Source organism: Psammomys obesus, unplaced genomic scaffold (genome assembly GCF_907164565.1).
Source record: "Psammomys obesus unplaced genomic scaffold, mPsaObe1.curated_primary_1811, whole genome shotgun sequence".
Classification (NCBI taxonomy): Eukaryota; Metazoa; Chordata; class Mammalia; order Rodentia; family Muridae; genus Psammomys; species Psammomys obesus.
The window spans coordinates 27,645,727-27,717,815 of NW_026596079.1; positions in this window are offsets into that span (position 1 = coordinate 27,645,727).

The following is a 72,089-nucleotide window of genomic DNA, read 5'->3' on the forward strand; positions in this document are numbered from 1 at the left end:
AGCTGTTTATGGTCATCTTTAACCTCTCAAATTAAATTTTATGTTTTTTTGGGTTATCAAATTTATTTTTTCAATAGTCATTATTCTATTCAGTGTCATCAATGTTTATTTAACATTCAAATACTTCTGTAATATTTTAAAGATTTAATGTAGTTTTATTTTATGAGTATATGTGAGTGCCTGTCTGTGTGTATGTGCACCACTTGTGGGCAGAGGCTAAGAGGCCAGCAGTAGCTGTCTGAAAATCTGTATAGGTGGACATTTAATAATGGATGTGCCTGCTGAAGACATTTTATCTGCAAGAGCCACAGTACATTATAACTGCTGAAACATCTTCAACTCTCATCAATGTGTTTATAATAATGTTATCTTCATTTGAAAACAAATTCATGGGGCTGGAGGAATGGCTCAGTAATTATGAGCACTGGCTGCTCTTCCAGATGTCCTGAGTTCAATTCCCAGCAACCACTTGGCTCATTACTATCTATAATGAGATCTGGTTTCCTCTTCTGGTGTACAGGTGTTAATGGGATCTGATGCTCTCTTCTGTCATGAAGCCATACAAATAGAGTGCTCATATGTATAAATAAATAAATCTTTTAAAAAAGGAAAACAAATTCATAACAATTTATTTTTAAACTTAGTATTATATATATAGTTATGTATATATATATATATATATATGAGTTGTTACAAACTATTACTGTAGTGTACATGTACCTAAAACTGAAGGAGATATTGATGGGTTTCAGATTTTTCTTTCTTCTTTTAAGTTGTATTATATTTTTGCCATCAAGTATTCAAAAGAACAAAATTATTTTGTTTGCTCTAAGCAAAATTTTCTTTACTTTTTAAAGTTTATTTATATTTATTTATGACAATTTACTCACTTTGTATGCCACTGTAGGACCTTCCCTCTGTCCCATGGTCTTCTCCAAGTCTCACTTACCCTCCCTCTTCTATCCCTATGACCCTTGGCCAGTTCACTGATAAGAGAGGACCTCCTCCACTTCTATCTGACCCTAGCCTATCAGGTCTCATCAGGACCAGCTGCATCATCTTCTTCTGTGGCCTGGCAAGGCTGCAGCCCCCAGGGAGAGGTGATCAAGAGTTCGTCACTGAGTTCTTCTCAGAGACAAACTCTGCTCCACTTACTAGGGTACCCATTTGGAAACTGAGCAACCTATGGGCTTCATTTGAACAAGGGGTCTAGGTCCTCTTCATTCATCATCTTTGGTTGGAGTATCAGTCTTTGCAGGTCTCCATGGCCCAGGTTATTTGGCTGTTAGTCTCCTTCTGGAGCTTCTGTTCCCTCTAGGTCTTTCTAACACCCTTTTTTTGAATAAAGTTCCCTTAGTTTGACCAAAGTTTGGCTATGAGTCTCAGCATCTTCTTCGATACACTGATATGTAGTTTTTCAGAGGTTGCTGGTAGAAGGCTCCTGTCCTGTTCCCTGTCTGCTCCTGCTTCTGATGTCTATCCTGTTTGCCCTTCTGAATGAGGGTTAAGCCTCTTCTCTATGGTCCTCCTTGTTGTGTAGCTTCTTTAGGACTATAGATTTTAGTATGTTTATCCTATATTATATGGTTAATATCCACTTATAAATTAATATATACCATATGTATCCTTCTGCTTCTAAGTTACCTCATTCAGGATGATATTTTCTAGCTCCACCATTTGCCTGCAAATTTCATGTTTTCCTTGTTTTTAATTGCTGAGTAGTATTCCATTGTGTAAATGTCTGTATCCATTCCTTAGTTGAGGGACATGTAGGTTGTTTCCAGATTCTGGCTATTATAAACAATGGTTCTATGAACATAATTGAGAAAATGCCCTTGCTTTATGGTTGAACATCTTTAGGGTATATGCTCAGAAGTGATATAGCTGCATTGCGAGGAAGCACTATTTCTAATTTTCTGAGAAAATGCCAGATTGATTTACAAAACCTTTTTAAGAGGTTACATTCCCACCAGCAATGGAGTTCATACACAAAGTATACACATTTTGAGAGAAATCTGGAAATACGATAGCAAATGCATGGAAAAGTAAAAATTTAGAGTAATAATAGTATAAGGAACAAGCTAGGGCATTATCAATTGAGCATATTAATAGATGTATTATGTTGGACATTTTCAGTCTGTGATACATAAATATTCATTTATTACATAAAATGTAATATAATGGTTATTTATGTATCTCAGTTGGTAGAGTATTGCCAAGCAGGTATAACGTTCCAATGGCAATCAATTCTGAATAACAATTACATTAAAACATTCTTGCCAAAAAGTCAGGAAATAGAGGAAAGAATAAAGGAAGGTCAAGGTCGTCTTCAAGTAATAGGAAGTTTGAGTGAATCTGAATTACATGAAATCCCATCTGAAGAAACAAAACAACAGTAAACCACAACACAGCAAAAAAACAAAGCAAATTGTGCATGAAAAATGAGGTTATTATTCATAAAGATGGTATTTTAATTAAACCAATTCTGTGCACCTGAAGTCTTCAAAAGTATCGTGCAAGTTTTGTAAATTAAACTGTTAGTGATTTCCTTGTAGCAAATCATATTTTAACAATATAACTTGATTGTAAAATATACTGATGGATACCTTTGATAAAAAGTAGGGAGGGAGGAAAGCCTGCCTGATTACTTCATTTAAAATGTTCTCTTTAAAATTAGAAATGAGAACCTAATTCTGTTTGAAGCCATCTGCAGCTAGAGTGCCCTAGAGATGAAATATACACTGAAACTTTCTTTAAACAGTAAAATGAAGAAATGGCTTCAAAATCTTAATTGCCCTTATTAAGCTTCAGTCCTAAAACCTGAGGTTATATTTAGAGCACTATTGGACCAAGTGAAAATACATAATGTAAGACAGGTTAACAAACCAGCATTGCAGGTGGGTGTTTACTAAACCTTGATTCATTTGCATAAATATCTACCTAGTACTCTTGGCTATTTATTTATTTATTTATTTATTTATTTATTTATTTATTATGTGTACAGTACTCTGCCTACATGTAAGCCTGCACATCATAAAAGAGTACCATATCTCATTATAGATGGTTGTGAGCCACCATGTGGTTGTTGGGAATTGAACTCAGAACCTCTGGAAAAGCAGCTGGTGCTCTTTACCTCTGAGCCATCTCTCTAGTCCTTGGCTCAGCTTTTTAAACAAACTGCTCTGCAGTATGTCTATTGCTCTGATGGGAGGTATTTATCTAACATTCACCACATTCCTCCTTGTATATTTTCCATCTAGTGAGTTTAGAAAACATCCCTTGGGCAGTGAGGCATGCAAAAAGGGATACCACAAAGATCAGATCATGTCCCTTTTCATTTTACAGCTGAGTCAGGTTACATCAGTGTAAATTATTCTGGTTGTAAAGTTTGGCTTAGTCATGGTTTTGTTGTTGTTGTTGTTTGTTTTGGTTTTTGGGTTTTTTGGTTGTTTGTTTTAGTTTAAAGATAGTATTATATAAATGTCCCAATAGATCACAGTTCTTAATATTCTAAGGTATCATGGACCTTGATTAAAATGAAGAATTCTCTCTGTTGGCAGTTTGACTTTGGGGGTCCTATTTCATCATTTTATTCTCCCTTTGTAAAACTGCTAATGGCATTGTAATCATGATTGAAAATCAATGCAAGTGCAATGAAGAACTTAATACATAACAGAAAACAGTTACTACATGCCAATAATTTTTAACTTTATCAAATCAGTAGTGTATAGCTCTCATCATGATAGTTATGAGGATGAATGATTATAGCAAGAGACCAACGGAGCCAAAAATCTGGTCCTGGGGGTGGGGGTGGGGTTGAAGAGACTGATGAATCAACCAAGGACCATGCAAGGAAAGGACCTTGACCACCTGCTTAGATGTAGCACATGGACAGCTCAGTCTCCATGTGGGTTTCCTAGTAAGGGGAGCAGGGAGAGTCACTGACATGAACTGTGTTGTCTGGTTTTTGATCACCTCCCTTAACAAGCTGTCCTTACTAGACCAGAAAAGAGGATGCAGCCAGTCCTGATGAGACCTGATAGGCTATGGTCAGATAGATGGGGAGGAAAACCTCCTCATCAGTAGATTAGGAGAAAGATATGGGGGTTGGGAGGAATATGAGGAAGGGATGGTGAAACCAGGAATAGATGAGGGAAGAGGCTAGAGCTGGCATACAAAGTGAATAAATCACAACTACTACTACTACTACTACTACTAATAATAATAATAATGAAAAAATATCTTCAAAAGAACAAAAACAGTGGCCTGCTCTCTGATAACCTCCCCTTGAAGGCTGGTATAGCCTTGCCAGGCCACAGAGGAAGACAATGCAGCCACTGCTGTTGAGACCTGATAGACTAGGACCAGATGGAAGGGGAGGAGGAGGACCTCCCTTATCAGTGGACTAGGAGAGGGACATGGGTGGAGATTTGGAGGGGACAAGGGAGGAGGCTACAGTTGGGCTACAAAGTGAATCAACTGTTATAAATAAATAAATACTAAATTAAAAAAAACAAGTAAAAGAAAGAAAGAAAAAAGAACAAAGAGAGACATTTCTGCCATAAGAGGATAATCATACCCTAATAAATTTTAGTCTGTAAAAAAATTTTATAGGATTTTGGCACCTGCTTTTTTAATTTTTTATGTTCATTACAATTTATTTACTCAATTTATATCTCAGCTATAGCCGCCTCCCTCATTCCCTCCTAATCCCACCCTCCCTCCCTCATCTCCTCCCTGCACCTCTCTAAGTCCACTCATAGGGGAGGTCCTCCTCCCCTTCCATCTGACCCTAGGCTATCAGGTCTCATCAGGACTTGCTACAGTGTCCTCCTCTGTGGCCTAGCAAGGCTGCTGCTCTCTGGGGGCGGGGGGGAGGTAGGAGGTCAAAGAGCCAGCCACTGAGTTCATGTCAGAGACAGTCCCTGTTCTCCTTTACTAGGGTAACCCACTTGGATGTTAAGCTGCCATGGGCTAAGTCTGAGCAGGGGTTAAAAGTTATATCCATTCATGGTCCTTGGTTGAAGAATCAGTCTCAGAAAAGTCCCCTGTGCCCAGATATATTTGCTCCTGTCCTCTCTACATCTTACTAACACCCTCTTCTTTCATGATTCCCTGCACTCTTCCCAAGGTTTGGTTATGAGTCTCAACATCGGCTTTCATAAACTGTTAGGTAGAGTCTTTCAGAGTTCCTCTATCGTAGGCTTTTGTCCTGTTTCTTGTTTTCTCCTACTTCCGATGTCCATCCCATTTGTCTTTTTAAGTTAGGGTAGATCATCTTACTCTGGGACCTCCTTCTTGTTTGGATTCTTTAGGTATACAGATTTTAGTATGTTTATCCTTTCTTAAGGTCTATTATCCACTTATAAGTATTTACCGTGTATGTCTTTCTGCTTCTGGGATACCTCACTCAGGATGATCTTTCTAGATCCCACATTAGCCTGCAAAATTCATGATTTTCTTGTTTTTAAATGCTGAGTTGTATTCCATTGTGTAAATTTACCACAATTTCTGTATTCATTCCTCTGTTGAGGCTCATCTGGGTTGTTACCAGGTTCTGGCTATTATTAATAAAGCTGCTACGAACATTTTTTAAAATTAATTAGTTTTACATTTCTATTGGAACTTCCGGTCCTGGTAGGAAGTTTCCCTCCTTCCTCTTCTCCCAGTCATACCTCTCACCTCCCCTCCTCTCCTCCCAGTCCTTCTCTCTCCCCTTTCCTTCCCTTGTACCTCCTTGCTTTTCAGAGAAGTGGATACTTTCCATTGATATTACTTTAGTACACCAAGTATGACTAGATGCATATTCTTTGAATGACGTCAGACAAGACTTTTGAGTAGGGGAAAGAGATACAAAGGCAGGTTGCAGAGTCAGAGGCAGCCCCTGATTCTGCTTGTAGAAGTCCCACTGGAGGACCAAATTGGGCCAGTCATTGGTTAGCTGCGTCAAAGGTCTTACATGTGAGTTAGTGTCTTCCTCCCTCCACTGGAAGTCTCACAGGAGATGTCCACTTCAGGCTCCATATCCCACTCTGCTAGGTGTCTCAGTTAGGATCACTACTATAGACTCCAGGAGCTTTCTTACCTCCCGGGGATACCCATCCAAGCTATTTCCATTCTCTCTTCCAGCTCTATCCCCTTTCTCCCCACGTGATCTCCACTGCAGTTTTCTGACCTGCAGCCTCCTCCACTCTGTTCCTTCCTTCCATTTACTTCAGATGTCTATTTCCCCTTTTGAGTCAGATTTGTGTCCTCCTTGTTACTTAGCTTCTTTGGGTCTCTTTTGGATTGCAGCATGGCTATATAATACATTATGGCTAATATCCACTTATAAGTGAGCACATACCATGTGTGTTTTTCTGGGCCTGTGCTACCTCATCTTAGGATGTTTTTTTTTTTTTTTTTTTTTTTTGTTTTTTGTTCCATCTGCTTGTCTGAAAATTTCATGTTTTCCTCATGTTTAATAGCCGAGTGGTATTCTATTGTGTAAATATACCACATTTTCTTTAGTCATTTTTTCATTGGGACATCAAGGTTGTTTCCATTTTCTGGCTATTACAAATAAAACTGCTAGAAACACAGTTGAGCAAGGATCCCTGTGATATATGCATCTTTTGGTATATGCCTAGGTGTGGTATTACTGGGCTGTGAAATTTTTTTTCAGAAAAATTTTCTCAGAAAATTTTTATGCACCCATTTCTACTGAATTTTAGTCTGTAAATTTTAATAGTAATTTTGCTATTTCTAAGGAGTCTGAATTATAGCATTGATCTCAATATGCTATTTCTAATCTGCCAACATCACCTCATCAAAAAAAAAAAAGTCAGAATGTTTTCAAAATAAGTTATCCTTCCTTACTTTATAGTATTAAATAAAATGAGAATAATTTTAAAATCAGTTGTACACTTCCTGGATCAACTAAAAGGAAAGCTTTGATAACTATCTGCTGCTTAGACCGTGGTGTTGCTGTTGTATCTCAGAAGGAGATAACTGACAAGTGAACAAGATTGGCTCAGGAACTTGCATTTGTTTAGCACCTTTTAGTTATAAAATGCCACTGCAAATGTAATCTACATTTAAGAACAACACACAGAATTTACTACATTTAATTGTCTGTTTTATTATTACACTGTATATTATCATTGCTGATTAGTTCAATTGTATTCATTTCACCACACTTTTTCCTAATTTTAACAAACAGTGTGATGTGATTCCTACATTATATTTTGTTTACATTATAGTGGAAACTCATGTTTAAGCTCATTGCAGATTCACAACCACCTTTCACTTTTTATCCTCATAGTCAAACTGTAGCAATATTACTTTTACCATATTGGCAACACAGTAATATTTCTTATGCACAAGCAATCCATTTTAGAGCTTAACCCTACTTTGAAACAACTTTTAGAATATGGCATGACCACATAATAAAGATGCATGCACATTGTTTGAATTATATTAATACATTCTTCACTACATAAATTATCTCATTGTTCAAAATGTTTGAAATCATGTTTAGTGATATTTTTATTTATTGATGTATCTCTTTAATAAATAATGGAAGGTAAGAACAAAAGCAGCATTGCCTATCAGAGCTGAGAATCTCTTTACTCCACTATTGCTTCTGAAAACTTAGAAAAATTGAGCATAGGTTTTTATTCTATTAACTTAAGTGAATAAAGTACCATTCAAGTATAAATTTTGTTGTGTAGATACAGATAGATGGACAGACAGGAAGATGATAGATAGATAAAAAATAGATGATAGGTTGATAGAAGATGAGACAAGTACATAGATAAAGAGAGAGAGAGATAGATTATATATGTTAAGATAGATGTTAGAAATGAGCTGTGTTTTAAAATATTTATGTCTTGGTGAAGTACACAGATAATTGAGAAGACAGTGTACAATAAAGTGCAATTTGACTATTATTTGTGAACAATCCTTCATTGGCTCATATTTTAATTCAAACATGAGAAAACCTAAGACATCAAATGTAGTTTCTCAGACTAAGTTCCCTCAGTCATCTTGTCTTTTTTGATTTGATCTCTCAGTCTGGAATTTGTTAATCCTTTTCTGCTTCAAGAACTTCTCTACATACATGTTGTGGGTGACCTTGGGCAATGACTTAAGTATTCTGGTCTTCTGTCACTTTTCTGGGTATGAAGTAAATAACAGGAACATTACTAGTATTGTAATATTTATAATATATTTGCTAAGATGGTGTCTATATTTAAAGAATTGTTTCACTTGTAAGGTTAATTAAAAGTGTATTGTATCAACTGTGCATGGAAAATTTCAAGATTCATTTTGATTTTGGAGGTATATAGTGAAAACTAATCTACCTGAAAGTAAGTATGCTAAAGAACAATAATACATAACAAAGCCTACAATTTGAGGGTAATTTCTCCCAAAATTGTGACAACTTTCAACATTTTGGGTACATCAGTATTATCAAACTACCATTTGTACTTTTATAGCAAAAGATGTACATTTTATTAAGAGTTTTTTATCTTAATTTTTTAATTTTTTTTCACAATTTATTCATTATATATCCAGATTGAAGCTTCCTCTCTCAAATTCCCCACTCTCACACCCTCTTCCTTTTCCCACCCCTATCTGCTTCTCCTAGTCCACTGAAAGGGTCAGTTTTCCACTATTGCCATCTGCCCATAGCTTGTTAAATCTCATCAGGACTGCCTGGATCCTCTTCGTCCATGGCCTGGCATGGTTGCATAGTCAGGGGCAAGTGATCAAAGAAGAGTCAACTGAGTTCACGATAGAGGCAGCCCTTGATCTCCTCACTCAGAAATCCATATGGAAATTGAGCTGCCAATCAGCCATGGAGTCTAGGTACTCTCCATGCATAGTTCTTGGTTGGTGCATCAGTCTCTGCAGGACCCTCTGGGCTAAGATATTTTAATTTGTTGGTCTCCTTGTGGGGTTCCTGTCCCCTCTATGTTACTCTATTCCTACCCCTCTCTTCTTCCATAAGACTCCCTGTATTCTGACCAAAGCTTGGTCCTTTTAGAGGACCCTCTCTAGCAGGCTCCCATCACATTTCCTCTCTTCCACTACTTCTGGTGTCTATCCTCTTTAACATTCTGAATGAGATTTAAGCATTCTTCCTAGGGTCCTCCTTAGTGTTTAGCTTCTTTAGGTCTGTAAGCACAAATATACTCTTATAAATGAGTGTATATCATGCCTGTCTTTCTGTTTCTAGGTTACCTCACTCAAAATGATCTCTTCTACTTCCATCTAATTATCTGCAAATTTCATGATTTCCTTATTTTTATTCCACATTTTTCCCATTTATTTATTTTTTAAACTTTTATTAATTACACTTTATTCATTATGTATCCCCCCACAAACCCCTCCCTCCTTCCCTCCTAATACCACCTCCTTCCCCCTTCTTCACGCATGCCCCTCCCCAAGTCCACTGATAGGAGAGGTCCCCCTCTCCTTCCTTCTGATCTTAGTCTATCAGATCTCATCAGGAGTGGCTGAATTGTCATCTTCTGTGGCCTGGTAAATCTACCCCCCCCCATCAGGGGGATGTGATCAAAGAGCAGGCCAATCATTTTCTGTCAGAGGCAGCCCCTCTTCCCATAACTATGGAACCCACTTGGACACTGAACTGCTGTGGGCTACATCTGTGCACAGGTTCTAGGTTATCTCCATGCATGGTACTTGTTTGAAATATGAGTCTCTGGAAAGACCCCATGTTCAAATTTTCTGATTCTGTTGCTCTCCTTGTGGGGTTCCTGTCCTCTCCAGATTTTACTGTTTCCCACTTCTTTCACAAGATTCCATGCATTCTGCCCTACAGTTGGCCATAAGTCTCAGCATCTGCTTTGATAATCTGCAGGGCAGAGCCTTTCAGAGGCCCTCTGTGACAGGTTCTTTACTTGTTTCCTGTTGTCTTCTTCTTCTGATGTCCCTCCTCTTTGCCTTTTGGGATGGGGATTGAGCATTTTAGTCAGAGTCCTCCCTCTTGATTAGTTTCTTTAGGTGTACAGATTTTAGTAGATTTATCCTATATTACATGTCTACATGAGTGAGTATAGACTGTGTATGTCTTTCTGTTTCTGGGACAGCTCACTCAAGATGATCCTTTCCAGGTCCCTCCATTTACCTGCAAATTTCATAATTTCCTTATTTTTCATTGCTGAGTAATATTCCATTGTGTAGATTACCACAATTTCTGCATCCATTCTTCAGTTGAGGGGCATCTGGGTTGTTTCCAGCTTCTGGTTATTACAAATAAAGCTGCTACATGGTTGAGCAAATGTCCTTATTCTGTACTTGAGCTTCTTTTGGATTTGTTTTTAATAGCTGAGTAGTATTCCATTGTGAAGCTGTACCACAATTTCTGTATCCATTTCTCAGGTGAGGGACAGCTAGATTTTTTTCCAGATTCTGTTTATTACAAATAAAGCTGCTATGAACATATTTAAGCAAATGTCCTTATTGAACGGTGGGGTATCTTTTGGTTATATGCCCAGGATTGGTATAGCTAGATCTTGAGGAGGTGCTATTCCTAAATTTCTGAGAAAGCACCAGATTGATTTCCAAAGTGGTTGTAGAAGTTTGCATTCCCACTAGCAATGGAGGAGGGTTCCCCTTTCTCCATATCCTCCCCAACACATGTTGTCACAAAAATTTTTAAATCCAAATTTTTTAAAAATATCTTTTTATTCTTTTTATGTTATAGGAAAGAATATTCACAGGAAAAATCAATTTCTTTCTTATCTGTTTGACCTTCTGAATGAGTATTAAGCATCTTGCCTAGGGTCTTCCTTGCTGTTTAGCTTCTTTAGGACTATAGAGTATAGTATATTTATCCTATGGTACCTGGCTAATATCCACTTATAAATGAGTATATGCCATATGTGTTGTTTTGTTTCTGGGTTACCTCACTCAGGATGATCTTTTCTAGTTTCTACCATTTGCCTTCAAATTTTATGATTTCCTTGTTTTTAATTTCTGAGTAGTATTCCATTGTGTAAATCCATTCCTCTATTAAAGGACATCTAGTTTGTTTCCAGATTCTGACTATTGTGAATAACACTACTATGAACATAGTTGAGCAAATATCATTGTCGTATGTTTGAGTGTCTTTAGGATACATGCCCCGGAGTGGTATAGCTGGATGTGAGGCCCAGCAGGGTATCTAGGCAGATCCTGAGACACATAGCCAAACTTTGGTCAGAGGGCAGAGAATCTTACAGAAGAAGAGGGAGATAGAAAGACTTGGAGGGGAGGGAAAGGAGTGCCACAAGGACACTGACAGAGCCAAGAAATCTGGGACCAGTGGGGTTTTTTTTCTGAAACTGATACACCAGCCAAGGATCATTCCTGGAGATAATCTAGAACCCCTGCACAGATGTAGCCCATGTCATCTCAGTGTTCAAGTGGGTTTCCTAGTAAGAGAAACAGGGACTAATTTCTGACATGAACTCAGTGGCTGGCTCTTTAATCACCTCCCCCTGAGGAGGGAGGGGCATCCTTACCAGGCTACAGAGGAAGACAATCCAGTCAGTCCTGATGTGACCTTATAAGTAGCATCAGACAAAAGGGAAGAAGGACCTCCCCTGTCAGTGGACTGGGAGAGTGGTAGGGTAGGAGATGGGGGGGGGCAGGATTGGGAGGGGTATGGGAGGGGTCTACAGCTGTGATACAAAGTGAATAAATTGTAATAAATAAAAAAATTAATGCTGGAAAAAATAAAATTTAAAAAGTAAAATAAAATTAAAAAGTTTTTAAAAGGCATTCTTGAAATTTTACAGAGTATGCTTGTCCCCCAAACTGCCTATAATTTCTTCTGTCTAAGATTCCTGTGCCTTCTACATAATCAGTCCCAAACAGGGTACTTGTGCTAGCTGCATACCACTATAAATTGCATGTATGTCCACCTAATACAGATTTTCACGTTTTAATTTCTCTTTCTACTTCCACATTTTTTTGGTCATTTGTCTAGGCTTCATACCATAAGCAGACAAGGCTTGACTGCTGGGTTTACCATTGGGTATACCATGTTGGACAACAGAGAGGAAAGTCATCAAGTGACTGTTGAAGGGATTTAAATGTCTACCCAAACACCTGTTTGTGGGAGGTTGAGATAATAGGTTCGGGGTTCTTTGGTTTCTGATGTTTTCAGCTAATACATGTGTACACCAGGGGAACCAGAGACTAGGGAATAAAACAAGGACCATGCATGGAGAGGACCTAGACCCCCTGCTCAGATATAGCACATGGCAGCTGTCTCCATGGAAGTTCTCTAGTAAGAGGAGTAGGGGCAGTCACTGATATGTACTCTATTGGCTGCTTTTGATCACCTCCCCCTGATGAGGTGGCCTTATAGACGACATCGAAAGAGGACCCAGACAGTCCTGATTTGATCTGATATGCTAGGGTCAGATAGAATGGGACGATGACCTCCACTAGCAGTGGACTAGGGAGGGACATACAGGGAATGAGGGAGGAATGGTGGAACCAGGAGGAGACCAGGGATGGGGCTACAGCCAGGATACAAAGTGAATAAATAATAAATAATAATAAAAGCAGTACAAGTTTACATTCCCACCAGCAATGGAGGAGGGTTCCCCTTTCTCCACAACCTCTCCAGCATGTGTTATCACTTGAGTTTTTTATCTTAACCATTCTGATGGGTGTAAGGTGAAATCTCAGGGTCATTTTGATTTGCATCTCTCTGATGGCTAAGGACATTGAGCATTTCTTTAAGTGTTTCTCTGCCATTCTATATTCCTCTATTGAGAATTCTCTGTTTAGCTCTGTACCCTGTTTTTTAATTGGATTGCTTGATTTGTTGCTCTTTAACTTCTTCAGTTCTTTATATATTCTGGATATCAGCCCTCTTTCAGATATAGGGTTGGAATTTGGTGCTTTCTCAATCAGGATACTGCTTCCTCAAGATCCAGCTATACCACTTCTAGGCATATATCCAAAAGATGCTCAAGTACACAACAAGGACATTTGGTTAACCATGTTTGTAGTAGCTTTATTCGTAATAGCCAGAACCTAGAAACAACCCAAATGTTACTCAACTGAGGAATGAATATAGAAATTGTGATACATTTACACAAAAGAATACTACTCAGCAATTAAAAAAAAAAAAAAGAAAATCGTGAAATTTGCAGGCAAATGGTGGGATCTAGAGAAGATCATTCTGAGTGAGGTATCCTAGGAGCAGAAAGACATACACTTATAAGTATATACTCACTTATAAGTAGGTATTGGACCTATAAGATAGGATAAACATACTAAATCTGTACACCTAAAGAAGATAAACAAGAAAGCAGACCAGGGGTATGATGATCAGTCCTCTCCGAGAAAGACAAAGGGAATTAACATTGGAAGTAGGAGAAAACAAGTAACAGGAAAGAAACCTACCATAGAGGGCCTCTGAAAGACTCTACCTAGCAGTGTATTAAAGCAGATGCTGAGGCTCATAACCAAACCTTAGGAAGAGTGCAGGGAATCATATGAAAGAAGAGGGATTTAGTATGACCTAGAGGGGACAGGAGTTCCACAAGGACCAAATATATCAGGGCACAGGGGTCTTCTATGAGACTCTTTCTCCAACAAAGGAACATGCATGGATATAACCTAAAACCCCTGCTCAGATGTAGCCCATGGTAGCTCAGTATCTAAGTGGGTTCCCTAGTAAGGAGGACAAGGATTATTTCTGACATGAACTCAATGACTGGTTCATTGATCTCCCTGTCCCCGCCACAAGAGAGGAGCAGTCTTGGTAGGCCACAGATAAGAACATTGCAGCCAGTCTTGAAGACACCTGATAGGCTAGGGTCAAATGGAAGGGGAGGAGGACCTCCCCTATCAATGGACTTGGAATTGGGCAGGAAGGAAATGAGGGAGGGAGGTGGAATTGGGAGGGAAAGAGGAAGAGGGCTATGTATGACTCCGATACAAGTGAATGACCTGTGATTAAAATAAAAAATAAAAATAAATGTTTGAGTAAAAAAAGTTAATAAAAGCAGTAACAATAACAATAATAATAATAAAGAAAAAAAGGGAAAACAATTTAAAAGTCTCTTTCAAGAATATTTGAAGTAGCCTCTTACTTCTCCCTGTCAAAGAACTTTCCTGTCACTTGGCACTTCTGCAAAGTACAATTAATTCTTTTCATGAATAATGACATACAAGAGTTCCATTTTAGATAACATTGGTGTTTCTCACACAGGTATCTGCATACTGTTTTAACAAAGAATCATGTTAACATGCAAGACATTAATACGAGAGCATCTCCTAGCTCTTTTGTCACAATAAGCCAAGTGATTATGTAATTCTATATAACATAAATGGATGCTTTACAGTAAGTTTTCCATGGAACTTATGGCACAAATTTGATGGGAAGTATTTATTTCCTTTTAGTTTAGTTACCCTCATTCTTCATGAAGTAATTTGGGTCTGGGTTTATTCTTTCCATTCTTAGTCGAATAAAATAAACAGATTGTCACTCTTATTGCCTCAATTTTAATTAAATTAACAGCTAAAAAGTGAAAACTCAGTAAAATGAGTATGAATGGCCTTGTGATGCCTAATTGCCAGTTTTCCTTTTATTTCACTACTTAAATAAACAAAAGCATGTGACTATTTTAGATAACAATGGTGCTTCTCACACAGGTGTAGCACTGTGAGTATATATCGAGTGAGAGTATAAAATACCTATGTAAATTGTAAAAATAAGATGCTGAGACATCATTAAAGCATGGTGAAAGGCTTTAATTGTCAAAAAAGAATAAATAAAATTGTGTTTCACATTTCTGAATCGTCTCTATGTAGGGTTTTTAAATAAAAACTTTTTATTTGTAAGTATATTTATCTATGAAACAATGTTATTGAATATCATGAGATGATATAATGAGTTTTTAAAATAAGTTTATGAATGAAAATATGTCTCATGAAAACATAGTCTCACAATGTTTACTGTTAAAAGAGTAATAGTAAAATAAGAAACAGTCATGGTATTATGTGTTAAGCATGTGAAATTTGTTAAGGAATTTATTCTTTTTCAATTAAATTTTTATTTTTTATATTAAGTACAGTTTATTTATTTTGTGTCCCAGCTATAGCCCCCTCCCTCATTCCCTTCCAATCGCATCCTTCCTCCCTCATCTATTCCCTGCCCCTCTCTAAGTCCACCGATAGGGGAGATCTTCTTATCCTTCCATCTGACCCTTGCTTATCAGGTCTCATCAGGACTGGCTGCATTGTCCTCCTCTGAGGCCTAGAAAGACTGCTACTTCTTCAGGAGGGAGGCGGAAGAGGTTAAAGAGCCTGCCACTGAATTCATGTCAGTGCGAGTGGCAGTCCCTGTTCCCCTTACTAGAGAACCCACTTGGATACTGAGCTGCCAGGGGCTACGTCTGAGAAGGGGTTCTAGGTTATAACTGTACATGGTCCTTGGTTGGAGAATCAGTCTCAGAAAAGACTCCTATGCCCAGATATATTTGGCCTTTGTGGAGCTTCTGTCCTCTCCAGGTCTGACTAACTCCCCCTTCTTTCATATGATTCCCTGCACTTTGCCCATGGTTTGGTTATGAGTCTCAACATCTGCTTTGAAGGGATTTATTCTTTATAAATTCTTCCATGGTTGATAATATTATGAAGATTATTGCACAGATTTCCAGATACAAAAAGAAAAAATAAATAAAGCTTTAAACAAATATGACAAATGTAAACAATAAAAGTCTGAATATGTCACTTAGATTGTGTTGAGAACCCTAACAGATGGTTTAATCCACTGAAATTTTGTTTTCTTCATTGATTGTTGGAATATGGCATGGATAAATGAAGAAATTGGCAACCCAGACTGTGAAAAAATGCCAGAAACTGAAACCTGAGGCAAGAAAGATTTTCATATAAATAAGGAAGTAAAAGCAGCCTCATCTGACTGCACTTGGAGAGAACAGTGAGAATGATGTAAAATGTAAATTAGGAGTTCCTGTCCTCTCCAAGATAGCACCAGAACCAAAATATCTGGGCACAGGGCTCTTTTCTGAGAACTCCAACCAAGGACCATTCATGGATATAACCTAGAACCCCTGGCCAAATATAACCCATGGCAGCTCAGTATCCAAGTGGGTTATCTAGTAAGGGGAACAGGGACTGTCTCAATGGCTAGCTCTTTGACAGCCTCCCCTGGATAGGGGAACAGCCTTGCCAGGCCACAGAGGAGGACAATGTAGCCAGTTCAGATGAGACTGGTTAAGTTAGGGTGATATTGAAAGGGGGGAGCATCTCCTCTATCCATGGACCTGGAGAGGGGAATAGGAGGAGATGAGGGAGAGAGGATGAGAATGGGAGGGGAGGAGGGAGGGGGCTATAGCTGAGATACAAAGTAAATAAACTGTAATTAATAAAAAAATAAAGAAAATTTAAAAAATGTAAAATCGGTATTGCATAGTAGTGTGATAATTGGTCTAGATAGTCAAATTGATGAGTTTGAAAATACTCTGGAAAGAGATAGTCTGTGCATCTCATTTTTAGTCTTGGTAAAGCAATACTAAAAAGCAGTCCTCACAGTTTTTTTGTTTGTCCTCCTGAAAGATTTTGAAGATTTCCAAACATATTTTTTTTTGTCTGTTGGAACAGCTATCAAAGTGTATTTAAGAAAAATATAAATAATCAAACATTTCAACTTAAAAAATTAGCTTTTCATAGTAAATAATGAACAGAAATATTTAACACATTTGCCAATTTTTGACAGTTAACAAAACAGTCTTTCTCACTGTTTTGGATGAATTTAATAAGTAAAATTGTGGTTGTTTTTGAATGTATCAAGATAAAATGACATTTTGCATTGGGTATATTTTAGTATATTTTAAGATAATAACCAAGAGTGTTTTCTATGCTACATAAGAGTTAAAAAATATCTGTGCAGGGGTTCTATGTTATCTCCATGCATAGTACTTTCTTAGAGTATCAGTCTCAGGAAAGACCCCTGGGCTCAGATTTTTTTTTTTGGTTCTGTTACTCTCCTTGTGGAGCCCCTGTCCTCCACAGATCTTACTATTTCCCACTTCTTTCATAAGATTCTATGCATTCTGCCCAACAGTTGGCCATAAAGTCTAAGCAACTGCTTTGATAGTCTGCAGGGCAGAGTCTTTCAGAGGCCCTCCGTGGCAGGCTCCTAAATTGTTCCCTGTTTTTTCCCTTCTTCTGATGTCCATCCTCTTTGCCTTTCCGGATCAGGACTGAGCATTTTACCCAGAGTCCTCCCTTTTAATTAGTTTCTTTAGGTGTACATATTTTAGTAGGTTTATCCGATATTATATGTCTATATGAGTGAGTATATACTGCCATTGAGTTCCTGTTACAAATAGTCCTTGGATAGGAGCTCCACAAGGACCAAATATATCTGGGCAAAGGGTCTTTTCAGAGACTGACATTCAACCAAGGACCATGTATGGATATAACCTAGAACCTCTGCTCAGATGTAGCCTGTGGTAGCTCAGTAACCAATTGGTTTTCCATAGTGAGGGAAACAAGGACTATTTCTAACAGGAACTCAATGGCTGGCTCTTTGACCTCCCCACCCCCCAAGGGAGGAGCAGTCCTGTTAGGCCACAGAGGAGGGCTTTGCAGCCAGTCCTGAAGATACTTGATAAAACAGAATTGAATGAATGGGGAGGAGGTCCCCCGCCATCAGAGGACTTGGAAAGAGGCATGGTGGAGATGAGGGAGGGAGGGTGGGATTGGGAGGGAATGAGGGAGCAGGACACGGCTGGGATACAGCGTTAATAAAATGTAACTGATAAGAAAAAATAAAATAAAATAAAATAAAAAGAAATAGTCGTTGTTCCCCTCACTATGGGAAACCAATTGGTTACTGAGCTACTACTGGCTTCATCTGAGAAGAGGTTCTAGGTTATATCCATACATGGTCCTTGGTTAGAGAAACAGTTTCAGAAAAACCTCTGTGCCCAGATATATTTGGTCCTTGTGGGGCTCCTATCCATTCCCTGTCATACTAACAACCCTGCCAAAGGTTTGGTTATGAGTCTTAGTATCTGTTTTGAAACACTGCTTGTTAGAGTCTTTCAGATGCCTTCTGCAGTAGACTCCTTTCATATGTCCAACGCACATCTCATTTGTCTTTCTAAGTGAGGATTGATGATCTTACCTTGTGTCTGCTTTCTTGTTTATATTCTTTAGGTATATAGACTTCATTATGCTTATCATATCTTGAAGGTCTATATAAGCAAGTTTATACCATGTTTTTCTTTCTCCTTCCGGGATATTTTAATCAGAATGATCTTTTCTAGATCCCACCATTTGCCTGCAAATTTCATGATTTCCTCCTTTTTGATTGCTGAGTAGTATTCCATTGTGTAAAAATACCACAGTTTCTGTGCTCATTCCTCCGTTGATGGACATCTGGGTTGTTTCCAGGTTCTGGCTATTACAAATAAAGCTACTACAAACATGGTTGAGCAAAGGTCCTTGTTGTGTGCTTGAGCAAATTTTGGGTATATACCTAGCAGTGGTATAGCTGGGTCTTGAGGAAGCACTATTCCTAATTGTCTGAGTAAGCGCCAGATTGACTTCCAAAGTGGTTGTACCAGTTTACATACCCAACAGCAATGGAGAAGAGTTCCCTTTCTCCACAATCTCTCCAACATGTGTTGTCACTTGAGTTTTTCATCTTGTCCATTATGATGGGTGTAACGTGAAATCTCAGGGTCATTTTGATTTGCATTTCACTGATGGCTAATGAGGTTGAGCATTTCTTTAAGTGTTTCTCTGCCATTTGATATTCGTCTATCAAGAATTCTCTGTTAAGCTCTGTTTCCCATTTTTTAATTGGATTACTTGGTTTGTTGCTTTTCAGCTTCTTTAGTTCTTTGTGTATACTGGATATTAACCTTCTGTCAGATAAAGGGTTAGTGAAGATTCTTTCCCAGTCTGTAGGCTGTCGTTTTATTTTGATGATGGTGTCCTTTGCTTTACAGAAGCTTTTCTGTTTCATGAGGTCCCATTTATTGATTGTTTCTCTTAGAGCCTGTGCTGTTGGTGTTCTGTTCAGGAAGTTGTCTCCTGTGCCAATGAGTTCTAGGCTGTTTCCCATTTTTTCTTCTAGCAAATTTAGAGTATCTGGTTTTATGTTGAGGTTTTTGATCCACTTGGACTTTAGTTTTGTGCAGGGTGATAAAATATATATCTATTTTCATTTTTCTGCATGTAGACATCCAATTGGACCAACACCATTTGTTGAAGATGCTGTCTTTTTTTCCATTGAATGGATTTGGCTGATTTGTAAAAAATCTAGTATTCATAGGTGTCTGGGTTTATTTCTGAGTCTTTTATTCAGTTCCATTGATCCTCCTTTCTGTTTCTAAGCCAAAACCATGTAGTTTTTATTACTATTGCTCTGTAGTGCACCTTGAAATCCGGGATGGAGATACCTCCAGATGATCTGTTGTTGTACAGGATTGTTTTGGATATTCTGGGTTTTTGTTTCTCCATATGAAGCTGAGAATCTTTTTTTCAAGGTCTGTAAAGAATTGAGTTGGTATTTTGATGGGAATTGCATTGAATCAGTAGATTGCTTTTGGCAGGATGGCCATTTTCACAATGTTAATCCTACCAATCCATGAGCACAGGAGATCTTTCCATCTTCTGATATCTTCTTCAATTTCTTTATTCAGAGACTTAAAGTTTTTCTCAAACAGGTCTTTCACTTGCTTGGTTAGAGTCACACCAAGGTACTTTATGTGGTTAGTGGCTATTGTGAAGGGTGTTGTTTCCCTTATTTCTTTCTCGGCCATTTTGTCTTTGGTATACAGGAGGGCTTCTGTTTTTTTGAGTTGATTTTGTATCCTGCCACTTTGCTAAAGGTGTTTATCAGTTGGAGGCATTCTCTGGTTGAATTTTTGGGGTTGCTCATGTATACTATCATATCATCTGTGTATAGTGACACTTTGACCTTTTCCTTTCCGATTTGTATCCCCTTGATCTCCTTTAGTTGGCTTATTGCTCTGGCTAGGACTTCAAGTACTATGTTGAAGAGGTACGGAGAGAGTGGGCAGCCTTGTCTTGTCTCTGATTTCAGTTGGATTGATTTAAGTTTCTCTCCATTGAATTTGAATATTTGAATATTTTTATTAGATATGTGGCTTGTATCCCTGATCTCTCCAAGACTTTAAACATGAATGGATGTTGGACTTTGTTAAATGCTTTTTCAGCATCTAAGGAGATCGTCATGTGGTTTTTCTCCTTCAGTTTGTTTATGTGGTGGATTACATTGATGGATTTCTGTATGTTGAACCACCCTTGCATGCCTGGAATGAAGCCTACTTTGATGTGTTCTTGGATTCAGTTTGCAAGGATTTTATTGAGTATTTTTGCATCAGTGTTCATTAGAGAGATAGGTCTGAAGTTCTCTTTTTTTTTGTTGGGTCTTTTTGTGGTTTAGGTATCAAGGTGACTGTGTCTTTATAGAATGAATTTGGTAATGTTCCTTCTGTTTCTATTTTGTGGAATAGTTTGGAAAGAACTTGAGTTAGCACTTCTTTGAAGGACTGGTAGAATTCTTCATTGAATCCATCTGGCCCAGGACTTTTTTTGGAAGGGAGACGTTTGATTACTGCTTCTTATTTCTTTGGGGAAAATACGACTATTCAATCTTTCTACCTGATCTTCACTTAATTTTGGTAAATAGAATCTATCAAGAAAATTGTCCATATCTTTTAGATTTTCAATTTTGTGGCATATAGGCTTTTGTAGTACGACCTAATGATTGTTTGGATTTCCTCAGTGTCTGTAGTTATGTCCCCCTTTTCATTTCTGATTTTGCTGATTTGGATAGTTTCTTTCTGCCTTTTATTTAGTTTGGCTAAAGGTTTGTCTATCTTGTTGATTTTCTCAAAGAACCAGCTCTTGATTTCATTGATTCTTAGAATATTTTTATTTGTTCCTAGTTGATTGATTTCTGCCCTGAGTTTGATTATTTCCAGCTGTCTGTTCCTCTTGGGTGCATTTGCTTCTTTTTTCTCTAGCGCTTTCAGTTGGGCCATTAAGTTGCTTGTATGAGATGTCACAAATTTTTTTTGAATGCATTTAGTGCTATGAATTTTCCTCTGAGTACTGCTTTCATTGTGTCCCAAAACTTACAGTATGTTGTACCTTCATTTTCATTGAATTCTAGAAACTCTTTAATTTCTTTATTTCTTCCTTAACCCAGCTATTATTGAGCAGCAAGTTGTTCAGTTTCCATTTGCTTTTAGGCTTTTTTCTAATTCTATTGCTGTTGATGTCCAGTTTTATTCCATGATGGTCAGATAGTATACAAGAGATTATTTCAATCCTTTTGTATCTGTTGAGGCTTGCTTTGTGATCAAATATATGGTCTATTGAGGTCTATGAGGTACTGAAAAGAAGGTATACTCTTTTGCGTTTGGGTGGAAAGTTCTGTAGACATCTATTAGGTCCATTTGATTTAGGACCTATGTAAGTGCCTTTATTTCCTCATTAGGTTTCTCCCTAGATGATCTGTCCCTTGGTGAAAGTGGGGTGTTGAATTCTCCAAGTATCAAGGTGTTGGGATCGATGTGTGATTTAAGTTTTAATATTTTTTTTTTTTTATGAATGTGAGCGCTCTTGTATTTGGGGCATAGATGTTCAGAATTCTGATGTCCTATTGATGGATTTTTCCTTTGATGAGAATGTAGTGTCCCTCCTCATCTTTTTTATTAAATTTGGTTGAAAGTCTATTTTATTATGTTAGGATAACTGCCCCAGGTTGTTTTTTGGGTACATTTGCTTGAAAAACATTTTTCTAGTCATTTACTCTGAGGTAGTGTTTATCTTTGTTGCAGAGGTGTGTTTCTTGGATGCAGCAGAATGTTGGATTCTGTTTTCACACCCATTCTGTTAGTCTGTGCCTTCTTATTGGTGAGTTAAGTCTATTGATGTTCATAGATAATAGTGACCAATAAATGTTAGTTTCTTTTGTATTGGAGTCGGTGGTCTTACTCTTTCATTGCTTATTTTCTTTTCATTTTTGTTGGGATATTATCTTTGTGCTACGTTTCCTTGGGTGAAGTTGTTTTCGTTGGATTGGAGTTTTCCTTCTAGTATCTTCTGTAGGGCTGGTTTGCTGTTCAAATGTTGCTTAAATTTAGTTTTGTCATGGAATATTTTGTTTTCTCCATCTATGTTGATTGAAAGCTCTGCAGGGTATAGTAGTCTTGGTTGTCATTTGTGATCTCTTAGAGTCTCCATGACACTTGCCCAGGCCCTTCTGGCTTTCATAGTTTCTGATGAGAAGTATGGTGTGATTCTGATAGGTCTACCTTTATGTATTACTTGGCCTTTTTCCCTTGCTGCTTTTAATATCTTTTTTTGTTCTATAGATTTAGTGTTTTGACTATGATGTGACATGATGTGTTTCTTTTCTGGTCTAGTCTATTTGGTGTTCTGTAGGCCTCTTGTATATTTATGGACATCTCTTTCTTTAAGTTGGGAAAATTTTCTTCTGTGATTTGCTTGAAAATATTTTCTGGACCTTGGAGACTGGAGTCTTCTTTTTCATCAATTCCTATTATTCTTGGATTTTGTCTTTTCATGGCGTCCTTGTTTTCTTAGATATTTTGTGTTTGGGACTCTTCTGATTTTACTTTTTCTTTGAGAGAAGTATCAATTTCTACAAGTGTATCTTCAGCTCCAGAGATTCTCTCTTCCATGTCTTGTATTCTGTTGGTGATGCCTACTTTTGTAGTTCCTGATCTTTTCTCCAAGTTCTCCAGCTCCAGGGTTTTCTCAGTTGTGTTTTCTTTATTGAATCTAATTCTGTTTTCATGCCTTGCACCATTTCCTTCATCTGTTTGAATGTGGATTCCTGTCTCTCTATGATGGTCTCTATTTTTTTTGTTCATTTCATTTCTATCTACCACTAATTTTATCTCTACTTGTTCCTCTATTTGTTTGGCTATGTTTGCCTGTGTTTCTTTAAGAATTTTGTCTATTTCTTCTTTCTTTACCTCCAATTGTCTGGCCAAGTCTTTGAAAGATTTGTTCATTTCCTCTTTAACTGACTGAATTGCATGGTTATTGTTCTGAGAGAGTTGTTTGTTTCCTCTTTATGAGCCTCAAATTGCTGGGTAAGCATAGCTTTCAAGTCATTTTCCTGTGCTTCTGATGATTTGGAGTATCCGTCAATTTTGGGGGTTGCTGGTGAAGTCATGATTTTCTGATTTATGTTGGAATTGTTCTTTTGCCTACCCCTGGCCATTGGCTTATCTGAAACCTTCCCTGTTTTGGGGTTCTGCAGTCCAGACTGGTACTGTCTCTCTTTTGCTTCTGGACAGTTCTTCAGGAAGCTGAGAGAGGTCCTGTGTCCTCAGCATGTACTGAGGACTAGCTGTACCTATGGGAGAAAAGTAAGCAGGTGCAAATGGGGTAAATGCAGGCGTGTATGTGTGTGTGTATGTTTGTGTGTGCGTGGAAGTGTGTCTCGGGAGACAGAGTGATAGATAATGTTGAACCCCTGAGTGTGTGGGAGGGGTCTGCACTGAATATGTAACAGGCGCTAGTGATGGTCGCAGCGCAATTTCTGGCATTAACTGCCTTAACTGCTCAATTGGACCCACAGAGCAGGGGCTTCAATGTCCCAAGTGCCCCTCTGTTTCCCAAAGTGAGTATGTGGGTGGGAGGGGTTTGATGCCTGGCTTCTGTTTTAGAAGAACCCTGGATCTGGGGCTCTGCAGGTTCTCAAGGTTGCACTCACTCTCAGGCAGGTCACTTGGAAGGGATCAGGGTATCTGGGCCTCTGCTCTCTGGTTTGGCCCTGCTTGTTTGATATGCTCCACCAGCTCAGTGCTGCTGCCACTGCCAGGTTAGGAGGTTCTGCTGCAGCTGGAGACTAGGTTGCCAGTCCAGATGCTTTCTTGGAAGTCCTGGGGGCTCTCCACTGTGCTCTCCAAGCTTGGGAGGCCCAGCGCCTGGTGTGCCTAGCTTGTATGGCGTTTCTGCCCGGTTTTGGTGAGTATATAGCGTATTCTCTGTCAATGTGGGATTGGGCAGGCTGTACCATCAGTGATGGCGATCCTGAGGAGCCAGTATGGCGTCTAGCAGACTTGGGCCCTGGGAGGATGGTGCAGCCGCCGCATGGATCTGGGACTCCGAGACCAGTAATGCTGGCAGTTGCTGCTTAATGGCTAGGAGCTTTGCCTCAGCCGCTGCAGACCCCAGGCAGTTAGGTCTGTGCTGAGAATCCAGTTGACTCCGCTGTGCTGAGGAGGAGGGAGGTGGTTGTTTCCTGGGTTCAGAGGTCCTTCCACTCACCAACTCAGACGTTCAGCTCTTCTCCACCAAAAGCTTTTATATTAATCCTAATATTAACACAATTACCCGGATAAAAAAAACAATGTATTATTTTTATAAATTCATCAATAAATTCTAGTAACCTTGACTACATTTCCAGAATTGCCACCTATGGTTATAGTAGATTCAAGAATCTATGGATATTCCATATGGAAGATGAAAGAGATAAAAAGACCTAAAGGGGATAGGAACTCCACAAGGAAACCAACAAAGCCAAAATACCCCGGGCGATGAGGGCCTGCTGAGACTGACACTCCAACCAACAGACATGAATGGAGAGGACCTAGATCCCCTGCTTAGATGAAGTCCATAGACTGCTCAGTTTCCAAGTGGGTTCCTTAGTAAGAGAAGGCACTGTCTATGACATAAACTCAGTGGCTAGATCCATGATCACTTCTCCCTGGGGGGTGCAGCCTTGCCAGGCCATAGAGGAAGACAATGCAGCCAGTCCTGATGAGACCTGCTAGGGCAGGGTCAAATAGAAAGGGAGGAAAACCTCCCCTATGAGTGGACTGGACAAAGAGAATAGGGGGAGAAGATGGAGGGTGGGTGGGACAGGATGAGTGGGGGTGGGCTAAGGCTGGGATACAAAGTGAATAAATTTTAATAAATAATAAATAAATAGGAAAAACAATTTATGGATATTAAAGGATCTTAATTTCAACAGTGACAGTAATGATCAAGTGTTACGTTTTTGTGACATAGGGCAATGTTTAAGATATTAGAGGAAGATAATGAAGCCAGCCTTGATGAGACCCGATAAGCTAGAACCAGATAGAAGGGTCCACCCCTATCAGGGGACTAAGGAAAGGGGATAGGGGAAGAAGAGGGAGGATGCATGGGACTGGGATGAGATAAGGGAGGGGGCTGCAGTGGGGATACGAAGTGAATAAATTGTAATAAATAAATAAAATTAAATTTAAATGTATTAAAAAAGATATTTAATAAAGACCTCAGGGATATGAATTCCTTACAATTATTTCTTGCATCTAGAAAACCCATAATAGAATCTGGAGACCACATCAAGCCTATTTGTAACCAGGACTTAGTTAGAAAATGGAAATCTCAGTTTTATTAATTTCACTAGTGCTTAATTAGGCTCTTTGGTAAACTAGTGGGAACCCACCAATATTTCCATCAAGCTTCTTCTTCATTAAATATTGTGCACCCGATTTGAGATAATTGTTTCAACTCATGTCCTGACAGCAAACATAGAAAATCCTAAAAGAAGCTGGGCAGTGGTGGTACACATCATTATCACAGCACTAGGGAGGCAGATATAGGCAGATCCCTGAGTTTCAGGACATACTAGTCTACAGAGCAAATTCTAGGACATCTAGGACTACACAGAGAAACCCTGTCTTAAAAAACAAAACAAACAAACAAAAGTACTAAGAGGGTTTTCATGCATTAAAAAAAAAAATCTTTTAAATCCTGGAAGCAAAGGGAGATGTGGTGGCTGGTGTTAAGCTTGCCTACAAATTTGCCTTAGGCTGACTCTGTTCATCTTTAATTCTAAAGTCTGCCAAATATAGTTGAATGCATATTTTGTTTATTTTATGCATGTTTAACTTAGTGGAAACATTGACACTCAGCAAAAGATAAAACTATCTAAAATAAGCAAGGTTCTTCTTTCTGTAAATCAAAAATGAGCAATTTGAAAGTTTTCCCTTTTTAGTACATAACAATTAAGGATTATTACAGAGGAAAATAAGGATGATATCACTAACACCCTTGAACACAGAATCAGAAAAACATAACTGTAGGAAAAAGTTCTCAAATATTTTGTACAGACAACTAATTGTCAAAGGTCAGAAATTAGGTTGATGGTTCTTTCCATCATGAGCCAAATAGTCTTAACAGTATCAAATTCTTGGTCCAAAATATCCATCCATTCTAGTGTCATAATGAAAAATGTCCTTCATGGCACTATTGCGGATCCATTATAATTCATACCTACTTAAATTAGAGAACTTCCTGGAGAAGAAATTATTACTGTGCTTTGTGTTAAGATTTAAGAATAGGTTATTATGAGATGTGTAAAGTAAAATAAAAAAAATGTTATTTAGTATCGTTAACATTTATTTTATTATTGTGTTTATGATTTCTGAAGAATTTTTTTTTTTACTATATTTGTTAATTTCCTCAGGTTTTCTTTTTTTCTGACTTTCATGTCCATTAGTTGTTTTTCTATAAAATTACCCATTTATGCCTATTAAAAATAAATGTGGGAGTCCTATCATATCTGAGGGGCATATTATCCTAAACTCTGAAATTGGTAAGTGGAGGGGCAGATGAAGTCAAAGCATCAACTTCGAGGCTTCCTGGGAAAGAGGGGACAATCTGTGAGCTGGGACAGTTTGGATCCAGGTCCTGTGGACATCTCCAGGGACTGAGATTAGCAAATTTAACCACCCTGCACTTCCCCTTGCCCCAGGCACTGGCCTCCCTGCTCAGCAGATGAAGCAGTGGTTACCTTATTAGGAGCTTGGTGACTGAGATGGCAGCTGCCCCAAGCAGGGGCCTTCTTGCTTGGTGATTCAGAAGACCAAGGCAGTGGCTGTATTGGCCTCCTAGTACTTTGGCTGCAGCAGCTGCCAAAGTATGTGTCTCCCTGCCCTGCGGCCAAACAGTGGGCACCACTGAGCTGAGGGATCTCGTACACTCTCATTTGCCCCAGCCAGTCCATACCTGAGACTAGAGAAGGGGAAACCCTGTGCTTTCCAATTAGGCCAGCAAGCTAGTGAGTGTGCCATCAAGTCTGTGCGTGCAAAGCCCCTGATCCAGGATCCCTCTTTGCTGGCAGCCAGACATCAGATCCCAAACACCCACACCACAACTGTGGAAAACAAAGGGATCCTTGGGACAGTGAACTCAACCCTGAAGCCCCTGTTATGTGGAGTCCAGGCAAACAATTCCTGGAGCCCACACAGATTGGAATAACAGGCCTGTAGGCCACTGAAGTATTCAGGGCACCTGCACATGCAGATTGTGCCCATGAACAGCACCCCCCACGCACACTTATGCTCCACCCTTCCAGGCATCTGCACACTCTAGCACCCTGTCGATCAAGGCACACTTCCACGAACATTCCTGTACTTGAACACATGTGCCTGTGACCTTCCTCCCTTAGCTACAGCCGAAACACTAACATCCTCTTTCAAAGCAGTGGACCTCTCTCATCTTCCAGACACTATTTCTGAAGACCATGCACCCTTCAGTTACAGGAGTCAGATGAGTCAAGCTAGATCTGTTATGAATGCTGCCTTCCTCTGTTCTAGCTTCCGTGGTACCAAAAATACTATGCAAGTTGCTAAAAGAGGGAAACCATCCTTTGATAAGATAGGCCTACCTATTTGCAACAATTATAAACCACAGTAATGAGCATCATGGCATGATATTCTTAAAAATTCGGCATGTAGCACTCACATGTTGTTGGTAACCAACAGCTATCTAATTGTACTTATGTATCATTCAACATAAATAAAATTATGTTTTCTTCTAGAAACACTGACAACTTCCCAGAGACAGTGAAATCACTTGAGCATGGATATTAGAAAAGAGCCTATATCTGCCGCTTTTCTAGACCTGTACAATACATTAGTACTCTTCATTCTAAATCATTTCCTTTCACGTATGGATAAGTTTATTTACCACCCCTTATCAAAGAGACATCTCTTTTGAAAATGAAGACCATCATATGAAACCACAACTGAATGCAGTTTAGAGATCATGGGATTGTGGGGGTGCAGCCCAACAGACAACGAACTTCACAACATCTACATCTACAGCTCAGGGAACATCATAAAGAGGAAAAAAGGATGACTGTAAAACCTAGGATAGTAGGAAATAATCTCTCATAAAAACTGATGCCTAAACAATAACAACATCTATAATTGCTTGCTGTTGAAAAAAAATAGAAAAATTGCAATAGCATTCTTGTCCTAGAATATATATAGTCAATAAATGACTGCTTGAAAAGGGAGAATTAAGGATGAGCTCCACTATTTGTTTCCCAGTACAAAATCGTCAGCACTGAAACTAGACACCCAAACAGACACAGACACAAACTTACTCAGAAGATTGTATTCATATGTTCATGCATACATATGTAAATGCATATGTGCATACAAAAATGACAGTGAAATGAAAATTGTTTATCAAGTAGAGACTGGGAGAAATGGGAAGGGGCAGATTGTAGGAACATGGTAAAGGCTTGTGGAAGAAAGAGGAAGGAGTAAATGATGTAATTCTACCTCAATTAAAAAGTATAAATAAATGGCAGAGAAACACTTAAAGAAATGTTCAACGTCCTTAGTCATAAGGGGAATGCAAATCAAAACGACCCTAAGATTTCACCTTACACCTGTCAGAATGGTTAAGATCAAAAACTCAAGAGACAGATGTTAGTAGGTTTATCCTACATTATATGTCTATACGAATAAATATATACAGTGTACATCTTCCTGCTTCTGGGATAGCCCATTCAGGATGATCTTTTCCAGATCCCACCATTTACCTGCAAATTTCATGATTTCCTTGTTTTTTATTGCTGAGCAATATTCCATTGTGTAGATATACCACAATTTGTGCATCCATTCCTCCACTGAGGGGCATCTGGGCTGTTTCCAACTTCTGGCTATTACAAATAAGGCTGCTATAAACATGGTTGAGCAAACGTCCTTATTGTGTACTTGAGCAAATTTTGGGCATATGCCTAGGAGTGGTATAACTGAATCTTGAGGAAGCACTATTCCTAGTTGTATGAGAAAGCACCAGATTGCTTTCCAGAGTGGTTGAACAAGTTTACATTCCCACCAGCAGTGGAAGAGGATTCCCCTTTCTCCACAACCTCTCCAGCATGTGTTGTCTCTTGAGTTTTTGATCTTGGCCATTCTGATGGGTGTAAGGTGAAATCTTAGAGTCGTTTTGATTTGCATTTCCCTGATGGCTAATGAGGTTTCAATTCCTATCCAGAAAGGCAAAGAGGATGGACATCAGAAGAAGGAGAAAAGAGGAAACAAGTCAGGAGCCTGAAATAGAGGACCTCTGAAAGGCTCTCTCTGCCCTGCAGATTATCAAAGCAGATGTTGAGACTTATGGGCAACCTTTGGGAAGAGTGCAAGTAATCTTAGGAAAGAAGTGGGAAAGAGTAAGATCTGGGGAGGACAAGAACTCCACAAGGAGAGCAACAAAAACAAAAAATCTGAGCACAGGGGTCTTTCCTGAGACTGATATGCCAACCAAGGACTATGCATGAAGATAACCTAGGACCCCTACACAGTTGTAGCCCATGGCAGTTCAATATCCAAGTGGGTTCCATTGTAATAAGAACAGGGACTGTCTTTGACATGAACTGATTGGCCTGCTCTTTAATTACTTTCCTCCTCCCCCCTCCGAGGGGGAAGCAACATTACCAGGCCACAGAAGAAGACAATGCAGCCACTCTTGATGAGACCTAATTAACTAGGATCAGAAGGAAGGAAAAGAAGATCTCCCCTATCAGTGGACTTGGGGAGGGTCATGCATGCAGAGGGTGGAGGAAGGAAGACATTGGGAGGGGAGGAAGAAGGGAACCACAGGAGGAATACAAAGTGAATAAAGTGTAATTAATAAAGAATTAAAAAAAATAAACTCTCATAAAATAATTCAAATCTTATGCTATTTTGCATAAAAGTATAAATAATAAATAAAAAATTTCAAAGAGAAAAAAGACATAATAACGATATTATTTTACTGAAATATTTTACAGAAAGCAAAATATTTCATTTCTTGGATATTTATGTAAAACTCTCATGAGTTAGTTTTGTTCACTGATTAACTTCCAACAGTGAGTGAAAAATCCCTGATAACATTTCCAGTTATGCTCTAAGAAAATGTAGCTTTTACTTATCCAGTTTTAGAGAATGATGAGGGTTAGCTCAATTCACACAAGCAGAGTAACTGTGAATTTTTACTTGAAAAGGGAAAATAGGAATTTTTTCTTACACAAAGAATGAAATGATTTTTAAGAGAAAAAAATGAATGTAATATACATCTCAGTAAGTGACTCTTTGCTTACTTTGTTTATTAAGATACAGTATATTTTTCAATCCTAAAACCTCATTTTAGCCGACTACCAGTAAAATTAATTTAACTTTTTGTGCTTATATTACATGTAGTATAATTTTCCAAAGAAGGATCAAAGTTTTTCATTATTGAACACACAACTCACCTACTCAATTCTATCTACAATCAAAATTTTATAGCAATATTGACCTGACATGAATAATACATAAATTATGAAGCCCCTGTTACAGGGAGGTATATCATGATATCCAAATATTAGTAATATTTGGCATGAAATATTGGAAGCCTGTCTGACTATTATACTTGTGGAGAACAGTTTGTAAATTCTTAGTCCTTCCAATTCATAAAATCTCAATATAAACTCATGGATATCTGTACAATTCATCTTATAAATACATACCAGATGGTGGTTGATGGTAGAATGATTTAATTCACTATGAACTATTCGAAGATACTACACATCAAATTTAATGTCATGATCCATCTTTTTTTTAATTTTATTTTTTTCTTATCAGTTACATTTTATTAACTCTGTATCCCAGCTGTATTCCCCTCCCTCATTCCCTCCCAATCTCACCCTCCATACCTCATTTCCACCATGTCCCTTTCCAAGCCCACTAATAGGAGGGGGACCTCCTCCCCATTCATCCAATCCTGTTTTATCAGGTATCTTCAGGACTGGCTGCAAAGCCCTCCTCTGTGGCCTAACAGGACTGCTCCTCCCTTGGGGAGTGGGGAGGTCAAAGAGCCAGTCATTGAGTTCCTGTTAGAAATAGTCTTTGTTCCCCTCACTATGGGAAACCAATTGGTTACTGAGATACCACAGGCTACATCCGAGCAGAGGTTCTAGGTTATATCCATACATGGTCCTTGGTTGAATGTCAGTCTCAGAAAAGACCCTGTCCCCAGATATATTAGGTCCTTGTGGAGCTCCTATCCTTTCCCCATCATACTAACTCCCCTTCTTTCATATGATTCCCTGTACTCTGCCGAAGGTTTGGTCATGAGTCTTTGTATCTGCTTTGAAAACACTGCTAGTTAGAGTCTTTCAGATGCCCTCAGTAGACTCCTGTCATACGTTCAATGCACATCCCATCTGTCTTTCTAAACGAGGATTGATCATCTTATCCCATGTCTGCTCTCTTGATTATCTTTTATAGGTGTATATATTTCATTATGTTTATCATATCTTATAGGTCTATATAAGTGAGTATATACCGTGTTTGTCTTTCTCCTTCTGGGATATTTCACTCAGAATGATCTCTTCTAGATCCCACCATTTGCCTGCAAATTTCATGATTTCCTCCTTTTTGATTGCTGAGTAGTATTCCATTGTGTAAAAATACCACAGTTTCTGTATCCATTTCTCCGTTGATGGACATCTGGGTTGTTTCCAGGTTCTGGCTATTACAAATAAAGCTGCTCTAAACATGGTTGAGCAAGTATCCTTTTTGTATACTTGAGCAAATTTTGGGTATATACCTAGCAGTTTATAGCTGAGTCTTGAGGCAGCACTATTCCTAATTGTCTGAGAAAGCACCAGATTGACTTCCAAAGTGGTTGTACCAGTTTACATTCCCACCAGCAGTGGAGGAGGGTTCCCCTTTCTCCACAACCTCTCCAGCACGTGTTTTCACTTGAGTTTTTCATCTTGGCCATTATGATTGGTGTGGATCCATCATTTTTTAAATTTCTGTATTTAAAGCTAAGTTTTTCTCTCATTCCATACTTAGTGGGAAACTCATTGGCACAGGGGACAACTTCCTGAACAGAACAACAACAGCACAGGCTCTAAGAGCAACAATCAATAAATGGGACCTCATGAAACTGAAAAGCTTCTGTAAAGCAAAGGACACTGTCATAAAAACAAAACGACTGCCCAACAGATTGGGAAAGAATCTTCACTAACCCTTTATCTGACAGAGGGCTAATATCCAGCAAATATAAAGAACTAAAGAAGCTGAAGAGCAGCAAACCAAGTAATCCAATTAAAAAGTGGGGAACAGAACTAAACAGAGAATTCTCTGTAGAGGAATATCAAATGGCAGAGAAACACTTAAAGAAATGCTCAACCTCATTAGCCATCAGGGAAATGCAAATCAAAATGACCCTGAGATTTCACCTTACACCCATTAGAATGGCCAAGATGAAAAACTCAAGGAACACATGCTGGAGAGGTTGTGGAAAAAGGGGAACCCTCCTCCACTGCTGGTGGGAATGTAAACTTGTACAACCATTCTGGAAATCAGTTTGGTGCTTTCTCAGACAAATAGGAATAGTGCTTCCTCAAGACCCAGCCATACCACTCCTAGGCATATACCCAAAATTTGCTCAAGTACACAATAAGGACATTTGCTCAACCATGTTTGTAGCAGCTTTATTTGTAATAGCCAGAAGATGGAAACAGCCCAGATGCCCCTCAACTGAAGAATGGATGCAGAAACTGTGGTACATCTACACAATGGAGTATTACTCTGCAATGAAAAATAAGGAAATCATGAAATTTGCAGGTAAATGGAGGGACCTGGAAAGGATCATCCTGAGTGAGCTGTCCCAGAAGAAGAAAGACACACATGGTAAATATTCACTCATATAGACTTATAGGAAAAACCTACTAAAATCTGTACATCTAAACAAACCAATCAAGAGAGAGGACCCTGACTAAAACACTCAATCCCCATCCCAAAAGGCAAAGAGGATGGACATCAGAAGAAGGAGAAAGCAGGAAACAACCTAGGAAACTGCCGCAGAGGGCCTCTGAAAGAATCTGCCCTGCAGACTATCAAAGCAGATGCTGAGACTTTAAGGCCAACTGTTGGGCAGAGTGCATGGAATCTTATGTAAGAAGTGGGAAAGAGTAGGTTATGGAGAGGACAGGAACCCCACAAGGAGAGCAACCGAACCAGAAAATTTGAACACAGGGGTCTTCTCAGAGACCCATACTCCAACCAAGTACCAGGGATGGAGATAACCTAGAACCCCTGCACAGATGTAATCATGGCAGTTTAGTATCCAAGTGGGTTACATAGTACTCTGAAGGCTGAGTTGTGAGATCTAGACCATCAGTAATATGTTAAGTGTGTCCATTATTTATATCCATTTATAACACATGATAAATACTCTCATTTCATTGAAGAAAGAATGTGATACTGGCTTTAAAGTCTCTCTTCTATTGAATTGCATCTACATTTTATCTTAGAAAATTTTTTACTGTCTTTGGAATTTAAACAGTGACATTTTGTATCTCAATTTCATTACTGATATTAACTATTCCTTATTTGATAGATCTTGGTGAGTTTTATTTTTAAAATGCAACAAAAAGTTATGCTCACATATGAATAGCCAACACTTTAATTTACAATTTACAATCTACTTGAGATTTAAGTATCCTCTCTAGGGTCCTTCTTCGTGCTTAACTTCTTCAGGTCTGTAAATGGCTGTCCTAGATTATACAGCTAATATCCACTCATTAGTGAGTGTATACCACACCTGATGCAGCTTGCCAGGCGGCAAGGAAGAGGATCCAAACAGTCCTGATGAGACTTAACAAGCTTTGGGCAAATGGCAATAATGGAGAATTCGCCCTTTCAGTGGACTAGGGGGAAAAGGTGAGGGGGAAAAGGGAGGGAGGGTAGGTAGGACCACAGAAGTTGAGGGAGACGGCTTCCATGGAGATAAATAATGAATAAATTGTGAAGAAAAAAATTTAAAATCTACTTAAATGTATATATACTCTTTTAGTTTCAGACAAAGGTATGCCAAGGTTGTGAAAGTAAACAGAGAGGGATTTTGTGCTAATACATATTCTGTTTTATTCTCCAGTATGGTCTGCTAAATGAAAATAATTAAAATTGTAAAGGAAGATTCTAGAAGTATTTGATGATACTCATGTCTCCATAGCCGGGTGCATTGAAATTATTGAAAGATGGCATACATTTCCCTCCATTTTGTTATTTACTAGTCACAGATGAATGATCTTTACATATTTCAGTTTTATTTTATTATTTTTCATTTTCTAAAGAAAATGGCTAGATATCTGCCTTTGTTACCCAACACCTCACCCATATCCATCCAAACTACCCTGAAGATTATTTTTAAGGAAATCATCCTCTTTCTTCCTGAACTAGAGCTAAGAGATATACATGAGTAACACAACATGCAATTCATGTCTTTCAACATAGCATGTCCAAGACATAGGATAAGTTCAATAGGAATAAGTTTATTTTGATATGAAACCAAAAGTTATAACACAAAAGAGCAAAGGAGGGTTTGTCATTAAAATTTCTCCAAATTTTAGACTCTACCCACCAGTGTGTCGAAGGATATACTGAGACTCATAGCCAGACTTTGGGCAGAGTGCCAGAGTTCTTAAGAAAGAAGAGGGAGATAGAAAGACCTGGAGGGGACAGGAACTCCACAAGGAGAACAACAGAGCCAAAGTACCTGGAGCTATGCATGGAGAGGACCTAAACCCCCTGTTCAAAGGAAGCCCATAGGATGCTCAGTTTCCAAGTGGGTTTCCTAGTGAGCAGTCCAGGGGCTGTCTCTGACATAAACTCAGTGGCTGGTCTTTGATCACTTTTCCCTGAGGGTGGGGGTTACAGCCTTGCCAGGTCCCAGAGTAAGATAATGAAACCAGTCTTGATGAGACCTGGTGAGCGAGGGTCAAATAGAAGGGGAGGTGATTCTCCCCAATCAGGGGACTGGGGAAAGGGCATACAGGGAGAAGAAGGAGGATGGATGGTACTGGGAGGAGATGAGGGATAGGGCCACAGCAAAAGTGAATAAATTGTAATAAATAAATATATAAATAAAATTAAATTTTAACAAAGTAGAGACAACTTACAAATAGAAGAGAAGCAAATTCTGTTAACAGAATTTGTCACAGTTCCAACATAGAATCCTAATTTGTGTCTTCATACTTCTAGAAACACAAAAATATTTTAAAAACATACTCTGCATGGATCATATTCAAAATTTAGTCACCAACCCTTAAAATCTATTATAGTTCTATTGTTTTCAATGCAATTTGCAGTTACTGCCTGCTATCCTCAATCACTCTACTTTAGAGATTACCATTCTATTTACATTAGTTTTCTGATACTGACAATGTAGAAAATAGCTGAGGTCTGTGCTGTTTGGACTCATTCCACAATTCTAAAGCAATGGTGGAAAGGTGAGTAGAATGTAGACTTTTGCTCATTGATAAACTGCATTATCCTGAGAAAGTTAAGAAGTGATCTTAGCAGTAATGACATTTGTCTTATTTATGATATGTAAAAGTTATTTGTAAAGGGGCACAGGATATCTAGCCCTAGTATATAGAATCTACACCACAACTGCTAAGTATTATTACTATAATAATTCTAAAACTCATTTTAGGAATTAGGTTAGAATGTCTTACCTTGTGGGATGAAAAAAGTTTTCTAATAACTACTTAGGCAGGTGTTGGGGTCATTAACTCTCTGGCACACCTTCTGGGAAGCAGGCAACATGCCAGATTCCTCAGCAGTGCTTACAAGACTCAGGAATATGGAAATGCAAAGGACAGTTTTTCAAAAAATATCTAACAAATTTGAAACAGTCCTCCCAAATTAGAAGTATCATGTCTGACATGGTGGGTCTTATTAGGACTTGAGGAAAGATGCTTTCTGACAGACAGTGCTGTAAGATTGCCAAAGGCTGAACTATCTGCGTGTTGCTGACTTCTTACACAGTTCTACCCTAGCTCAGGAACTAGTCCCTTAGGTTTTGCTTGCATACAATTATAACCATACCGTGCCACTACCCAATATGAGAGTGAACTCCATTAATTTCCTTCATTCATAATCTCTCATTATTTTAACTTTAGTTAGGCTTTGCATGGCATTTAATGAGATTTAAGAATTCCTACCAGCAATGTAGGAGGGTTTCCCTTTCTCTACAACCTCTCAAATATGTGTTGTCATTTGAGTTTGTGATTTTAGCCATTTTTGATGGGTGTAAGGTGAAATCTCAGGGTCATTTTGATTTGTATCTCCCTGATGTCTAAGGATGTTGAGAATCTCTTTAAGTGTTTCTCCGCCATTCTATATTCCTCTACAGAGAATTCTCAGTTTAGCTCTGTACCCCATTTTTTAATTGGATTACTTGATTTATTGCTTTTTAACTTCTTTAGTTCTTTATATATTCTGGATATCAACGATTTGTCAGATATAGAGTTGGTGAAGATCCTTTTCCAGTATGTAGGCTGTCGTTTAGTTCTGATAACAGTGTCCTTTGCTTTACAGAAGCTTTTCAGTTTCATGAGGTCCCATTTATTGATTGTTGCTCTTAGAGCCTGTTTGTTGATGCTCTGGTTCAGGTGCTTTCTCAGACAATTGGGGTAGTGTTTCCTCAAGACCCAGCTATACCACTCCTAGGTATATATCCAAAATTTGCTCAAGTACACAACAAGAACATTTTCTCAACCATGTTTGTACCAGCTTTATTTGTCATAGCCAGAACCTGGAAACAACCCAGATGTCCATCAATGGAGGAATGGATACAGAAATTGTGGTATTTTTACACAATGGAATACTACTACTCAGCAATCAAAAACAAGGAAATCATGAAATTTGCAGGCAAATGGTGGGATCTAGAAAAGATCATTCTGAGTGAGGTATCCCAGAAGGAGAAAGACACACATGGTATATTCTCACTTATATAGATATGATAAACATAATAAAATCTATTCTCACTTATAGAGTACGATAAACATAATGAAATCTATACACTTAAAGAAGATAAACAAGAAAGAGGACCCGGGGTAAGATGATCAATCCTCACTTAGAAAGACAAATGGGATGGGCAGTGGACATAGGAGAAAACAAGTAACAGGACAGGAATCTACCACAGAAGGCCTCTGAAAGACTCTACCTAACAATGTATCAAAGCAGATACTAAGATTCATAACCAAACCTTCGGCAGAGTGCAGACAATCATATGAAAGAAGGGGGAGTTAGTATGATGTGGAAAGAACAAGAGCTCCACAAGGACCAAATATACCTGAGCACAGGGATCTTTTCTGAGACTGATACTCTACCAAGGACCATGTATGGATATAACCGAGAACCTCTGCTCAGATGTAGCCCGTGGTAACTCAGTAACCAATTGGTTTCCCATAATAAGGGGAACAGGGACGATTTCTGACATGAACTCAATGGCAGGCTCTTTGACACCTCCCCCCCAAGGGAGGAACAGTCCTTCTAGGCCACAGAGGAAGACTTTGCAGCCAGTCCTGAAGATGCCTGATAAAACAGGGTCAGATGAAAGGGGAGGAGGTCCTCCCCTATCAGTGGACTTGGAAAAGGGCAAGGAGGGGATGAGGGATGGAGAGTAGGATTGGGAGGGAATGAGGGAGTGGGATACAGCTGAGATACAGAGTTAATAAAATGTAACTAATAATAAAATTTAAAATTAAATTAAATTAAAAAGATCAGACAATAAACTACACTATATGTAAAAAAAATTAAAATTTAAATTTAAAACGCATGGCAAATAAAAGAATTCCTAATGTGCATTTAGGATCATTAGCCATTGCCAAATAATTACTGATTAAATTCAAATACTTAAGAAAATTATATTATTACCACATTTTTGTTCATCACCAATTAATCCAATGTATAACATGTTTCCTATCATATTCCAATAAGTACCATCTCCAACATTTATTACTAATTTTGATTTAATTTGCCAAAATTACAATGTTATAAGGACCATTTCATTTTTAAAAAGGCAACATCAAGCAGGATATATATGAAGTAGAATATTGAGTTAGAAAACTAATACACTATTTGTGAGAAATGCTCCACCCATGGTTGTTTAATTCCAACAGATAAATTTTTGAATGCTCTTCTAAACTGGAATATAATTATTCTACATTGAAAATACTAGAACTTAATACCTAAAGTAATAGAACTTTGCTTTCAAAGAGGGAGGATTTGGAAGGAATAAAAGGAAAGAAGTATAATTATAATATATTTTTAAATAAAAAATTACTATGTTTAACTTTATGTATTCTGGTTATTAGCCCTTTGTCAGAAGTAGAGTTGGTGAAGATCTTTTCCCAGTCTGTGGGCTGTCATTTAGGTCTGCTAACAGTGTTCTTCATTTTAGAGAAGTTTTTCTGTTTCAGGAGGTCCTATTAATTGATTATTGAACACAGAGCCTGTGCTGTTAGTGTTCTGTTCAGGAAGTTTTCTCCTGTGCCAATGAGGTCAAGGATCTTCCCCAATATTTCTTCTTCCAGGTTTTATGTTGAGGTATTTGATGCATTTGGAATATAGTTTTGTGCAGGGTGATAAATATGGATCTATTTGCATTTTTCTATATGTAGACATCCAGTTAGACCAGCACCATTTGTTGAAGATGCTATCTTTTTCCCATTGTATGGCTTTTGTTTCTTTGTCAAAAACCAAGAATCCATAGTTGTGTAGGTTTATATCTGGATCTTCAGTTCTATTACATTGATTCACCAGTTTGTTTCTCTGCCAGAACTATGCCGTTTTTACTGTTACTCTGTCATATAGCTTGAGACCAAGGATGGAGATACCTCCAGAAGATCTTTTATTGTAAAGGATTGGCTTAGCTTTTCTGGGTTTTTGTTTGTTTGTTTGTTTGTTTTTTCCATATGAAATTGAGATTGTTCTTTCCAGGTCAGTAAAAAATTGTGTTGCTATTTTGATGGGAATTGTACTGAATCTGTAGATTGTTTTTGGCAGGGTGGTCATATTCACTATGTTATTTCTACGCATCCATGAGCATGGGAGAGCTTTCCATCTGATTTCTTCTTCAATTTCATTCTTCAGAAACTTGAAGTTTTGTTTTGTTTTTTTTTTCCATACAGGTTTTTCACTTGCTTGGTTAGAATCACGCCAAGGGACTTTATGTTATTTGTGGATATTGTGAAGGGTGTTGTTTCACTAAATTCTTTCTCAGCCCATTGTCCTTTGTGTACAAGAGGACACAATTTTTTTAGTTAATTTAGTATTCAGCCACTTTGCTGAAAGTGTTTATCAGCTGAAGGATTTCTCTGGTAGAATTTTGGAGTCACTTGTATATAATATATCATCTGTGAATAATGCTAATTTGACTTTGTTCTTTCTAATTTGTATCTCCTTGATCTCATTTAGTTGTCTTATTGCTCTAGCTAGGTCCTCAAGTACAATGTTGAATTGAAAGGGAGAGGGTAGTCAGCCTTGCCTTGTCCTGATTTCAGAGAGATTGATTTAAGTTTCTCTCCATTTAGTTTGATATTGGCTATAGGCTTTCTGTATATTGCCTTTACAATGTTTAGGAATGTGCCTGTATCCCTGATCTTTCCAAACCTCTAAACATGAGTAGGTGTTGGATTTTGTCAAAATCTTTTTCTGCATATAAGAAAATGTTTATGTGTTTTTTTCTATTTCAACTTATATGGTGGATTACATTGATTGGTCTTCATATATTAAACCACAAATGTATGCCAGAAATGAAGAAATCATGGTGGATGATATATTTGATGTGATTTTGGATTCAATTTGGGAGTGTTTCATTGAGTATTAGAGCTTTATTCATAATAGACAGAATCTCTGGAAACAACCTCAACTGAAAAATGAATAAATAAGAATTTGTGGTACATTTACACAGTGGATCACTATCCAGAAATTAAAAACAAGGAAATCAAGAAATTCACAGGGAAATGGATGGAAATAGGAAAAATCATCCCGACTGAGGTAACCCAGAAGCAGAAAGACACACATAATATATACTCACTTATAAGTGGATATCAGCCATAAAATACAGGATAAGCATACTAAAATCTGTAGTCCTTAAGAAGATAAACAACTCCTGTTCTTCCTTAGGGAAGAGATTTAATCCTCATTCAGAAGGGCAACCATGATAAACATGGGATGCAGAATACAGGAAACAGGACAGGAGCTTTCCACAGATGGCCTCTGAAAGACTCTACCCATCAGGGTATCAAAGCAGATGTTGATATTCTAGCCAAACTTTGGACAGAATGTAGGGAATCTTATGGAAGGAGAAGGTAGAAAGACCCGGGAGGGGGGGGGCATTAGCTCCACAGATCCAAAATATCTGGGCCTTCAGAGACTGATGAATCAACCAAGGACCATGCATTGAGAAGACCAAGACCCCATTCTCAGATATAGCCCATGGGCAGCTCAGTCTCTATGTGGGTTCCCTAGTAAGGAGAGCAGGGGCAGTCACTGGCATGAACTTGGTTGCCTGCTTTTTTATCACCTCCCCCTGGAGTGGTGGCCTCAATAGACCACAGAGAAAGAGGATCCAGATAGTTCTGATGAGACTTGATAGGCTAGGGTCATATAGTAGGGGAGGAGAACCTCTCTTATCAGTGGATTAGAGAGGTAGACATAGTGAAGAAAAAGGGAGGGAGGGTGGGACCACGAGATGAGGGAGGGCTCTACAGCCAGAATACAAAATAAACAAATAATAAAAAAATAATACTTAATGAAAAAATATCTTAACCTGACATTGCATATGTTATAGAAAGAAATTAGAGGTCAGTAGAGCCAGATAACATGTATCTGAGACATGGAATAAGGAATTGAATAAGAGAGTAATAGAATGGTCTAAGGAGTCATCTAATGGGAAAGTATTTGATTTCATAAATTTAGCAAGATATGTGAAATTTGCTAATAATGACAGCAATTGGTACACTCAGCTAGGAAGACTGCCAAAATGTCAGTATCAGTGTGGTCTGCATAGTATCTGACCAGAGTGTTACACTGAGAAAACCTATAAACCAATGAACAAAGATAGATGGTGAGAGTCTATGTGGGGAACAGGAAATACTTTCTCTGTGGCTCTAGTGCATTTTTTTTATTATGCACTGTCTCAGGCATAGGACATTTGTACATTTTCTTTTCATTCAATTATCACCTGAAATAGCAAACGTATTAAATATTACACCAGGACCTTGCATTCCAGTTCTCACTGACATTCCTGGCAACCATCTTTTTCATAGCCCTTAGGTGCTGGAGAAACAGCCATGAATCACTACACCAGGCTTAGGTTTCTTTGGAAAATAATGTTCTCAAATGCAAGTACAAATACATTAGCTCATAAACTAATTACTTTTCAAAGCAGTGCTAAGATTGGTCAAACTTTACGGATAGTTCTACTTTGTTCAACCTCCCCAGGCCCCATGAAATACGATTGAAAAATGGTATCACAGCTTTTGAATCAGGATTCTCATAACACCTCAGCAAACACCTACTCCACAATTAAAGATGGTTTTTGAAGCTTTGCTTAAAATATATGCTGTAAACAGAAATATTCTAATCATTTATGGGTCCTAACTGATATCATATTCTCAGTTAACATCTTTATTCTTTTTTTCAAAGTATTTTAAAATATTTTTCCTTGTATGAGAACAGAATTTGCAAAAAGTTCAATATTATGTTTCCAGTCTTGTGAGCATTTTGTTAAACCTTGTCAAAGACATTTTCACATCTCTATGATCTTAGTTCATGTAAAAAAAACACAGTACAGAATGCTTTATCAGCTAATCCTCACATTTTATGTTCAGACCGATGGGAAAAGTCTCATTTTAGCTGACAGCTGTAAGTTTTTATTCTCACCAAATGATATCTAGTGCTTGCAGTTTGCACTCCAATTTTTCATCTGTATTGATATTTGATAGTCAGCCTATACAAAAAAGGAATTTTCTGGGAAAGTAGTGGTGTTTTTTTTCCTCATGTTGACATGGAACAACACTCTAGTAGGACACTAATAGTCTGCAGAGCAAGCAGACAGAGGACTGTCAAAAATAGTTGTATTGCAATCAATTACATGTGTCAATATCAACATTAGTCTACAGTCCAGGCATGGTAAACAATATCCATGATTTTCATGGAAAGGTTGTTTTAAACTGTTTCTGCAAGAAACAATTCCTCACAAACATTACTTTCTTAGTTATAAATGTCAAACCTGCTTTTCTCCTTGCCTTTCATGATAATGAGCCATCTGTAACACTGAAGAAAAAAAAGCAATTCCCGTTGGTCAGGTTTCTGGTTTCTCCTGGTAGGCATTCTTTCTCACTCTTTATGTATAGACGGACTTAGTACAGATCAGGAAGGAAGAATACATATAAAAATAATTCTATCTTACCAAAAGCAATCTACAGATTCAATGAAATTCCCATCAAATTACCAACACAATTCTTTACAGACCTGGAAAGAAAAATTCTCAATTTCATGTGGAATAACAAGAAACCCAGAATTGCTAAAACAATCCTCTACTATAAAATATCTTCTGGAGGTATCTCTATCCCTGATCTTAAACAGTACTATAGAGCAACAGTAATAAAAACTGCATGGTACTGGCATAGAAACAGAATGGTGGATCAAAGGAATCTAATAGAAGATGCAGAAATAACCCACAAACTTATGGACACCTGATCTTTGACAAAGATGCCAAAACCATAAAATGGAAAAAAGATAGCATCTTCAACAAATGGTGTTGATCAAACTGGATGTCTACATGTAGAAAAATGCAAATAGATCCATAATTATCACCCTCTACAAAACTAAAGTCCAAGTGGATCAAAGACCTCAACATAAAACCAGACATATTAAATCGGTTAGAAGAAAAAGTGGGAAGAGCCTGGAACTCATTGGCACAGGAGACAACTTCCTGAACAGAACACCAACAGCACAGGCTCTAAGAGCAACAATCAATAAATGGGACCTCATGAAACTGGGAAACTTCTCTAAAGCATAGGACAACGTCATCAAAACAAAACGACTGCCTACAGATTGGGAAAGAATCTTCACCAACCCTTTTTCTGACAGAAGGTTAATATCCAGTCTATATATAAAAAATAAAGAAGCTAAAAAGCAGCAAACCAAGTAATCCAATTAAAAAATGGGGAACAGAGCTAAACAGAGAACTCTCTGTAGAGGAATATCAAATGGCAGAGAAACACTTAAAGAAATGCTCAACCTGATTAGCCATCAGGGAAATGCAAATCAAAATGACCCTGAGATTTCACCTTACACCCATCAGAATGGCCAAGATGAAAAACTCCAGTGACAACACATGCTGGAGAGGCTTTGGAGAAAGGGGAACCCTCCTTCACTGATGGTGGAAATGTAAACTTGTACAACCATTCTGGAAATCAATCTGGTATTTTCTCAGACAACCAGGAATAGTACTTCCTCAAGATCCATCCATACCACTCCTAGGCATATAGCCAAAAGAGGCTCAAGTATATAATAAGGACATTTGCTCAAACATGTTTATAGCAGCTTTATTTGTAATAGCCAGAAGATGGAAACAGCCCAGATGTCCCTCAACTAAAGAATGTATGCAGAAATTGTGATACAACTGCACAATGGAGTATTACTCTGAAATGAAAAATAAGGAAATCATGATATTTGCAGGTAAATGGTGGGATCTGGAAAGTATCTTCCTGAGTGAGCTGTCCCAGAAACAGAAAGAAGCACACGGTATATACTCACTCATATAATATATATGTGAGGGTGAGACATATAATATAGGATAAACCTACTAAAATCTGAACATTTAAAGAAACTAATCAAGAGAGAGGACCCTGACTAAAATGCTTAATCCCCAACCTGAAAGGCAAAGAGGAAGGGCATCAGAAGAAGAAAACAGGAAACCAGCTAAAAACCCGCCACAGAGGGCCTCTGGCCTCTGAAAGGCTCTGCCCTGCAGACTATTAAAGCAGATGCTGAGACTTATGGCCAACTGCTGGTCAGAGTGCATGGAACCTTACAAATGAAGTGGGAAATAGTAAGATCTGGAGAGGACAGGAACTCCACAAGGAGAGCAACAGAACCAGAAATTTGAACACAGGGGTCTTCCCAGAGACTCATACTCCAACCAAGTACCATTGCTGAAGATAACCTAGAACCCCTGCACAGATGTAGCTCATGGCAGTTTAGTGTCCAAAGTGGGTTCCATAGTAATGGCAAGAGTGGATGCCTCTGACAGTAACTGATTGGCCTGCTCTTTGATCACCTTCACCTGAGGGGGGAACAGCCATACCAGGCCACAGAAGATGACAATGCAGCCACTCCTGATGAAATCTGATAGACTAAGTTCAGAAGGAAGGAGAGGAGGACCTCCCCTATCAGTGGACTTGGGGAGGGGCATGTGTGAAGAAGGGGGTGGGATTGGGAGGAGAGGAGGGAAGGGCTTATGGGGGGATACATAGTGAATAAAGTGTAATTAATAAAAATAAAAAAATAAAAAAACTTAAAAAATAATAGTTTCATTAAAATAGTAGAATAATTGATTAATGTTTTAGGGTCCTTTTTCATTTATTTATCTACCTAATACTGTTTTTTGTAGGCACTAGAAAAGATCATTCTGAGTAAGGTAACCCAGTTCCAGAAAGACACACATGGTATATACTCATTTATCAGTGGATTTTAGCCATATAGTACAGGATAAAAATACTACAATGCACAATCTCAAAGGAGATATGCAATGAGGATGATTCAAGTGAGGATGTATAAATCTCACTCAGAAGGGGAAATAGAATAGACAGAAGTAATGGTTGAAGAGGGGAAACAGGTAGGAGAGTGGGAGCACAGAGATACGAGTGTGGAGATCAGATGTGGGGAGACTGAGGGTGAGAAGACAGAGGACTGTAGAGAAAAGAGAAATTGTGGGCAGGGGTATCTCTGTAACAAGCTGGAGAACTAAGTCAGGGTAGGCTCCTGGGCAAATATGAGGGGGATTCAAGCAAAGACTCCTAGTAGAAGAAGGCCTAGAGACAGAAAAGCACACTCTTTAACTAGACAAGTCTTTTAGTATAGGGAGGGGAATACAAACCACCCACAAAAAACTTCAACCCAAAATTTACCCTGCGTACATGATGTTCAGGGATAAAGAGAGAGCAGATAAAACAGAGATTGTGTTGAGGGGCATATGGACTGTTTCCAGCTTCTGTCTATTACAAATAAAGCTGCTACAAACATGGTTGAGCAAATGTTCTTATTGTGTACTTGAGCCTCTTTTGGATATATGCCTAGGAGTGGTATGGCTGGATCTTGAGGAGACTCATACTCCAATCAGGTACCACACATGGAGATAACCTAGAACCCCTGCACAGATGTAGCCCATGGCAGTTGAGTGTCCAATTGGGTTCCATAGTAATGGGAAGAGGGACTGCCTCTGACATAAACTGATTGGCCTGCTCTTTGATCACCTTCCCCTGAGGGGGGAGCAGCCTTACCAGGACACAGAAGATGACAATGTAACCACTCCTGATGAGATCTGATAAATTAAGATCAGAAGTAAGAAGAGGGGACCCTCTACTATCAGTGGACTTGGGGAGGGGCATGTGTAAAGAAGGGGGAGGGAAGGTGAGATTAGGAGGGGAGGAGGGAGGGATTTATGGGGGGATATATAGTGAATAAAGTGTAATTGATAAAAGTTAAAAAAAAAAAAACAAAGATTGAGGAAATGTCCAGCCAATGCAGGGGCCAAGCAAAGACCCACCTTATGAGAGAAAAACAACCTGTGACACAATTAATGTTACTCTGCTAAGCTTGCAGACAGAAGCATATCAGAGTTGTCTTCTGAGAGGCACTACCAAGCAATGCCTCAACACAAATGTTGAGACTCATAAGAAAACATTACGAAGTCTTGTGAAAAAGTAGGAGAAAAGAGTAAAGGACCTGTAGGTGACAGGAACTCCACAAGAATATCAACTAACTAGGACCCAGAGGGGCTTGCTGAGACTGAAGCATCAACCAAGTAATACATGGACTGGATCTAGGGCCCCTGCAAATATGTAGCCAGTGGGCAGCTCAGACTTCATATGGGTCCTCTAGTAAGGGAAGCAGGACCTGCATCGGACAAGGACTCACTTGCCAGCTTTTTGATCACTTTTCCCTGGCAGGAGTGCCTTTCCAGTGCACACGGGAAGAGGAATTGCTTGGTCCTGATGCAAATTTATGGGCTGCAGTGGCTTTATGAAAGGGGACTCCCTTTTTCTGAAGAATAGTGCAGGGAATAAGGGAAGAGGGAGGGAGGGTAGAACTGAAAGGAAAGGAGGGATGGGTTACAACCAGGATGTAAAGTGAATAAAAAAGAAATAAATAAAAAGAAAAATATATATAACATTTTATAATTTTCAATAGTTATATTTTCTTGATTTGTTTACATGAAATATGATTTCTAGAATCATATTTTAAATGCTTTTGTTTTTCCAAGATTCTGAAGATTGTCTGTTTTCAAATTTTATTCAAAAGGTTATGTAATTTTAAAATTAATTTAATTACATGGTTAATGTTTCAGTTAATTTTTGAATATATGAGCTTTCTGTCAAGAATTTTTATTTTTCTTTAAGTTATACATATCTGATTGACTCAGGAGAATTTGTTGACAAGTGTCTTATTTAAATAATGTTTACACATTTGATAGTGAGACATAGAGCATAAAAGGATGACTGATTGTATTCTTTCTTCTACCCTTTTTTTCTCTGTTCTTATTATTCTAAAACTTTCAGACTCTGTAATCAATAGTAGTAAAATTTTTGAAGAACTTTTTAAAGACGTTAATAATCCAGGAAAAACTGAAAAAATCAATAATATATTTACCCAAAATGATAAAACTGGAAAGTCCATGAGAAAGATATTCCAAAACAATAATCAGTACATAAAAACTAAATAAAACTAAAATTTAATGTAAGTTATCAAAATGCAATATAAAAATATAGAGAATTCTGATGATGATAAGGATATGGAAAACATAACTTCTTATGTATCAGGAATCTGAATATCTAGCAGAACTGTCATTATTGAAAAAAGCCAGAAAGTTTCCTAAAGATTAGATTTAGATGATAATGATGATGATGATGATGATGATGATGATGATGATAGTAAGTAGTTTTCCTGGGTCTGTGGGTAATATGCTTGCTGATGTGCTGTCAAGTTTTATTTGAAACTGAAACAAGATAGAGTCATTTTTAAAGAGGAAACTTCATTTGAGGAAATGTCCTCACAGATTGGGCCATGAAGGCCTGTGGTGCATTTGTTTGTATGATGACTAATTTGGGAAGGCCTAGTTCACTGTGAGTAGTACCTCCCTTGGCTGGTGGTCATGGATGCTATCAGAAATCAAGTTGAGCATGATATGAAGAACATGCCAGTTGTCTCTTCATAAATTTCAGCTTACAGGTTCCTGGATTGAGTTTCTGCTCTGACATTCCTGGATGGAGGACTATAAGATGTAAGATAAAATAAATCCTCTACTCCCATAGTTTATTGTGGTCACAGTGTTTTATCATATCAATAGACACCCTAAGACATTGCTCCTGCAATGGAACTTGATTTCAGTATGCCCATGTAGAAAGCCAGGAAGGGTTATGTGTAGGGTTGGTAGGGTTATGGACACATAATAGATAATAGTAGACAAGAGTAACACCCAGTGAAGCTCAGTATCAGCTTCGATATCAGTAACAGACCTTGCCTGAATGAAATAAGATGGAGAAGCAATTGTGGAAGACAGCTCCAAATCAAGCTCCAGCCTCAATATGAGAGCACATGCTGAAACTGTAAACATACATATGTTATATGTACACAGAGACACAGAGAGAGAGAGAGAGAGAGAGAGAAAGAGAGAAAAGCAAGAAAATGAAGAAATGAGATGAAACAAAAAATTAAGTTATTGCAAATTACTTTATAATATCATCTAAGAGTTGAAATCATGGATATTAATACTACTCCAAATGATAATCTATGCTCACATTGGTAACCATACACAGATACTTATTTTTCAATGAATAATCAGTGTAATCAGTGTAATACTTCTTATTACATAATGAGATACAAAATAAAATTATGTGTTATATAGCATTTTGATGCACAGCAAAGAAATATTTTGCCTTTAAAGTCAACTTCAAAATGTACGCACAATATAATTTTACATATCCTTGAGTTATCAAATTACAGGAATGATACTTTTTAAAGGAATGATTGCTTTTCAAAGCATAGGGTTTGAGAATTTATAGATATGAAGATAAAGCACAGCTACTCCTGTGCTCTAAATTCTTATCACATTGCAGTCTCCTCAATAGTTAGCATTTGATAGATACTTGTGGAATAAATTAATTCCATGGAGAATTAGTCCTCAATATTATACCGTACACTGAATAATGAGGAATTATTCATTTCTTAATTAATGGAAAATGCAGTGTCAATATGTCAGAACATCTGGGTGCCACAAAGGGTTTGTTGAACTGCTCCTCAAAGTCATTATGACTCAGACCTGTAGAGCTCTGGGAATCCCATGCACTCTCTAAATATTCCTCAAATTGTATTTGCAGCAATATTGAAACCACAATGTGAAATTCCTTTGAAGTTATAATGAGTATATCAAATACTCTATTTTATACAAGAGAATAAAATGTTAGAATACTAGTTTTTGGTTATAAAAACATTTCATAACTTTCTAGTTTCTTATTAACTACAACATGTACCTAATATATGTGGGCACTGATCGAAAATGGGTTTTATTTAAATAAAATACTGGGACCTGGGTGTTTTAAAGACTTCTTTTAATGTAGTTTAATAGTTTAGCTCCTGAGTGATAATCAGAAAGTATCTCAGTTTTTCCTTAATCTAATAAAGACTCAATTATCATTGTTTGTTCTTTATCTAATACAGAGGATTAGGTGAATATGTGAATGTTGACCAATATCTTTATAAACATAGAACATTTCTTCCTGTCATTTCCTTTGTGGTATTGCAAATGTCTCAATCATTTAGTACATGAAGTCTTCATTGTTAAGAAATCTTGTCTCTCGTCCTTTTTACCCACTCCCTGGGGAAAAAAAAAATCATATAAGTCATATCTTAGAAAAAGCAAAAGAAAGACAAAACTATTCATTCCAACTAATTATTCATTTTATGTGTTGTTTGTTTTATTTAAAAAAAATCAAAGAATGTTTTTCTCTTGCGTGTAATGCCTTCTGGAATTGGCAGCATACATTTCTACTGATGCAGCTGCCACAGCATTCTATTCCGGCTTCCCCCTAACCCTGCTTCTTCCTCTTGCCCCTAGTCTTTCTTTTCCTCCTCTTCCTAATCTTCCTTCTTTTTTATTCCTTCTTTCTCCATTCCTTCCTACCTCCAATCACTCCCTATTGTTTCTACTCCCTGTCTACACCATCACTTTCTGCTTCTTTTCTTCAAATGTGCTTCTCATGTGTTACTAGGGAACTACCCCAACTAGAGCTTAGTGAGTTTCTGCAAATTGACTGGTTGATCTCATGACCCTTCAAGAAACACAGGTTTTATGATTGCTTGTCTCACTGTATATAAATTGATACTTGCAGTATTGCGGTTTTGCATAGGTATTACTTCACATGCAAAATAAGTTTTTATTGTGTGCTTAAGAGAAGCTCAATTCCTAGATTCCCTTTCATAATCAGCTTCCTGCCAGAGGCACGCTTAGGAAACACTTCTGCTCTTATCACTTTCTGCCATGTATAACTATGGCTACAAGACATGGTTACTTTTGAGAGACTCAAATCATTTCAAAATATCAAAGATCATGCAGGGTCATTGCCTTGCTTGAAGGACAACTCTGTATTCTCTATCACTTCAAATAAAAAAAAATGCCAACTTCTCCTTTCATTCATCTACTTAAAAGTTAAAAAAATTGGGAAGAATTTCTCAAACTGAGTAAACCCTTGTATTATCAAATAAAAACTGGATGTAAAAATATATTTTACAAGGTTTCCCTGAGAATTAAACCTCCTGATCATAGACCTGATGTCTGAAATTATTCAGAAAATTAAAAAAAAAATATATATATATACTTCTTTATGACAGAAGTTTACCGCAAAAGGCATCTGAAAGATTCTAACTAGCAGTGTTTCAAAGCAGACACTAAGACTCATAACCAAACCCTCGGCACAGTGCAGGGAATCATGAAAGAAGGGGAGTTAGTATGATATGGAAAGGATAGGAGCTCTGCAAGGACCAAATATATCCAGGCACAGGGTCTTTTCTGAGACTGACACTCAACTAAGGACCATCTATGGATATAACCTAGAACTTCTGCTCGGATGTGGCCCATGGTAGCTCAGTAACCAAGTAGTTTTCCAAAGTAAGGGGAACAAGGACTATTTCTAACAGGATCTCAAGGGCAGGCTCTTTGACCTCCCCACCCCCCCAGGGGAGGAGCAGTCCTGTTAGGCCACAGAGGACTACTTTGCAGCCAGCCCTGAAGATACCTGATAAAACAGGGTCAAATGAAAGGGGAGGAGGTCCTCCCCTATCAGTGGACCTGGAAAGGGGCAGGGAAGAGACCAGGGAGGGAATGTGGGGTTGGGGAGGGAATGAGGGAGCGGGATACAGCTGGGACACAGAGTTAACAAAATGTAACTAAAAAGAAAAATAAAAATAAAAAAAAAGAAACCTCCCTACTCCCAAGCCCAACATTAAGATATGATTCCTGTTAGAAATTCTCATTTATGGTGTAAGGAATTGCTCCTAAGTATTACACAGAAAGAGAAAGTATGCTCAATATTCCCCAATTTATGAATGTTGAGAAGAACCACTCCATTCTAATGACACACGTTGAAATTCCTCTTATAGTTCTCGGAAATTTCGTTAAAAATTACATCAGTCTATACATTAAGCAAGGATAAGAATTCAGTAGGATAGCAAATAGGGTATTTCTCAGGTGAAAAAAGTACATATACAAATGACAGTGCCAGTACATCAAAAGGGACCAAATGTATTTTAAAATAAGCAGATGCTGTGACTCATAGCCAGACTTTGGGCAGAGTGCAGGGAATCTTATGAAAGAAGGGGGAAATAGAAAGACCTGGAGGGGACAGGAGATCCACAAGAAGAGCAACAGACCCAGAAATTCTGAACCCAGGGTTCTCTTCTGAGACTGATACTCCAACCAAGGACCATGCATGGGGATAACCTAGAACCCCTGCACAGTTGAAGCCCATGGCAGCTCAGTCTCTGAGTTTTTTCTAGTAATGGGAACAGAGACTGTCTCTGACATGAACTCAGTGGCTGGCTCTTTGAACACCTCCCCCAGAGAGAGGAGCAGCCTTACCAGACCACAGAGGAAAACAATGCAGCCAGTCCTGGAGAGCCCTGATAGGCTAGGGTCAGAGAAAAGGAGGATCTTCCATATCAGTGGACTTGGGGAGGGGCTTGGGAGAAGAAAAGGGAGGGAGATTGGAATAAGGAGGGGATTAGGGAGGTAGCTACAGCTTGGATACAAAGTGAATAAACTGTAATCAATGAAAATTTAAAAAAAAATATACAATAATGTTTCATGTGAACTTAAAGATTAGCATTAAAGATTTTTCTTGTGTTTCTCTGGATAGTGGCACAGAGTCTTTATAAAATATGAAGTAAGGGGGGACTCATCAAGCTCTCTGGGAAAAGGAAATAGAATACATTTTGTGGGTGGATTGGAGGAATCTGGGAATAGGAACAGGAGTGATCAGGTGGGGAGGGATTTAGCCAGACTCCTGGGAAAGAGGCTGGAATTGGAGGGAACATGAAGATGATGTAGAAACCTAGTGCTTTTGAAATTTTCAGGAATCTACAAGAATGTTCCTAATCAAGACTCCTAGTAATGAGGGATAATGAGTCTGAATTGGTCTCTTTGTAATCAGGCAAGATGTTCAGTGAAAGGATTGGGACACCAACCCAGCCACAAAACCTGTGAGCTACAGTTAGTTCTGCCTGCTAAATGTGGTAGATGTGCTGGAGTAAAGGATGCACAGAATTTGTAGGCTTGGCTAACCAATGATTGGACCACTTGACAACCATGCCACAAGAAGTTTACCAGCTCTGAAAGTGTCGGGAGGACCAGGAATCAGAGGCTATGTAGCTCAGAGTCCTGGAAGAATCAAGCACAACTGGCACACACACACACACACACACACACACACACACACACACAATAAAAGGATTCCTAATGATACTCTGCTATACTCATACACTGGACATAGCACAATCACCAGCAGAGAAGCTTTGTTCAGCAATTGGTGTGAGAAGGTAGAGAGTCCCACAGCCAACCGTTAGGTAGAATTTGGGAAATCCTAAAGAAGAGGGGGAAGGAATATTGTAGAAGAAATAGAGGTCAAGGACACCACAAGATAGCCTGCAGAATGAACTAACCGGGTTCTTAGTGGATCACAGAGACTGAATCAATAGCCAGAGAGCCTGCATGTGTATGACCTGAATATATATTATGGTTGTGTAGCTTGCTCTTCTTGTTGGACTCCTAACAGAGTAAAAGCTATTTCTGACTCTGTTGCCTGCCTTGGAGAGCCTTTCTCTTGCACTGGGTTGCTTTGTCCAACCTTAATGAGAGCAGGTGACTGGCATTATTGCAGTTTGATATGCCATTTTTGGTTGATTCCCCTGGGATTCCTGTCCTTTTCTGCAGGGAAAGGAGGAGAAATAGATCTGAGGGAGAGGGGAGGTAAACAGTGAGGGACTGGGAGGAAAGAAGGGAAGGAAAACTGCAGTCAGGATATAAGATGAGAGAGAAAATAACCAAAAAAAAGTAATGAAAACAAAATCAGGTAAGAATGAGAGACCTAGGTGTTGTTGTTGTTTTTTTGTTTGTTTGTTTTGTTTTGTTTTTTTATGATATCTCATTAAAATGGAAAGGGTTTTGAATCATTTTTCATAAGTAATAAAGTTATTTCTCACAGGTTAGCAATCTGGAACCAAAATAGGCAAAACTCAGTTGTTGGGGCTCTGATGAGCATCTGTTTTCTGATTTACACTCTGACCCTGCCCACTCCTTATGAGTCTTCTACACGATAGAAAGAAACCAAACAGTTTGTTAGGTCACTCTGGTGATCTAATTATCTCTGTGATTTTCTACCTCTAAATACAAATTTAGGAGAAACACAAAAACTCAAGAACATACCACCCACCCTTATATGGACTCAACTGCTCTCCATTTTCCAAAAGCATTAATTATTGCAGTATATTTGTATTTTTCTGTTGTTTTGTTAAAATATCATGGCCAAGGCAACATATAGAATAAAGAGTTTATTGGGGGCTTACATTTTCAGAGAGCAAGTAAATCATGTTAGAGTAGTACCTGATTCATTACGAACAGGAGAGAGAGAGACAGAGAGAGAAAGAAAGAGAGACAGAGAGAACAGTAAGGAAATATCTTGGACTTTCATGGATTTAGGGATTTTTTTTATTAAGTTGCATGATGATCAGGATCTTTTTGCACCTGTTAAAAAAAATTAACTCCTGATATTTTTACTGTTGTTGACAATCTATTTTATTGTTCATCATTTTGAAAAGTAAGCCCAGGATGCACACTTCAGAACAAGACAACTGACTGACAGAGAATGTCAATCATATCTGACTAACATTTTTTTAAAAGGTTAGTGGAATATTTTATAATCATTACACCAGGAAACACGCTGTGATGCATTTGAACCCACAAAATTCTGGTGCTGTTATTGTTTTTAGCAAAAGCTCAAAATTAAATTTTATCAGTAAGTACTTAGGAACCAGATGCTGTGGAGAAAGCCCACCAGCCCCAAGAGGCAGAGAAAGCATCTATCTGACCTTCCTCCTCAGCAGGGCAAGGGCATCTCCTTCCCCAGGACATCTCAAAAACCCCTCAAAGTGAATGTTTCTCTCTTCTTCTTTCAGCACATCTCTTTATCAGTCTTCCTGACTTCGTACTCTCTGGTTTTTTTTTTTTTTTTGGTTTTTTTTTTGTTTGTTTGTTTACTCCCTGTCTACTGTATACTTGCTCCATTTCTTGACATAGGGTTAACTTTATTTATTCCTGTTTGCAACACTCAAGCAGAAAGCTCTTGGATTAAAGGAGTGTGTTAGGGCTAAACCATACCAAAAACAGAAACAGGTTTTTCAAGTAAACAGCAGAGTCTTGAGTTTTACAATGTAATCAAATAAGGTTCAGCTACTTCTAAAAGAGTAGTCTCTTTCTAGAGACAGAGCAGGAGGAATCATTGCCCATCCTCCCTGTGTTTCTAGAGGTTGTCTTATAAATAGTAATACTTTTTGCTTTGTTTCACTTTCAGTACATTTCAGTCACAGTTTCTCCTCTCTCCATCCCTCCCAATCTCTCCCACCCCACCTCCCCTTTCCCCCAGATCCACTCCTCCTCTGGTATTCTTGAGTACTCTGGTTCATACATTTCATCTTCCTCCTCCTCCTCCTCTTCCATGGGGTTTCCTGAGCTCCAAGGGGAGGGACCCAGTGGAGATCTCCAACTTGGGTTCTCTCTTTCCACCTAATGTTTGCTATTGGTTTCTACATCTGCTCCCAGCAGATGCCATCAATAGCCTCTTGGATGACAACTGGGCTAGACAACAATCTATGTACTTAAAGATATTATTAGAAATCATTTTATAGATTTTTGTTTTCCTATCATGGGTCTCAGAGCTATCCAGCCTCCAATTCCTGGTCATACAGGCAGTGTAGCACAGGGGCTTTATCTCCCAGTGTGGGCCTCAAATAAGGCCCACTGTTGGCTGGCCACTTCCACAAGTTCTGTGCCTCTCTTGCTCAAGTATATATTGCAGGCTGGAGAGAATATATATGTAAGGATTTTTATCTGGGTTGGTGTCCCAGCTCTTCCTCTGGAAGCCTTTCCAATTTACAGAGATTGGCCAGTCCAGGCTCTGACTCCTCCATTTTTTCAGGAGACCTTGCTAAGTTCTGAATCTCTATTATTAGAAATTCCCCAACAAATGTCCTCTAATCTAGTCATCTTTCTTAGTACTCTCTTCCTCTATCATCCCATCCCATTACTCCTGCTCCCATCTCCTCTCACTCTAAAGCTGCCTGCAATATCAATTCTATTTCTCCATTTCCAAGAAGAGCCATGCATTCCCTTAGAGCCCTCCTTGTTACTTAGCCTTTCTTAGTGTGTGGATTTTTAACATGATTGTCAGTGACTTATCAGGTAATATTCCCTTCTAAGTGAGTACACACCATGCTTGGCATTCTGGGTCTGGGTTACCTTGCACAAGTTAGTTGTTTCTAGTTTCATCCATTTGTCTGTAAATTTCATGAGGTAAGTATTTTAACAGCTGATTAATAATCCATTGTTTAAATGCAGCAAAGTTTCCTTATCCACTTTCTAGTGGAGGGTCATCTAGGTTGTTTTTGGTTTCTGGCTATTATGAATAAAGCGGCAACAAACATGGTTGGACAATTGTACTTTTGGTAGGGTGGAACATACTCTGGATAGATGCCCAAGAGTAGTATAGCTGGGTCTTAAGGTATATTGTTTCCCAGCTTTGTTTTGTTTTGTGTTTTTTGAGACAATGCCTCTCTGATTTCCATGGTGGCATGTGAGTTTGCACTCCCAACATGTTGGAAAGAATGAGGAGCAGGTGAAATTCACACAGTTATAAGTAGGAGCACGTGTGAAGCCTTGTGGGCTCCTCTGAGAGGCCTCTGAACTCTTACAAGCAAGTGGCTTCATCAGTTGGGACCCACATCATGTAAGATGGCCCTAACATAACTTTCTTATAAGTCTAGAACCCCATCTTCTTCCTTTAAAATATTCAAAACATTACAAGGCCTGTATTTACATCTCAAAATGAGAACAATCTAGGCCTACTCAGATAAACATTGAGAAAGAAAACACAATAAGAACTCTGAAAGCTTTGTTATACAGTAGTAATTGTGTACAATACTGCTTGGGGTAAAATAAAAGGAGAGAATAAAAGTACTCAGTAAAGATTTTTTATACTTTTATCTTCCAAAAATGACACATTTATATTCTCAGAAGGTTCAAACTATGCCTGTCACTTTTTGTGCTGATGCAGTTACATTCAATAATTATCTGACATTAAAATCTCATTTTTAATATTTCACATTAAAATTTTCCATGGTAATTGTGCTATATAAATCAGTAAGGCACTTTCTGATGAATAAAATGAGAGATGTGCAGTGCAAATGCAAAAGAGCAATTTACCCTTTTTAACAAAATTGCTCTGTATTTCTAATGCTTACTTTTCTATTTATGTATATAATTCATTAATATTGTGAGGCAAATTACGAATGTAAAATGCTCTCATGAGGCAATACTACACATCTAATCCATGTTTTCTTGTTATAGGCTTAGTTTATAATGAATCTTTTTATTTGATATCAGATTTCCAGTGAGCAAAATGGATGCCTGGTTTCACTGATTAATTTGAGGGTAGGTGGAAGAAGCATTGAACTAATCAGAAGAAAAATGGAGAGGTTTACTACTAATCATCATTTATGTTCCTGTGAGTTAAATATGTAAATGTCTCATTCACTTCTGTTACTGGCAGAACCTGTTATATTCTTTTTCCATATGTTTTTCTTATTTTTTTTCTTTCCTCTTCTGCTTCATTTCTTCATTTCTCTTAAGTCTCATTCCCTCTTGTTAAGGTCCTGACCATATACTTATAATGTATGTTCAAAGGTCATGGAATGTGTTTTGAAAAGGAATGGCAATGTTGAAAATGTATTGAGTTTGAAGGTAACGATGGAATATTAAAAATACATTAATAAAATGTTCAGCTTTTTTGATTTTTTTTGTTTGTTTTACATATTCTGGACCTATGCCAACTTGACTTACTCAGATAATGCAAATTACGGTCAATGTTTAGTTTTAAAATGGATGATGGTGGGACTAAAACCATAGGAATTTTCCATGATATAATGTGACACATTGTAGAGAGATAACTGAATCATATTATTGGACTTTTTTCAGTAGGGGCCACCTACCATACCCCATTAAATAGAAATAACTCAATTAAAAAGAACATTTCATTATACTGGTGTTTATTAATATTTTTGAAAACAGCATTCCTCAAAGATTGGGAATCATCAGGGATAACAAGAAGAAGAATTAGCTGAATTTTTTAGGGACATATAAGAAAACTAAGCTAAAAGATGGACAACTGCCAAGAGTTGAGAAAGGTATGGGTTGGGTTATTGAATCAGTGATATATAAAAATGTAGCTGGTTGCACCTTCATGGGAACAAGTAAAAGATATAAGAATCCTGAGTTAGAGAAAAATGACTGCGTTCCTCATCAAGGGCAGTAGCCAGTACATTAGCATTTTCTTCCACCCGTTTTCTGAGAACAAATTATTCAGAGCAATGCAAGAGAAATCATTTGTAACTTGATTCCAAATTATGAATCACTGCTGCCCTGGCCAAGAAAAGGAAAGGAGAACTTGTGGGACCTGTATTTTCAAATAGACATCAATTTGTGTCTTCTGATAGAAGAAAACACTGAGCCTAATTTCCAGAGCAGCATCCGAAAGAAAGACTGTGTACTTAGAAGCCAATCAGAAGGTGAGAACTGAGCTCCACCATACAGTACATATGAGTATGCTGGATTTGGATTGAAAAAACATAATTTTAAAATCTTAATGTTTATGAATTTTGTGTACAAACTGTTCATTTTTTAACATCAGATTTACAGGCTGTATTTATGTATCATTTTCTGATGTATCCCATTACAGATTTCTAGAAAACAAGTTCAGTTTATGAAACTAGAAATGGTCATTTTTAGTCGCTAATGACAAATATCAGAATCAGCATTGAGTCTTCACATTCCATTCATTATTCTTCATTTTCATGTTCAAAAATATAGCTAGATGGTCCTATTTTGCCTTAAATTTTCCAAATGCTTTGATTCACATCTGGATCAAATCTTGTCCTTCAATGGTCTATGGAACCAAATGATTTGTTTTACCCATCATCTTTCTGATTATGTATTTTGTAATTACCTATCTCCTTGGCAACAGGACAGCTCCAGTTCCTTTACTAAGGCAGGTTGGTGGAGACAGGTCCTTTGCAATTCTTTTGTGCTCTAAGTACCATTTTACCCAGATATACATAGAGAAGTAACCCTTATCATGCTTTCAGAAATTTACTTTGATGTTACCTTTCCTAAGAACAACATAGAAATTGCAAAATCAAAGTTGTGCCTTGCATTTCTTATGTCTCCCCTTTCCATTGAGTTGTTTTAATTCTATAGCACTTACTGAATGATTGTTTACACATTTCGTTGCTCATTACCTCAGAATAGAAAGTGTGGTTTAGCATGCCCTTACTTTTCTTTCTGAGAGACTACCCCAGGGACGGTGCACACTCAAAGTATTCACTGCCGCTTTTACAGAAAAATTACGTCCGCCTCAGCCCCTTTTCTGTGTCATAACTACACTGGATTGTTCTATTTTTCTGTACTAATATTATAGAAAAATATGTGAATCAAAGAGTATGATTCAGAGTCGGGGGCAAGATGGTGGCGCCAGAAGGACTCTCATTCTGAGGAGCAACACAGCAGGATTGGCACAGTGACCAGCAATCAGAACTCGCGGCCATAAAACACAAGTGATTGTGTTTCACAGGTGAGAGGATACCCCACGGTGGGGGATTCAATCAACTTTAACTCACCCAGCTAAACTGCGGAAGAGATCCTGGTTCCGCCAGGCGCTTGGTCGCCAGCCCAGAGCTATACCCCAGCGTGATCTGGTCACGATCCCAGACTGAACTGTAGGCCCACAACATCACAGACAGGATATCCCAGTCGAGAGATAACCCCACGGAGCAGGAAACTATTGGGACCGACCTCAGGTCACCCAGACATCCCCTGGAAAAGACTCGGGTTCCGCAGGTGCCCCAAGAGCCAGCCTGGACCCAGGTGCCTGCACGGAGCCCTGCCTGCACGCCTGATTCGCCGCCTCAGATAGAACTGTGGGCACCAGGGCACCAGGCTCCAGAGACTGCTCTTCACTGGCAGGTGCAAACCCACAGGGAGGGAAACGGCTGGTCTGATCTCAGAGCACTCAGCCGACACACCCACCCCGAAACGGTCTAGGGAAAATTACCCAGTTTAGGCAGCAGCCAAGGCTCTGAACGGCCAGAAAGGCTGAGCCACAAGCGGGCAACTGTGCCTGTGGGTTCTACTCGCCACCCCAGACAGAACAGCGGTCCCCAAACCAAAGACTGGGTGTCTCTGGCAGGAGGAAACCCCCAGCAGAGGGGATCATCGGCTCTAATGCTTAAGACACACAGCACCAAAAGACTCCCTGGGTTCACGTAGACTCTAGGCTCTAATGCAGGCAGGAGTGCTGTGCTCAGCCGCCATTATTGAGTTCCCCTAGGGCACTGGGACACACAGCTGCATCCTCAGACCTACAAAAACCAGAGAGCCATTACAGCAGCCTCAGATACTGTGCCAAGGATCAACCAGTTGTCCCTAGCTAGACTGTCAAAACTGTGGGAATCCCTGGTCCTTCAAGAGGGCTGCACCCACACCGTCTGGACCAGAGCAGTGCCTGCAGCAGCCATCACAGACAGGGACACACAGCTTCTGGTCCAGAGTGAGACACCCAGCTTCCAGACCACAGCAGCGCCCCCAGGCGCCAACTCAACCTAGGTGCACATCCTCCAGGCCCAGAGTGGAGCACTCAGCCTCCAGCCCAGAGACATGCTGAGTGCACCTCTCACTTTCCCGGACAGAACTGTGTGCCCCAGGATAACAGACTGAGTTTCCCTGTTGGGAGAAAACCCCACAGCTAGGGAATCAGCAGGTTCTTCAAGAGGACTGTACCTGCAAATTTAGGGAGCAGCAGCACACTAAATTTATAACAAGAAACCCAGCAGTGGGGCAGCTGTCTTGAGAACTTCTATGGGTAAGAGGAGATCCCCCCCTGCCTAACAAAGACCACAGCTACTGCTCAGGGCTATAAACATGAGGTGAGCAGTGGCAATTTCTGAGAAACACTGGCCATACAGTGACCATAACCAAAAAGCAGAAAAGGACTCCTTCAGGAAAAATCATCTTCCAGCCAAGGGGATTCTCCCTACCTCAGGACTCCAGGAAGCACAGAAACTAACAGCCAACACCTAAATCAACCCAATGGGTAGAGGTCAGCGTAAAGGCTCAACCAACAAAAGACAGAGCAATATGGCATCTCCAGAACCCAGCAATCCAGGGACGAACAGCCCTGGACAACGCAGCATAATAGAAAATCAAGAAGATGACCTTACATCTATGCTGATGAAGAGGATAATAGAGGAAACAAATAAAATACGTAAAGAATTAGAGGAGGAAAAAACCAAACAGATCATGGCTATCCCTAAAGAAATGGAGGAAGTTAAAGACAAGCAGATTATGGCCATCCGTGAAGAAATACGGGAAGATGCAGCCAAACAGCTTGTGGCCTTCAGAGAAGAAATAATTAAATCACTGAAAGAAATAAAAGAGATAGAGTTGAAGGAATTAAAAGAAAAAGAAGAAAATACAAGCAGACAGGTGAAGGAAGTAAACAAAACAACTCAAGACCTGAAGATAGAACTAGAAAAATTAAAGAAAACACAAATGGAGGAAATAATGGAGAGGAAGAATTTAGGGAAGAAAACAGGAACTACAGAGGTAAGCATAACCAACAGACTACAAGAAATGGAAGAAAGAATCTCAGGTGTAAAAGATACAATGGAAGAAATTGATGTATCTGTCAAAGAAAATGTTAAATCCAAAAAATTCCTGAAACAGACCATCCAAGAAATCCAAGACAATATGAAAAGACAAAATCTAAGAATAATAGGAATTGAGGAAAAAGAAGACTCCCTTCTCCAAGGCCCAGAAAATATTTTCAACAAAATCATTGAAGAAAATTTCCCCAACTTATAGGAGAAGCCAAAAAGAATACATGAGGCCTACAGAACACCCAACAAATTTGACCAAAAAAGAAAATCCTCCTGCCACATAATAATCAAAACAGTAAGTATACAGAACAAAGAAAAAATACTAAAAGCTGCAAGGGAAAAAGGCCAAGTAACATATAATGGCAAACCCATTAGAATCACACCTGACTTTTCAACAGAAACTATGAAAGCCAGAAGGGCCTGGACGGATATCATGCAGACCCTAAGAGAACACAGATGTCAGCCCAGGCTACTAAACCCAGCAAAACTCTCAGTCCTCATAGACGGAGAAAACAAGATATTCAATGACAAAAACAAATTTCAACAATACCTACACACAAATCCAGCATTACAGAAGACACTGGAAGGGAAAATACAACCCAAGAAAATTAGCTTCTGTCAAGAAAACACAGGAAATAATTAACCTTACTACACTAAAACAAAAGCAACAAAGCACACAACCTTATGAACACAGCCAATATCAAAATCAAAGGATCTAAGAGCCACTGGTCATTAATCTCTCTCAACATCAATGGACTCAACTCTCCAGTAAAAAGACACAGATTAACAGAGTGGATACATAAACAAAACCCAGCAATCTGTTGCATACAAGAAACACACCTAAGACACAAAGATAGATATTACCTGAGGATAAAAGGTTGGAATACGACTTTCCAAGCAAACGGACACAAGAAACAAGCAGGAGTAGCCATTCTAATATCTGATAAAATAGACTTTCAACCAAAATTAATAAAAAGAGATGGGGAAGGACACTTCATACTCATCAAGGGAAAATTCCACCAGGAAGACATCACAATCCTGAACATCTATGCCCCAAATACAAGAACACCCACATTTGTAAAAGAAACATTGATAAAATTTAAACCACATATAGATCCCCACACATTAATAGTGGGAGACTTCAACACCGCACTCTCAACAAAGGACAGGTCAACAAAACAGAAATTAAACAAAGAAACAATATCTCTGACAGAGGTCATGAATCAAATGGACCTCACAGACATTTACAGAACTTTACACCCAAACACAAAAGAATTTACCTTCTCTTCAGCACCTCATGGAACCTTCTCCAAAATAGACCAGATAGTTGGTCACAAAGCAAGCCTCAACAGATACAAGAAGACTGAAATAATCCCTTGTATCCTGTCTGATCACCATGGAATAAAGCTGGACTTCAACAACAACAGAAATAGCAAAAAGCCTACACACACATGGAAACTGAACAACTTGTTACTAAATGACAGCTGGGTCAGAGAAGAAATATAGAAAGAAATTAAAGTCTTCCTAGAACTCAATGAAAATGAAGACACAACATACCCAAACTTGTGGGACACAATGAAAGCAGTGCTAAGAGGAAAGTTCATAGCACTAAGTGCCTTCAAGAAGAAATTCGAGACAGCTCATTCAAACAACTTAATGGCCCACTTAAAAACCCTAGAAAAAGAAGAAGCAGACACACCAAAAAGGAGTAGACGACTGGAAATAATCAAACTCAGGGCTGAAATCAATCAATTAGAAACAAATAAAACAATTCAAAGAATCAATGAAACCAAGAGCTGGTTCTTTGAGAAAATCAACAAGATTGACAAACCCTTAGCCAAGCTAACTAAAAGACAGAGAGATACCACCCAAATCAACAAAATCAGAAATGAAAAGGGGGACATAACTACAGACACTGAGGAAATCCAAACAATCATTAGGACTTACTTCAAAAGCCTATATGCCACAAAATTTGAAAATCTAAATGAAATGGTCAATTTTCTTGATCGATTTGACTCACCAAAGCTGAATCAGGACCAGGTAAATCAATTAAATAGTCCTATATCCCACAAAGAAATAGAAGCAGTCATCAAAAGTCTCCCATCTAAAAAAAGCCCAGGACCAGATGGCTTCAGGGCAGAATTCTATCAGACCTTCAAAGAAGAGCTAACTCCAATTCTCTTCAAACTATTCCACAAAATAGAAACAGAAGGAACATTACCAAACTCATTCTTTCTCAGTAACCAAGTAGTTTTCCAAAGTAAGGGGAACACGGACTATTTCTAACAGGATCTCAAGGGCAGGCTGTTTGACCCCCCCCCCCAGGGGATGAGCAGTCTGTTAGGCCACAGAAGAGGACTTTGCAGCCAGCCCTGAAGATACCTGATAAAACAGGGTCAGATGAAAGGGGAGGAGGTCCTCCCCTATCAGTGGACTTGGAAAGGGGCAGGGAGGAGACCAGGGAGGGAGTGTGGGGTTGGGGAGGGAATGAGGGAGCGGGATACAGCTGGGACACAGAGTTAACAAAATGTAACTAAAAAGAAAAAAAATAATAAAAAATAAATAAAAAAAAAAGAAAAAAGAAAACCAAACTCATTCTATGAAGCCACAGTCACCGTGGTACCTAAACCTCACAAAGACTCAACAAAGAAAGAGAATTTCAGGCCAATCTCCCTTATGAACATTGATGCAAAAATACTTAACAAAATACTTGCAAACCGAATCCAAGAACATATCAAAGATATTATCCACTATGAGCAAGTAGGCTTCATCCCAGGTATGCAGGGGTGGTTCAATATACAGAAATCCATCAATGTGATCCACCATATTAACAAACTGGAAGAAAAAACCACATGATAATCTCCCTAGATGCTGAAAAAGCATTTGACAAAATCCAACATCCATTCATGTTTAAAGTACTGGAGAGATCAGGGATACAAGGCACATATCTAAACATAGTAAAGGCAATATACAGCAAGCCTATAGCCAACATCAAACTGAATGGAGAGAAACTTAAAGCAATCCCACTGAAATCAGGGACAAGACAAGGATGCCCACTTTCTCCATATCTCTTTTACATAGTTCTGGAAGTCCTTGCTAGAGCAATAAGACAGTTGAAGGAGATCAAGGGGATACAGATGGAAAAGGAAGAAGTAAAATTATTACTATTTGCAGATGATATGATAGTATACATGAGTGACCCCAAAAACTCTACCAGGGAACTCCTACAGCTGATAAACACCTTCAGCAAAGTGGCCAGATACAGAATTAACTGAAAAAAAAAATCAGTAGCCTTCCTGTATACAAAAGACAAAAGGGCTGAGAAAGAAATTATGGAAACAACACCCTTCACAATAGCCACAAATGACATAAAGTACCTTGGTGTAACCCTAACCAAGGAAGTCAAAGACTTGTATGAAAAAAATTTCAAGTCTCTGAAGAAAGAATTAGAGGAAGATATGAGAAGATAGAAAGATCTCCCATGCTCATGGCTTGGCAGGATTAACAAAGTAAAAATGGCCATTTTACCAAAAGCAATCAACATGTTTAATGCAATTCCCATCAAATTGCCAACACAATTTTTTACAGACCTGGAAAGAAAAATTCTCAACTTCGTATGGAATAACAAGAAACCGAGAATTGCTAAAACAATCCTCTACAATAAAAGATCTTCGGGAGGTATCTCCATCCCCGATCTCAAGTTGTACTATAGAGCAACAGTTATAAAAACTAGATGGTACTGGCATAGAAACAGAATGGTGGATCACTGGAATCAAACAGAAGACCCAGAAATAAACCCACACACTACGGACACCTGATTTTTGACAAAGATGCCACAACCATACAATGGAAAAAAATAGCATCTTCAACAAATGATGCTGGTCCAACTGGATGTCTACATGTAGAAAAATGAAAATAGATCCATATTTATCACCCTGCACAAAACTGAAGTCCAAGTGGATCAAAGAACTCAACATAAAACCAGACACATTAAATCGGCTAGAAAAAAAAGTGGGGAATACCCTAGAACTCATTGGTACAGGAGAAAACTTCCTGAACAGAACACCAAGAGCACAGGCTCTAAGAGCAACAATCAATAAATGGGACCTCATGAAATTGAAAAGCTTCTGTAAAGCAAAGGACACCGTCATCAAAACAAAGTGACTGCCTACAGATTGGGAAAGAATCATCACCAACCCTTTATCTGACAGAGGACTCATATCCAATATATATAAAGAACTAAACAAGCTGAAAAGCAACAAACCAAGTAATCCACTTAAAAAATGGGGAACAGAGCTAAAGAGAGAATTCTCTGTAGAGGAATATCAAATGGCAGAGAAGCACTTAAAGAAATGCTCAACCTCATTAGACATTAGGGAAATGCAAATCAAAACAACCCTGAGATTTTACCTTACACCCATCAGAGTGGCCAAGATAAAAAACTCAAGGGACAACACATGGTGGAGAGGTTGTGGAGAAAGGGGAACCCTTCTCCATTGCTGGTGGGAATGCAAACTTGTACAACCACTCTGGAAATCAATATGGTGCTTTTTCAGACAACTAGGAATAGCGTTTCCTCAAGATCCAGCCATACCACTCCTAGGCATATACCCAAAAGAGGCTCAAGTACACAAAAAGGACATTTGCTCAACCATGTTTGTAGCAGCTTTATTTGTAATAGCCAGAAGCTGGAAACAACCCAGATGCCCCTCAACTGAAGAATGGATGCAGAAACTGTGGTACATCTATACAATGGAGTATTACTCAGCAATGAAAAATAAGGAAATCATGAAATTTGCAGGTAAATAGTGGGACCTGGAAAGGATCATCCTGAGTGAGTTGTCCCAGAAGCAAAAAGACACACATGTTGTATACTCACTCATATAAACATACAATATAGAATAAACCCACGAAAATCTGTACATCTAAACAAACTAAGCAAAAGAGAGGACCCTAACTAAAATGTTCAATCCCCATCCTGAAAGGCAAAGAGGATGGACATCAGAAGAAAAAGAAATAGGAAACAACCTAGGAACCTGAGACAGAGGGCCTCTGAAAGCCAGAAGAAAACAGGAAACAACCTTGGAACCTGCCACAGAGGGCCTCTGAAAGCTTCTGCAGTATAGCCTGTCAAAGCAGATGCTGAGCCTGATGGCCAACTGATGGGCAGAGTGAATGGAATTTTATGTAAGAAGTAGGAAATAGTAAGAGCTGGAGGGGTTGGGAACTCCACAAGCAGAGCAACAGAACAAGGTAATTTGAACACAGGGAACTTCCCAGAGACTCATACTCCAACCAAGGACTATTCGTGGAGATAACCTAGAACCCCTGCACAGATGTAGCCCATGGCAGTTCAGTGCCCAAGTGGGTTACATAGTAATGGAAAGAGGGACTGCCTCTGACATAATCTGATTGGCCTGCTCTTTGATCACCTCCCCCCTGAGGGGGGAGCAGCCTTACCAGACCATGGTAGAGGACAATGCAGCCACTTTTGATGAGAACTGATAGACTAAGATCAGAAAGGAGAGGAGAACCTCCCCTATCAGTGGACTTGGGGAGTGGCAAGCATGCAGAAAGTGGAGGGAGGGTGGGATCAGGAGGGGAGGAGGGAGGGGCTTATGGGGGTATACAAAAATGAATAAAGTGTAATTAATAAAAAAAAGAGTATGATTCAGATTCTTATTTTTTGTGTAAGGACCCTTATTTGTATATTGTATAGCTTTGCCATGACTGGTGAAAGTTTTGAACATTCTAACTCAGAGAAAGCAGTATGGTCACTTTTGTTAATGAAATATGAATGTAAATTCTCAGGATTGGAATATTTTGATGATTTTATTTTTCTCACCAAAGACAAGCAAACGTAACACAAATGACTACTGGACATTCTTGACCCTTTAGGAAAATAGAATGAAGAGTGGTTGCAGCCAACCATCATTTTGAAAGAAATAAAATAACTTTGAGGTTGTTTATACAGAAGTAGTGCTTTTATTGGAAGTGGGGAATACTGATACTACATCAAAAATACATGTTTATAACCTATGAGCCCAGGAACTCACTAAATTTCACAATTAGTATTTGGGCCCATATTTTTATTATATCAGTTTCAAAGACAGTATTTTCATCTGCATTTTATACTCCTTTCCTTCTGTATTGTACTCAAAACAGCCCAAGGCATGTGAATCATGGTTTAATAAGTTTCCTGGAAACAACCTAGAACCCTTGCATAGATGTAGCCCATGACAGATCAGTCTCCAGGTGGGCTCTCTAATGACAAGAACAGGGAATGTCTCTGACATGAACTCAGTGGCTGATTCTTTGATCACCTCCCCTTGAGGGTGGAGCAGTCTTACCAGGCCACAGAGGAAGACAATGTAGACAGCTCTAATGAGACTTGAAAGGCTAGGGTCAGATGGATTGGGAGGAGGAACTCTCCTATCAGTGGACTTGCAGGGTGGGTGGGATTAGGAGGGAATGAGGGAGGGGACACATCTGGGATACAAAGTGAATAAACAGTAATTTATATAAAAATTAAAAATGTGAAAAAAGACATCCAGTTAGAGCAGCACCATTTGTTGGAGATGCTGTCTTTTTTCCATTGAGTGGGTTTGGCATCTTTGTCAAAGATCAGGTGTCCATAAGTGTGTGGGTTTATTTCAGGGTCTTCTATTCAATTCCATTGATCCACCATTCTGTTTCAATGCCAGTACCATGCAGTTTTTACTACTGTTGCTCTATAGTACAGCTTAAGATCAGGGATGGAAATACCTTCAGAAGATCTTTTATTGTAGAAGATTGTTTTAGCAATTCTGGGTTTCTTGTTATTCCATACGAAGTTGAGAATTTTTCTTTCCAGGTCTGTAAAGAATTGTGTTGGCAATTTGATGGGAATTGCATTAAACATGTTGATTGCTTTTGGTAAAATGGCCATTTTTACTATGTTAATCCTGCCAAGCCATGAGCATGGGAGATCTTTCCATCTTCTGATATCTTCTCCTAATTCTTTCTTCAGAGACTTGAAATTTTTTTTCATACAAGTCTTTGACTTCCTTGGTTAGGGTTACTCCAAGGTACTTTATGTCATTTGTGGCTATTGTGAAGAGTGTTGTTTCCCTAACTTCTTTCTCAGCCCTTTTGTCTTTTGTATACAGGAAGGCTACTGATTTTTTTGAGTTAATTCTGTATCTGGCCACTTTGCTGAAGGTGTTTATCAGCTGTAGGAGATCCCTAGTAGAGTTTTTGGGGTCACTCACGTATACTATCATATCATCTGCAAATAGTGATAATTTGACTTCTTCCTTTCCAATTTGTATCCCCTTGATCTCCTTCAACTGTCTTATTGCTCTAGCAAGGACTTCCAGAACTATTTTGAAGAGAAATGGAGAGGTCAGCAGCTTTGCCTTGTCCCTCATTTCAGTGGGATTGATTTAAGTTTCTCTCTGTTTAGTTTGATATTGGCTATAGGCTTGCTGTATATTGCCTTTACTATGTTTAAGTATGTGCCTTGTATCCCTGATCTCTCCAAGACCTTAAACATAAATGGATGTTGGATTTTGTCAAATGCTTTTTCAGCATCTAAAGGATCATGTGGTTTTTCTCCTTCCATTTGTTTATATGGTGGATCACATTGATGGATTTCCATATATTGAACCACCCCTGCATGCCTGGGATGAAGCCTATTTGGTCTTGGTGGATGCTATTTTTGATGTGTTCTTGGATTCAGTTTGTATTTTGTTGAGTATTTTCACATTGATATTCATAAGGGAGATTGGCCTGAAATTCTCTTTCTTTGTTGGGTCTTTGTGAGTTTAAGGTACAAAGGTGATTGTGGCTTCATAGAATGAGTTTGGTAATGTTCTTTCTGTTTCTATTTTGTGGAATAGTTCGAAGAGTCTTGACATTAGCTCTTCTTTGAAAGTCTTATAGAATTCTGTGCTGAAACCATCTGGCCCTGGGCTTTTTTTTTTTTTTTTTTTTTTTGGATGGGAGACTTTTGATGATCACTTCGAATTCCTTAGGGGATATAGTACTATTTAATTGATTTACCTGGTCTTGATTCAGCTTTGGCAAGTGGAATCAATCAAGAAAATTGTCCATTTCATTTATTTCATTTATATTTTTAAATGTTGTGGTATATATGCTTTTGAAGACCTAATGATTTTCTGGATTTCTTCAGTGTCTGTTATTATATCCCCCTTTTCATTTCTGATTTTGTTGATTTCAATAGTGTTTCTCTGCTTTTTAGTTAGTTTAGCTATGGGTTTGTCTATCTTGTTGATTTTCTCCAAAAAACAGTTCTTGGTTTCACTGATTATTTGAATTGTTTTATTTGTTTCTAATTTATTGATTTTGGCCCTGAGTTTGATTATTTCCAGCTGTCTATTACTGTTTGGTGTGTCTGCTTCTTTTTTTCCTAGGGCTTTTCGATGAGCCATTAAGTTGCTTGAATGAGATGTTTCGAATTTCTTCTAGAAGGCACTTAGTGCTATGAACTTTCCTCCTAGCACTGCTTTCATTGTGTCCCATAAGTTTGGGTATGTTGTGCCTTAATTTTCATTGGACTCTAGGAAGACTTTAATTTCCTTCTTGACCCAGCTGTCATTTAGTAGCAAGTTCTTCAGTTTTCATATTTCTGTTGTCGAGGTCCAGCTTTAGTTCATGGTGATCAGATAGTATACAAGGGTTTATTTCAATCTTCTTGTATCTGTTGAGGCTTGCTTTGTGACCAATAATATGTTGTATTTTGGAGAAGGTCCCATGAGGTGCTGAGAAGAAGGAAAATTCCTTTGTGTTTGGGTGAAAGGTTCTGTAGATGTCTGTTAGGTCCATTTAATTCATGATCTCTGTTATTGTATCTTTGTTTAATTTCTGTTTTGCTGACCTGTCTTTTGTTGAGAGTAGAGTGTTGAAGTCTCGCACTATTAATGTGTGGGGATCTATGTGTGATTTAAGTTTTATTAATATTTCTTTTACAAATGTGGGTCTTCTTGTATTTGGGACATCGATATTCAGGATTGTGATATCTTCCTGGTGAAATTTTCCCTTGATGAGTATGAACTGTCCTTCTCCATCACTTTTGATTAATTTTGGTTTAAAGTCTATTTTATTAGATATTAGAATGGCTACTCAAAGAAACCAAAACAATACAATGGAAAAATATAGCAGCAAATGGTGCTTGTCTAACTGGATGTCTACTGTAGAAAAATGGAAATATATCCATACTTATCACCCTGCATAAAACTAAAGTCCAAGTGGATCAAAGACTTCATTATAAAACCAGACACACTAAACCTGTTAGAAGAAAAAGTGGGGAAGAGCCTGGAACTCATTGGCACAGGAGAAAACTTACTGAACAGAACACCAATATCACAGGCTCTAAGAGCAACAATCAATAAATGGGACCTCAAGAAATTGAGAAACTTCTGTGAAGCAAAGGACACTATCATCAGAACAAAACGACTGTCTCCAGATTGGAAAAGGATCTTCACCAACCCTATATATGACAGAGGGCTAATATTGAGTATATATAAAGAACTCAAAAAGTTAAACAGCAACATATCAAATAATCCAATTAAAAAATGGGGAATAGAGCTAAACAGAGAATTATCAACAGAGCAATATCGAATGGCTGGCTGAAAAACACTTAAAGAAATGCACAACATCCTTAGTCATCAGGGAAATGCAAATCAAAATGACCCTGAGATTTCACTTTCCACCCATCAAAATGGCTAAGATCAAAAACTGAAGAGACCACACATGATGGAGAGGTTGTGGAGAAAGGGGAACCCTCCTCCACTGCTGGTGGGAATGTCAACTTGTACAACCACTTTGTAAATCAATCTGGCACTTTCTCAGACAATTAGGAATAGCACTTCCTCAAGATCCAGCTATGCCACTCTTAGGTATATATCCAAAAGATGCTCAAGTACACAACAAGGACATTTGCTCAACCATGTTTATATCAGCTTTAGGTGTAATAGCCAGAAGCTGGAAACAGCCCAGATGCCCATCAACTGAGGAACGGATACAGATTGTGGTACAATTACACAATGGAATATTTCTCAGCAATAAAACAACAACAACAACAAAAACCAACAAGGAAATCGGGCTGGAGAGATGACTCAGAAGTTAAGTACACTGACTGCTCTTCCAAAGGTTCTGAGTTCAATTCCCACCAAGAACATGGTGGCTCACAGCCATCTATATTGAGTTCTGGTGCATAATAAGATCTGGTATATACATGATAAATAAATAAATAAAATCTTTTTTTTAAAAAAGGAAAGAAAATCATGAAATTTGCAGGTAAATGATGGGACCTGGAAAAGATCATCCTGTGTGAGGAATCCCAGAAGCAAAAAGACACACAGGGTATATACTCACTCATAAGTGGATATTAAACATATAATATAGGATACACCTATTAAAATCTGTACACCTAAAGAAAGTAATCAAGAAGTAGAACTCTGGCTAAATGCTCAAACCCCATACATCAAGGCAAAGAGGATGTACAGCAGAAGAAGGAGAAAACAGGGAACAGTAGAAGAGCCTGCACAAAGGGCCTCTGAAAGGCTCTACCCTGCAGGGTATCAAAGCAGATGCTGAGACTTATGGTTAACCTTTGGGCAGAGTGCAGGGAATTTCATGAAAGAAGTAGGAAATAATGAGATCTGGAAAGGACAGGAGCTCTACAAGGAGAGCAGGAAAACTAAAAAATCTGGGCACAGGTGTCTTTTCTGAGACTGATACTCCAGCCAAGGACCATTGATGGAAATAAACTAGAACTCCTGCACAGATGTTGCCTACGACTGTTCAGTGTCCTAGTGGGTTCCATAATAATGGGAACAGGGACTGCCTCTGACATGAACTGATTGGCCTGCTCTTTGATCAGCTCCCCCTGAGGGAGGAGCAGCCTTACCAGGCCACAGAGGAAGAGAGTGCAGGTACTCCTGATGAGACCTGATAGACTAGGATCAGAAGGAAAGAAAGGAAGACCTCCCCTATCAGGTGACTTGGAGAGGGGCATGTATGGAGAAGGGGGAAGGAAAGTGGGATTGGGTGGGGAGGAATGAGGGGGCCCGGGGGGATACAAAGTGAATAAAGTGTAATTAATAAAAATTAAAATAAAAAACTTACAACAAATAGAAAAAAAATGTG